The sequence below is a fragment of the Dreissena polymorpha genome, chromosome 1 (genome assembly GCF_020536995.1).
Source record: "Dreissena polymorpha isolate Duluth1 chromosome 1, UMN_Dpol_1.0, whole genome shotgun sequence".
Taxonomy (NCBI): domain Eukaryota; kingdom Metazoa; phylum Mollusca; class Bivalvia; order Myida; family Dreissenidae; genus Dreissena; species Dreissena polymorpha.
The window spans coordinates 170,481,647-170,553,735 of NC_068355.1; the positions used below are offsets into that span (position 1 = coordinate 170,481,647).

The window sequence follows — 72,089 nt, forward strand, 5'->3', positions numbered from 1 at the left end:
GCGGTTGGGGTGGGGCCGCGTCAGAAATTATCACTCATTTTTTTAGGTTATTTTACATTTACTTCTTTATTTCTACACCGATTTACTTCAAATTGATACTGGACCTCTCTTATGACAATACGGTCAATCTCAACCATGCATGGCCCCATTTCCAACCCTGGGGCGCCCCGCCCACATAGGCCACACCCACCAAAAATTTCCATTTACTATAATTTTTTCATTTCTACACGGATTCACTTCAAATTGATACTGAACTTTTGTTATGACATTAGGGTCAATCTCAACTATGCATGGCCCCAATCCCAACCCTGGGGCGCCCGCCCACATAGGCCACACCCACCAAAAAATTCCATTTACTATAAAAAAAATTTAGGTTATTTTACATTAACTTCTTCATTTCTACACTGATTCACTTCAAATTGATACTGAACCTCTCTTATGACAAAACGGTCAAACTCAACTATGCATGGCCCCGTTGCCAACCCTGGGGCGCCACGCCCACATAGACCACACCCGCCCAAAATTGCCTTTTACTATAATTTCTTCATTAATACACTGATTCACTTCAAATTGATACTGAACCTCTCTTATGACAATACGGGCAATCTCAACTATGCATGGCCCCATTACCAACCCTGGGGCACCCCGCCCAAATAGGCCACACCCTCCCAAAATTGCCTTTTACTATAACTTCTTTATTTTTACACCCATTCACTTCTAATTGATACTGAACTTCTCTTATGACAATACAGTCAATCTCAACTATGCATGGCCCCATGATCAACCCTGGGGCGCCCTTGGGTCAAACATGCGGCGTGGGGATACGCGTCGGCCTCTGCCGCGCCATTTCTAGTTTGACAAATACATTCGTAAAAAATATTGGTGAGAGGAGCTTGGGTGGGGGGGGGAGGGTATGGCAACACCCTCCTTGCAAGGACCTGGGCCTCGTAAGGAAAGGCTCTCACATTGTATATTGTTAGTGTCAATGCATGAAAATAAATAAAAATCAAATGAACAAACATTAAATGAAGCACTGAATTTGAGGCGAAAAATACTTTATTTAAATGCGGTTTGATTGATTATTAAATAAGATTCTTGTGGATACTAATACATTTATGATAATAATTATATTCTTCATTCTTTCTTTGTTTGTTACACACACAAATAGACGTCTACACTCATATTTCCAGAAAATTATCAGAGTTATGTGGGTTATCATCTTAACGCTGTAATTTGGCTTCTGCTTTTTTTTCTTAACACTAACCTAGTACATGTTTTACAAAGTGAGCTTTAGTGGATGGTGAGATTATAATGATCTGAGATTCTTAGGTCGGAAAGCATACAAGTTGAAAATTTTGAATATTTGTCACACAGGTTTAAAATTATATCCCTGTTAAGTCAAATGCCTGTTAAGTCTATGCTGTACTGATTATAGTCAGGTCTTGAAAACATAATTGCATAGGAATAAGAAGAGTTTACGTTTTTAGACATGTTCCTTAGATGTGCCATATAGAGCTGTGATGGCTCTCTTGTTTTTGTTAGATATGTTGTTAAAACAAACCTGGCTCATCAAAGTGCAAAACAAATTTTCAAAGGGTCTGTTACACGAATTAACTTAGAAAACAGCTTTCTAAGTAATTGTTTTTAATACTGATATTGATATTTGGGTGTTTCTTTACTAGCAGATGATGATGGGGTTGGTTCTAGAAATGAGCCAATCATTATTTCCTGAAAACAATTCTTCAAGCTCTCCTGGTTCCAAAATGAGCCCAAAGGCCAAAGCTTCAGTGGTCTGTCTGAATATTATATTAAAAGAGGTCATAGATCATGAAATTTTGCCCGATGAGCTGGCTTTGCAGACCTTTAAGACATTTCTGGTCTTTCTTCCATGTATTTCATTCATATATTTTTTATTTCCTTTACAATAGACTATGGATACCTCTGTCTGTATGTATTCAGTTGAGTCCATAGCATTCTACTGTGTGTGTGTGTGCCTGGTACCTCACAGTGTATTAGCATGTCAAGATGTCAATCCTTATCAACTTAAAGTTTTACAATTTTTGTGAATTTGGTGGGTTTAAACCCTTATTAGGCGGTAAAACCAGTCGGTGTCCTCTGAGAAGGTGGTTACTTCAGTTATGCCTTATGAATAATCCTTTTGTGAACTTCTTGATTTAAAAAAACGGTTTGCAGGAGCAGAACTCAATTAATAAACGATACAATTCAGTAACATGGCAGATAAAGAATTGAGTGATTCTAGAAATGACCCATCCAAATTGATCCAATATGCTGAAAAGAACTCTTCATTCAAACTCTCCTGGTTCCAAAAGAGCACCAGAGGTCAAAGTCTTAGAGGGGCGTCTGATTATTGACGATGCTGGAACAGCAGCGTCCAAGGTTTGATAACCAGTAAAAAAAATCTTCACAATGGCGACCTATGTAAAAGACCGAGCCAGTCCGATTGAGATAATTCGATTTTTCAGTTACTTCCCTTGGCATTCGCCACTGCGTAGGAGATTGCTCGTTGATTTTCATTGATAACATTTTCCTAGCAGAGTTGTCGTTCGTGTTGATAAAGGTAAATATCAATAGAACAGCATATCCTGGGGAAACAGATTCAATAAGTGTATCAGAACATTAATTTCAAATTAGTATTTTTACATCCATTTTATTTTTATGGACCAATGAAACAACTATATATTTTTCTCTATTTTGTTTGATATTTGTTCTCGATTTAGTAAATAAATTGCGAATAAAAACATGTAAAATTAACTTTTTACGTCATCACACAACTCAAGAATGCGAACGATTTCAAACCTGCAAATTGTAAACGCTGCACTGCTATGATATATATAGATAAAACAAATTTTTTTTTGCGTAATTTTCCGTCCCGCTAACGCAGTGGTAAGGACGTTCGCTTTTTCACCTTTACGACACCGGTTCGATTCCCGCTGCCGGCGCAATGTTATATTTTGTATGTTTTGTGGTCACCATTCCTGACAGTTGTTTTTTTTACAGAAAATCTCACCCCCCCCCCTCGCAGCTTTTGACCATATAAAAAATTAAAAAGTATTTCAGTACAAAACAAATAGCTGGAAATTGCAGCTATCATTCAAAATTCGTCACAACTGTCGTCAATCTAATCTTATTAGGTAAGAGTGCTGGACACACTCCGGGTCCCAACATTATGCAGCCTCAGCGCGGAGGTAACTCATTACCTTGGAAAAACACAAATACACACACTGGGTGCAGCCTAGGCGCGTATAGACTCAAACAAGGCAACAAACTCAAGTGCGGGCACAATCATTTAAAATTTACATATTGAATACGATATTCTAACAGAAATTACACAACCACCTAAGTGTACATACCATGTTTGATATTTCGTTTGATTGTTAGATTTCAGCATATACATGTATAAGGTCATTTCGCTATTTGTTAACTTATCAATATGTTCGTGGGCGAACTCGGATAGTCAAGTGCTCATACGATTGAGCTCACATGGTCCGGCTATGTGCTCATACCTACTTTCGAGAATCATCATGAATGTATTGCCATACTTAATGAACAAGAATGTGACCCGCCTCCCAGTTTCGCTCAATGGGTCAAGTTACCCACGAGTACTACTTCCCCGTACCCCTAAACTTTTTTCGTACCAAAAATGTTTCGTACGCAAAAATTTTTCGTACCAAATTTTTTTTCGTACCCAAAATTTTAGTACCCAAATTTTTTATCGTACCCAAATGTTCGTATCAACATACACAATTGTGGTGATATAGATAAACTTAAATTGATGTTTTATATCCATCCTCTTCAAAAGCATCGTCACACCAGTACTGCCAGTACTTTGATTATAATAAGTGAGATCAACGACCATGATAATTTGGCCTGATGAGCTGGCTTTGCTGACCTTTAAGACATTTCTGGTCATTATTTGCTCCATGTCTTTTACTGATATTCTTGTTACCTTTACGGTAGACTATGGATACCTTTGTCTGTATGTAATCAGTTGAGTACATAGCATTACTCTGCATGTGTGTTTGCCTTGTACCTCACAGCGTATTAACATTTCCAGATGTCAATCCTTAAAAATTGCATACATATTCCAGTAGTGTGTTTGTTAGTTTAAACCTATTTAATTTAGCTTGATGGCATAGAAAGGCACAGGCTTATTGAAACGCTCTTGAGTCCGTTTCCTGGGCCTAGAACCAGTACTTGGTGTCTTTGGGGAAAATCTAAAGAACACTCCCATTGTTTGGATCGAACTTGTGACCTCCCTGTTGATAGGCAGACACCATATCCATTACACCATGGTGACCTAGTATGTATTTCTTTTGACCTTGCAGTCAAGGATATCCCATGAAAGTGCAACCACTTATTTCTAATGGGGTCCTTTGGTTTTTGCTGAAGAGACAGCAAGCAGAAGAGACAGTATTGGGATACAAGGGATCCGGTTGCGATACCATAGCTCTTTGCGAATAGATCCCTTGGTTCTTTTACGTGCTCAGTGTATAGCACCAACAGGGGACAAAAATTCCACTCGTCCGCTCGTATTGACGAGTGAAATCTTGAAAGGACGAGTGAATTTCCCTAAAGCTCTCGTCCTACAGGACGAGTGAAAAAAAACTGATGTTAAAATATGTATTTTCTGACCAGTAAGACTCTTTTTCATTAAATAAAATCATTTCTTAAAGCATATCTATTCCGAAAGTAGAACGCGAATGAACCGGAAATCGTAATTGTAAATTTCATACAGCAGGTGCGCGTTGTTATGCGAGACTGTGTCCCGAGTAAATATTGGCTTTTTGGTGTAAACTTTGCGCGTCCATGTTGACAGGGAACCATCTGACTTCATTCACTGTAAGTATTGATTTTTTTAAAGAATTATTTTACTGCGAAGTACGGTTTTAAACCAGTCTGAATTTCATCTGAAAAATGTCTGACATACGAGCGTTCTTTAAAGGGGGCAGGAGCGATGTTTAACCATCCAAAATGGAAAGCACGCAAGCATTAGAAAAAGGAAAAAACAAATTTGTCTTCATTTATTTATTTTGTGTTCCTCATAAATAAAGTAAGTTAACATTTCTTCTGTGATCAGCTGGCATGAATAACTAAGTAAGCAGCATTTTAGCAGTGATTTAGGAAACATTGTTACTTAGTCATATCAGTCCTTTGCAATCTTTCTTTCACACATATTTGAAGGACAAGTGCATGTGTTTGCAGGACGAGTGAAAATTTTAATGCACTTGTCCTGCAGGACGAGTGCCATTTATAAATATTTTTGTCCCCTGACCAATACACGTGAGAATTACCTGGGTTTCATACCAGTACATCTCTAGTTGGGTGGGAAACACTTGAAGCATTTCTGAAATTTCCAGTGCCCCGGCCGGGAATTGAACTGGGGACCTCTGGAATGGTAGACCAGAGTGTTACCACTCGACCACCGCACCACCTTAGTGTGTTTGTTAATCAGGGTCTCTGCTGTGGGTTTGAGTCCCACTGACAACAGAAAATCATGTAAAAACGTTCTTTGCTTACTTAAGATGGTAGTGATATAGCACAACTGGTGAAAGACGTCGGACCGCGGACAATACGACAATAGGTATATGTAAAATAATACAGACTGTTTTCCGTTTATTTTACTTTGATAGTTTTTTTAACTTTTAAATAAAATGGATTTAAACGGCTATTTTTGCTGGTAATGTAACAAACTCCAAGCGCGAATCTTAAAATCACTGCTTCCGCATAGAAGAAAGTTGGAAGTGAGTTAAGTTGAGGTATAACACAAACATTAATAGGAAATAAGCGCTAATCACTTTCTTTCTGATATGGCTGGAAATTGAACAGAATTTACAAATTTAACAAAAGTAACAAACAGGCATACAACAGCGAAAAATACCTGTTTCCGTACGGACATCACCATCTTGATTGTCACTATAAAGGAGGAACTAGTGTTGAATATTGCTGTATAAAATTACTTGTAATGTGTAAACAAAATCTAAACCAGGTTTTTTTTAAGAATGTGCGTATACATATTTCAAATATGTACAGATTCTTTCGTGTCTAGCCAGTTGACTTTTATTTGATCATTTACATTGTATTTCGATTCAACACTCTGTCATTGATTTGCGTGTGATGCAGCTAAGAACTGCACAGAAAAAGGCATTCATTATTTTTTATCTAATTGATACAGCTTTTGATCTTTCATCAACACCAACCACAATCTTTTTAGCTCGACTATTATGTATGAAATATATATAGTGGAACTATCCTACTCACCCCGGCGTCGGCGTCACGTTAGCGTGAGTGTGCAAATGTTAAAGTTTACGTACCACCCCAAATATTTTCTGTGTCCCTTGTTATATTGCTTTAATAATTTGCATACTTCTTTACCAACATGACAACACCCTATTAATAAGAGCAGACATCTGTATCAAGCATTTTGTAAGAATAATGGCCCTTTTTTCACCTAGAATATGCAAATATTGATATATCTATGTTAAAGTTTGCGTACCACCTCAAATATTTTCAATGTCCCTTGACATATTGCTTTCATATTTTGCAAACTTCTTTATCAATATGAACCCAATCGTTTAGGTTTCGAAAAATGCTCATAACATATATGTCGCTTCAGATAGCAACTTGATATTTGGCATGCATGTGTTTCTTATGGAGCTGCACATTTTAAGTGATGAAAGGTCAAGGTCATCCTTCAAGGTCAAAGCTCAAATATATGCCTTCAAAGCGGCGCAGAAGGGGGCATTGTGTTTCTGGCCAACACATCTCTTGTTGATTCATATACTTGTTACCTTTACAATAGACTATGGATACCTCTGTCTGTATGTGATCAGTTGAGTCCATAGAATTATACTGTGTGTGTGTGTGTGTTTCTAGTACCTCACAGCGTTTCAAAATGTCCAGATATCAATCCTTTCAGTTAAAGATTTCAATACCTCTATCTGTATGTAATGTGCTTCTAGTGTGTGTTTGTGTGCCTTGTACCTCACAATTTCTTAACAGTAAATGTGTCTGGTACCTCACAGCGTTTTAATATTTCTGAATATCATTCCACATACATCGCATATACATGTACATTACAGCAGTGTGTTTGTTAACAAGGGGTTCTTTCTGCTTTGGGTTTGAGTCCCACTGAATACAGAAAATCATGTAAATGTAGGGTATATGCTTACTTAAGATGGTAGTGATAAAGCACTACCAGTATTCCCAGAAACAGAGGTAATGTAAATGGTGTGTATGTATATCTGTGAAATGAAGTGCAAGAGCTAAAGCACATTAAAAGCCAAATACAAATAATTTGTCACAGTTGACAGAGAGTGCTTTATTTCATACAGATAATGATGATGATGATGATGATGATGATGAGTTCGAAGAAGCTGGCTTTGAACCTTCCAGTTCTAAAAATGCCGAAAAGGACTCATCTACAGGCACATCTTGTTTCAAGAACAGACTAGAAAGTGCAAGTTTAAGGGATACGGCTGGTTTTATAATAAATGATCAGCTCTTTTGCGGGTTTTGTGGAGATTTGTTTGTCATTCCTTATCAGCTTACTTAAAAAATTACATTTTGGTGAATACCTCTATCTGTATTTAGTGTGTTTCTAGTGTGTGTGTGCCTCGTACCTCACAATGTGTGAACAGTTAATGTTATATTACACCTTTGGATTGCATTACTGAACTTTTTGATTACAATGATTAAATGCTGTGCGTTTTTATCCTTATTATGTCGTACAACCGGTTGGTGGTCTCTGAAAAGGTAGTTACTTCAGTTATGACTTATGAACAATAATTTTGTGAACTGCTTAAAAAAACATGTTTATCTGTTTGGAGGTGCAAAATCCAATTGATTCAATATACAATACATTGACATGAGATGTTTCTTTTCTGGAAGATGTTGACGGGCATTATTCTAGAAAAGAGCCATCATTCCAGTATGCTGAAAACATCCCCTCAAGCTCTCCTGGTCCTAAAAATGAGCACCAAAGGCCAAAGTGTCAGAGGTGGGTCTGATTATAATATTAAATAAGGTCAAAGATCACGACAATTTGGCCTGATGAGCTGGCTTTGCAAACATTCAAGACTTTTCTGGTCATTATTTGCTCCATGTTTGTAAGTCATATATTTGTTTCCTTTACGATAGACTATGGATACCTCTGTATGTATGTGTTCAGTTGAGTACATAGCACTCTACTGTGTGTGTGTGTGTGTGTGTTTCTAGTACCTCACAGCGTTTCAAAATTTCCAGATATCAATCCTTTCAGTTAAAGATTTCAATACCTCTATCCGTATGTAATGTGCTTCTAGTGTGTGTTTGTGTGCCTTGTACCTCACAATGTCTTAACAGTAAATGTTATATTACAACTTTGAATTGCATTACTGCTTTTTTGGACCACAATAAGTAAATGCGGTGGGTATGAACCCAACTTAAGCCTTAAAACCAGTCTTGGCCTCTGACGTTGTTAATTCAGTTATTACTTATTTATGATAATTTTTATTAACTGCATGCTTTAAAAAAAACGTTTGCAGGAGCAAAACCCAATTAATTACAGAAAAAATACATTAACAAGGGATGTTTCTTTTTTTGCAGATAATGATTGAACTGATTCTAAAAATGAGCCATCCAGTATTGGTGAAATCGTCTCCTTCAAGCATTCCTGGTTTCAAAATCAGCATCAAGGCCAAAGAGTCAGAGGTGAGTCTGATTATTATAATAAATGAGATCAAAGATCACGATAATTTGGCCTGATGAGCTGGCTTTTCAGACCTTTAAGACATTTCGGGTCATTATTTCCTCCATGTCTTTGATTTATATTTGTGTTTTTTTTTACAATAGACTATGGATACCTCTGTCTGTATGTGTTCAGTTGAGTACATAGCATTCTACTGCGTGTGTGTGTGTGTGTGCCTGGTACCTCACAGCGTTTCAAAATTTCCATATGTCAATTCTTATGCATTGCATATACATTACAGCAGTGTGTTTGTTAACCAGGGTCTCTGGCTGCTGTGGGTTTGAGTCCCACTGAATACAGAAAATAATGTAAAAATCTAGGGGTGTCTGCTTACTTGAGATGGTAGTGATAATCACTACCGGTATTCCCAGAAACAGAGGTTTTGTAAATACATGTAAGATGTTTTGTTTATCAGTGAAATGCAGTGCAAGAGGTAAAAACTTAATGATAGGCAAATACAAATACTTTGTCACAGTTGACAATGAGTGCTTTATTTCATACAGATAATGATGATGATGATGATGACGAAGAAGCTGGCTTTGAACCATCGAGTTCTGACGGTGCGGAAATGGACTTGGCTACAGGCACATCTTGTTTCAAGAACAGACAAGAAAGGGCAAGCTTAAAGGGTAAGGCTGGTATTATAATAAATGACCAGCTCTCTTTTGGTTGTTGTGCAGATTTGTTTGTGATCCCTTACCAACTTACTTAAAGAATTACATTTGTTTAATACCTCTATCTGTATGTACTATGTTTCTAGTGTTTATGTGACTCGAACCTCACAATGTCTGTACCGTAAATGTTATATTAAACCTTGGATTGTATTAATGCACTTTTTTACCACAATAACTAAATCCTGTGGGTTTCAACCCTTATTAGGCTGTACAACCAGTTGGTGGCCTCTGAAAAGGTTGGTTAGTTCAGTTATGACTTATGAATGATATTTTTATGAATTGCTTGTTTAAAAAAAATGTAAAAAACAGTTTGGAGGTGCAAAATCCAATTGATTCAAGATAAAATTCATTTACATGGGATGTTTCTTTTCTGGCAGATGACGATGGGAGTGTTTCTAGAAATGAGCCATCCAGTTGTGCTGAAAACAACTCCTCTTCAAGCTCTCCTGGTTCCAAAATGAGCACCAATAGCCAAAGTACAGAGGTGGGTCTGAATATAATATTTAATGAGGTCAAAGATCACGATAATTTGTCCTGATGAGCTGGCTTTGCAGACCTTCAAGACATTTCTGCTCATTATTTCCTCCATGTCTTTGATTCATATTTGTGTTACCTTTACAATAGACTATGGATACCTCTGTCTGTATGCATTCAGTTGAGTAAATAGCATTCTACTGCGTGTGTGTGTTGCTGGTACCTCACAGCGTTTCAAAATTTCCAGATATCAATCCTTTCAGTTAAAGATTTCAGTGAATACCTCTATCCGTATGTAATGTGCTTCTAATGTGTGTTTGTGTGCCTTGTACCTCACAATGTCTTTACAGTAAATGTTATATTACACCTTTTGATTGCATTACTGCATTTTTGGACCACAATAAGTGAATGCGGTGGGTATGAACCCAACTTAAGCCTTAAAACCAGTATTGGCCTCTGAGGAGGTTGTTAATTCAGTTATTACTTATTTATGATAATTTTTATTAACTGCATGCTTTAAAAAAAACTGTTTTCAGGAGCAAAACCTAATTTATGTCAGAAAAAATACATTAACAAGGGAAGTTTCTTTTTTTGCAGATAAAGAATGAACTGATTCTAAAAATGAGCCATCCAGTATTGGTGAAAACGTCTCCTTCAAGCATTCCTGGTTCCAAAATCAGCATCAAAGGCCAAAGCGTCAGAGGTGAGTCTGATTATTATAATAAATGAGATCATAGGCCATGATAATTTGGCCTGCTGAGCTGGCTTTTCAGACCTTTAAGACATTTCTGGTCATTACTTCCTCCATGTCATTAATTCATATTTGTTTGTTTTTTACAATAGACTATGGATACCTCTGTCTGTATGCGTTCAGTTGAGTACATAGCATTCTACTGTTTGTGTGTATGCCTGGTACCTCACAGCCTTTCAAAATTTCCACATGTCAATTCTTATACATTGCATATACATTACAGCAGTGTGTTTGTTAACCAGGGTCTCTTGCTGCTGTAGGTTTGAGTCCCACTGAATACAGAAAATTATGTAAAAATCTAGGGGTGTCTGCTTACTTAAGATGGTAGTAATATAGCACTACATGTATTCCCAGAAACAGAGGTAACGTAAATAGAGTGTTGGTTAATCAATGAAATGCAGTGCAAGAGGTAAAAAAAATGAAAGGAAACTACAAATACTTTGTCACTGTTGACAGTGAGTGCTTTATTTCATACAGATAATGATGATGATGACGAAGAAGCTGGCATTGAACCTTCCAGTTCTAACTGCAGAAATGGACTCAGCTACAAGCACATCTTGTTTCAAAAACAGACAAGAAAGGGCAAGCTTAAGGATAAGGCTGGTATGATAATAAATGACCAGCTCTCTTTTGGTTGTTGTGGATATTTATTTGTGATCCCTTAACAATGTACTTAAATAATTACATTTTGGTGATTACCTTTTTCTGTCTGTACTATGTTTCTAGTGTGTGTGTGTCTCGTACCTCACAATGTCTTTACAGTTAATGCTACATTGAACCTTTGGAATGCATCAATGTACTTTTTTACCACAACTAAATGCTGTGGGTTTGAACCCTTTTGAGTGTGTTCAAGCAGCTGTTGGCCTCTGAAGAGACTGTAAGTAAGGATATGACCTATGAATTATCATTTTGTGAATTGCTTGATAAAAAAAAAGAAAACTGTTTCGATGAGTAAAACCCAATTAATGAAAGATAAAATATTTTATTCATAACAACCACCAAAAGCAAAAGCGTCAAAGGTGGGTCTTGTTATTATAATACATGTGCTCATAGACCTTGATAATATGGCCTTATGAGCTGACTTGGCAGACCATCAAGACATTTTTGGTCATTAATAACCTGTCATTGTTTCATTTTTATGCCCCCCTACGAAGAAGAGGGGGTATATTGCTTTGCACATGTCGGTCGGCCTGTCGATCGGTCCGTCCACCAGGTGGTTTCCGGATGATAACTCAAAATTGCTTGGGGCTAGGATCATGAAACTTCATAGGTACATTGATCATGACTTGCAGATGACCCCTATTGATTTTAAGGTCACTAGGTCAAAGGTCAAGGTCACGGTGACCCGAAATAGTAAAATGGTTTCCGGATGATAAGTCAAGAACGCATACGCCTAGGATCATGAAACTTCATGGGTAGATTGATCATGACTCGCAGATGACCCCTATTGATTTTGAGGTCACTAGGTCAAAGGTCAAGGTCACGGTAACCCGAAATAGTAAAATGGTTTCCGGATGATAACTCAAGAACGCATACGCCTAGGATCATGAAACTTATTTGGTAGATTGATCATGACTTGCAGATGACCCCTATTGATTTTGAGGTCACTAGGTCAAAGGTCAAGGTCACGGTGACCCGAAATAGTAAAATGGTTTTTGGATGATAACTCAAGAACGCATATGCCTAGGATCATGACACTTCATAGGTACATTGATCGTGACTCGCAGATGACCACTATTGATTTTCAGGTCACTAGGTCAAAGGTCAAGGTCACAGTGACAAAAATCGTATTCACACAATGGCTGCCACTACAACGGACAGCCCGTATAGGGGGCATGCATGTTTTACAAACAGCCCTTGTTTTCCTTTACAATAGACTATTGATACCTCTGTTTGTATGTGTTCAGTGGAGTAAATAGCATTTTACTGTGTGTGTGTACCTTGTACCTCACAGTGTTTTAACATTTCCAATTATCAATCCTTATACCTTGCATATACCTGAGAGCATTACGTTTCTTAACCAGGGTGTCTGGCTGCTGTGGGTTCAATTCCCACTGAATACAAGAAATCATGTAAAAATTTAGGGTATATGCTTACTGAGATGGTAGTGATACAGCACTTCTGGTATGCCCAGAAACAGCGGTAATGTCAATAGCTTGTCTGTATATCAGTGGAATGCAATGCAAGAGGTAAAGACAAGATAAAGTGCCAAAATTGAATGCTTGTCAAAAGTGACGGGAGAATGCTTTATTTAATACAGGTAATGAAGGTTATGGTGACGAAGAAGCTTGCTCTGAACCTTTAAGTTCTAACGCACTGTTAGAAAAAAGGACACATCTTCACGCACATCTGGTTACAAGTACAGAGAAGAAAGGGCATGTAAGGGGTAAGGCTTTTATTGTATTAAATGATCAGCTCTCATTGGATTGTTGTGGAGATTTGTTTGTCACCACTACCAACTTACATAAAGTGTACATTTTGGTTAATACCTCTTTATGTATGTTCTGTGTTTCTAGTGCATGTGTGTGTGTGCCTTGTACCTCACAATGTCTGTTCAGTAAATTGTATATTACATCTTTGAACTGCACTTTGACAGCAATAACGAAATGCTGTGGGTTTGAACCCTTCTGAGTGTGTTTAACCAGTTGTTGGCCTCTGAAGAGATGGTTAGTTAGGATATATATTATGAATGATAATTTTGTGAACTGCTTGATTAAAAAAATGAAAACTGTTTTGATGTGCAAAACCCAATTAATGAAAGATAAAATGCATTATTCATAACAACCACCAAAGGCGTGTCGGAGATGGGTCTGATTATTATTATACGTGTGCTCATAAACCTTGATAATTTGGCCTTATGAGCTGACTTGGTCTTCAAGACATTTTTAGCTCTGCTGTTTTTGAAGAAAACCCGAGGTATTGTCATAGCCAGCTCGTCCGCATCGAGTTAAAACCTTAACATTTGCTCTAAAATCAAAGTGCTCAACCTTCAACTTTGAAATTTCATATGTAACTCCACATGAATGAGTTCTACACGCCACACCCATTTTGGGTCACTAGATCAAAGGTCAAGGTCACTGTGACGTCAAAACAAAAATTAAAACCGAGCCGAGCATTGGCACCCGCTATGTGATGCTCTTGTTGGTCATAATAACCACCATGTTGTTGTTTCATATTTTTATTTCCTTTACAAAGGACTATGGATACCTATGTCTGTATGTGTTCAGTTGAGTAAATAGCATTATACTGTGTGTGTGTGCCTTGTACCTCACAGCGTTTTAACATTTTCAGATATCAATCCTTATTCCTAGCATATACCTTAGAGCATTGTGGTCGTTAATCAAGGTGTCTGACTGCTGTGGGTTTGATTCCCACTGAATACAGTAAATCATGTAAAAATGTAGAACATATGTTTACTTAAGATGGTAGTGATATAGCACTTCTGGTATTCCCAGAAACAGCGGTAATTCAATAGCGTGTCTGTATATCAGTGGAATGCAATGCATGAGGTAAAGACAACATAAAATGTCAAAATTAAATGCTTGTTACAAGTGACGGGAGAATGCTTTATTTAATACAGGTAATGAAGGTGGTGGTGACGAAGAAGCTTGCTCTGAACCTGTAAGTTCCAACGCACTGTTAGAAAAGGACACATCTTCACGCACATCTGGTGTCAAGTACAGAGAAGAAAGGGCGAGCGTAAGGGGTAAGGCTGGTTTTGTATTAAATGATCAGCTCTCATTGAATTGTTGTGGAGATTTGTTTGTCACCACTACCAACTTACTTAAAGTTGACATTTTGGTGGATAACTATATGTATGTACTGGGTTTCTAGTGTGTTTGTTTGTTTATGCCTTGTACCTCACAATGTATGTTCAGTAAATTGTATATTACACCTTTCGACTGCACGTTTTGACAACAATAACTAAATGCTGTGGGTTTGAACCCTTCTGAGTGTGTTCAACCAGTTGTTGGCTTCTGAAGAGATGGTACATGTAACTTCGGGAGTGACCTATGAATGATAATTTTGTGAACTCCTTGATTAAAAAAAAAGAAAACTGTTTCGATGAGCAAAACCCAATAAATGAAAGATAATATACATTATTCATAACAACCACCAAAGGCTAAAGCGTCTGAGGTGGGTCTGATTATTATAATACGTGTGCTCATGGACCTTGATAATTTGGCCTTAACGCTGGGTTTTGCAGACCTTCAAGACATTTTTGGTCATTAGTTCCTCCATATCGTTGATTCATATTTTTTTATCTTTACAATAGACTATGGATACCTCTGTATGTGTTCAGTTGAGTAAATAGCATTCTACTGTGTGTGTGTGTGCCTTGTACCTCACAGCGTTTTAACATTTCCAGATATCAATCCTTATACCTTGCATATACCTTAAAGCATTGTGCTTGTTAACCAAGGTGTCTGGCTGCTGTGGGTTCGATTCCCACTGAAAAGAGTAAATCATGTAAAAATGTAGGGTATATGCTTACTGAGATGGTAGTGATACAGCACTTCTGATATTCCCAGAAACAGTGGTTATGTCAAGAGCTTGTCTGTATATCAATGAAATGTAATGCAAGAGCTAAAAACAACATAAAATACCAAAATTAAATGGGTGTCACAAGTGACGGGAGAATGCTTTATTTAATACAGGTAATGAAGGTGGTGGTGACGAAGAAGCTTGCTCTGAACCTTTAAGTTCCAATGCACTGTTAGAAAAGGACACATCTTCACGCACATCTGGTTACAAGTACAGAGAAGAAAGGGCGAGCGTAAGGGGTAAGGCTGGTATTGTATTAAATGATAAGCTCTCATTGGATTGTTGTGGAGATTTGTTTGTCACCACTACCAACTTACTTTAAGTGTACATTTTGGTGGATACCTCTATATGTGTGTACTGGGTTTCTAGTGTGTTTTTTTGTTTATGCCTTGTACCTCACAATGTCTGTTCAGTAAATTCTATATTACACCTTTCGATAGCACGTTTTGACAACAATAACTAAATGCTGTGGGTTTGAACCCTTCTGAGTGTGTTCAACCAGTTGTTGGCTTCTGAAGAGATGGTACATGTAAGTTAGGGAGTGACCTATGAATGACAATGTTGTGAACTGCTTGATTAAAAAAAAAGAAAACTGTTTCGATGAGCAAAACGCAATAAATGAAAGATAATATACATTATTCATAACAACCACCAAAGGCTAAAGCGTCTGAGGTGGGTCTGATTATTATAATACGTGTGCTCATGGACCTTGATAATTTGGCCTTAAGCGCTAGGTTTGCAGAACTTCAAGACATTTTTGGTCATTAGTACCTCCATATCGTTGATTCATATTTTTTTATCTTTACAATAGGCTATGGATACCTCTGTCTGTATGTGTTCAGTTGAGTAAATAGCATTCTACTGTGTTTGTGTGTGCCTTGTACCTCACAACGTTTTAACATTTCCAGATATCAATCCTTATACCTTGCATATACCTTAAAGCATTGTGTTTGTTAACCAAGGTGTCTGGCTGCTGTGGGTTCGATTCCCACTGAAAAGAGTAAATCATGTAAAAATGTAGGGTATATGCTTACTGAGATGGTAGTGATACAGCACTTCTGATATTTCCAGAAACAGTGGTTATGTCAATAGCTTGTCTTTATATCAATGTATTGCAATGCAAGAGGTAAAGACAACATAAAATGCCAAAATTAAATGGGTGTCACAAGTGACGGGAGAATGCTTTATTTAATACAGGTAATGAAGGTGGTGGTGACGAAGAAGCTTGCTCTGAACCTTTAAGTTCCAATGCACTGTTAGAAAAGGACAAATCTTCACGCACATCTGGTTACAAGTACAGAGAAGAAAGGGCGAGCGTAAGGGGTAAGGCTGGTATTGTATTAAATGATCAGCTCTCATTGGATTGTTGTGGAGATTTGTCACCACTACCAACTTACATAAAGAGTGCATTTGGGTGGATACCTCTTTATTAATGTACTGTGTTTCTAGTGCGTGTGTGTGTGCCTCGTACCTCACAATGTCTGTTCAGTAAATTGTATATTACACTTTTCGACTGCACGTTTTGACAACAATAACTAAAAAAGAGGCCCATGAGGGCCTGAATCGCTCTACTGCTTTAAACACTGTCACTGTGACCTTGACCTTTGACCTAGCAACCTGAAAATCAATAGGGGTCATCAGCAAGTCATAATCAATGTACCTATGAAGTTTCATGATCCTAGGCCTAAGCATTCTTGAGTTAACATCTGGAAACCATTTTACTATTTCGAGTCACTGTGACCTTGACCTTTGACCCAGTGACCTGAAAATCAATAGGGTTCGAGTCCTCATTAATATAAAGACACTGAGCAAGTTTGAAAAGAATGGGATGAAAACTGTGGACGTTATCGGATAAACAAAATTTTACTATTTCAAGTCACTGTGACCTTGACCTTTGACCCAGTGACTTGAAAATCAATAGGGTTTGAGTCCTCATTAACATAAAGACACTGAGCAAGTTTAAAAAGAATCGGATGAAAACTGTGGACTTTATCGGATGAACAAGTTTTTACTGTTTCGAGTCACTGTTACCTTGACCTTTGACCCAGTGACCTGAAAATCAATAGGGTTCGAGTCCTTATTAATATAAAGACACTGAGTAAGTTTCAAAAGAATCCGATAAAAACTGTGGACCTTTTTGGATAAACAAGTTTTTACTATTTCGAGTCACTGTGACCTTGACCTTTTACCCAGTGACCTGAAAATCAATAAGGTTTGAGTCCTCATTAATATAAAGACACTGAGTAAGTTTGAAAATAATCGCATGAAAACTGGACTTTATCGGATAAACAAGACAACGTCTAACACACACAGACACCATGCCATCCCATAAGCTCTTCTGCCTTTGGCAGTAGAGCTAAAAAATCAAAATGCTTCTACCTACAACTTTGAAACTTCATATGTAGCTGCACATTGATGAGTTCCACACTCCACGCCCATTTTTTGGTCACTAGATCAAATGTCAAGGTCACTGTGACCTCAATTTTTTTTTTAACTGCACCCGCAGCCGAGCATTGGCGTCCGGTATGCGGTGCTCTTGTCTCAGGACCTTTAGTTAGACCCAAAGGTGAAGGTAAGGGTTGGCGATCTTAATTTCCTATGATATAACTTGGTCATTGTTTCAACATAATGGCCAATTTGGGAAGCATCCATTAGCACTACTGATATCCTTGTTGTCCCCTACAAGTGAAACCGGAGGGGACTTATGGTTTACGCTCCGTGTGTCAGTCTGTCTGTCCGTCACACTTTACTGGATCCTGCGATAACTTTAAAAGTTCTTCATATTTTTTCATGAAACTTGAAACATGGATAGAATGCAATATGGAGAGTATGCACGTCATTTCATTTGGTTCCTAGGTCAAGAATTCTGGTTGCTATGGCAACAAATTTATAAAAAAAAATCACTGACAATGGTGGAGTTTCACCGGTAGGGGACAATATTGCTTGGCAATCTCTTGTTATAAGATAGTGTAGGAAGATTATTTTTTAAATGAACCTCTTTCAGACCCTGAATCTTCTGACACAGACCATGATGTGCCAGTAAGACAACCACATACAAAACCTGGGCCGTCCACAACTGTAACCATGTCGGGTCATCCCAGTAAGTAGGCTTTGTTTCAACAACAAAACGGTATTCCTGAAAGTCACAGTATAATGTTTTTGTTTAAAAATTCGTAATGAATGTACAATTAACACAGTAATTGAAATAAGCTCACTCTACTTTGACACAATTTAACTTTGCCAAGAAGCTTCATAGGTGTTCCTAGCTTATCTTTAAATCGTTACTTCAATCTTGCTCATAACTCAAAATCTGTAAGACATATCAAAATGAAACTTAATAAATGGATACATCTTAATGTGTGGACATTTATTACTAAGTAACTATTACTCAAAGTATCCGGTTATATTAAGCATAATTATTTTTTAGATGTCTTCAAGAGAATTGAGAAAATGTTCAAGTGATATCACTTCAGATCTTTTGTTTCAATAGAAAGTCACATTCTGAATAGTATATTGTGCAACTTTTCATTTGATTAATTACAAGCAGCATTTCAAATAAAAAGATCACCTTTAAATCATGGTTCATCTTCTGGAACAGTTTTGAGATGAACTTTTTTATAACTTATTATATTTCTGAGATGCTTGTTGGTGGTCATCATGGAACAGAAGAGGCAATTGAATATGATTTTATTACTTTTTCAGAGAGGCTTCAGAAACTCGGTGAAGACCAGAGTCATCTTTTGAAGACGCTGTTCAAAACGAATATTGTGTTGAGGAAGGAGCTTAAGCGTGAAGACTGTGAAAGAGTAATGCAAAAATATGAAATTCTACACGGATTGTCATGGAAAAAAATTAAAAAACACGATTCATAACTGGATTACTGCTGAAAAGTGAAAACAAAAATGATTTTATAGCTTTTTAGCCCACCTGCGCACAATGTTCTCATGGTGAGCTTTTGTGATCGCTTTTTGCCCGTTGTCCATCTTGCGGCATCAACATTTGCCTTGTTAATATTCTAGAGGTCACATTAATTGTCCGATCTTCATGAAATTTTATTTGACGATTTGTCCCAATGATATCTTGGAAAAGATTACAAATGGTTTCGGTTGGTTAAAAAACAATAATTTACACGCCATATACTCCATACTTAAATCAATATTGTTATATGCAAAGCAGCAATGCTTAAAAGAAATAATACAAAATTGGGAGGGGGCATTACTCGTATGAAAACAAGATGGTGGTATTTGTTATAAACACGTGTAAAACAGTTGGATTTTTCTGGCCAAAGACAACTATTCATACGACCAACTTCTTAATTTTTGCATAGCTCGTCATATTGATTTCCATTCAGATTTACTTCAGAAAAAATCTATTTCATATCTCTGATGCCAGAGCTATACATATGTTTATAAGAAGAGTAAATCTTAGATCCGTTTTCATTTATGATATTTGAAATGGCATGTTTAGACGAAGATTCTCTACAATTTTCTACATAAATATATATATATATTTTTTGTAAAAATGGTTTCGGTTGGTTGAAAAACAGTAATTTACACGCCATATACTCCATACTTAAATCAATATTGTTATATGCAAAGCAGCAATGCTTAAAACAAATAATACAAAATTGGGAGGGGGCATTACTCGTATGAAAACAAGATGGTGGTATTTGTTATAAACACGTGTAAAACAGTTGGATTTTTTCTGGCTGAAGATAACTATTCATACGACCAAATTCTTAATTTTTGCAAAGCTCGTCAAATTGATTTCCATTGTAGAATTTACTTTAGTTCGGAGTTGCTAACCGAATTGACCATGTTTTTGTTAGCAAGTAACACTGTACAACAAGGTCTATTTTTTCTCCACTCTCAATAAACATGTTTTACTTACTCTGCAATAGTTTATGAGTTACTAAATTCCTTTGAAACATTGGACCATTTTCTTTATTAACAGATCATACTTGCACAATTGTTGTTATGTTTTCTTTATGGTTGAGGCATTGTGACATGTATATTAATTTGATTTTTATGCCCCCCGATAGAGGGCATTTAGTGATCGGACCGTCCGTCTGTCTGTCTGTCTTTCCGTCACACTTTGCGTTTAGGTTTCGCATTCAGGTTTAAAAAAATGCTCATAACTTCTATGTCCCTTCAGATAGCAACTTGATATTTGGCATGCATGTGTATCTCGTGGAGCTGCACATTTTGAGTGGTAAAAGGTCAAGGTCATCCTTCAATGTCAATGGTCAAATATATCACTTCAAAGCGGCGCAGAAGGGGCATTGTGTTTACGACAAACACATCTCTTGTTTTCAGATGATATTGTCTGAACTTGACATAAGTTCTATGTGTGATGATTAAAGCATTGTGTCATGTATGAAGATATTTTGCTTAAATGTTTTCATGTTGTGGTATTCACTCTTCTATATACTTTGTGTCAGAAGAAATTAAGTCTTTGATTTTTATAATATACAATTGTAATTAGATTTTTTCCTGATGATATTCTGAACTTGACATTTGTTCTAGGTGGGAGGGTTAAGGCATTGTTTCATGTATGTATATATTTTGCTTAAACGTTTTCATGTTGTGGTATTGACTCTTCTATATAATTTGTGTCTGAAGAAAGTAAGTGCTTGATTTTCATAATATACATCTATAATTTGATTTTTTATACGCCCGTTTTTCAAAACGGGACGTATTATAGTTTCACCCTTGGCGGGCGGGTGGACGCCGCCGGTGGGTGGACGGGCGGTTTCCAAAGCAGTTTCTGCTCTCTATTTCAAATAGTTTTCATCTGATCTTCACCAAACTTGGTCAGAAGTTGTATCTAGACAATATCTAGGTTAAGTTTGAATATGGGTCATGTCGAGTCAAAAACTAGGTCGCGGGGTCACTTAGTGCATTTCAGGATTAAGTATGGTTTCCGCTCTCTAACTGAAGAAGTTTTCATCCGATCTTCACCAAATTTGGTCAGAAAGTGTATCTAGACAATATTTAGGTCAAGTTCGAATATGGTTTATGCTGGGTCAAATACTAGGTCACGGGATAACCAAGTGCATTTCAAGGATTTAGCATGGTGTCCGCTCTCTTAATTGAAGTAGTTTTTTTTGTGTACATGATATTTAGGTAAAGTTCAAATATGGGTCATGACGGGTCAAAAACTAGGTCATGAAGTCACTTAGTGCATTTCAAGCATTTAGCATGGTGTCTGCTCTCTAATTGAAGTAGTTTTGATCCGATCTTCACCAAATTTGGTCAGAAGTTGTGTCTAGATGATGTCCAAAACCTTCAAAAGGGCCTATCCTATGACAGTTTGGCACTCTTGTTTCCAGATGATATTGTCTGAACTTGACATTGTTCGAAGTGTAAATACATTTTGAAACTACTTTTTGTCATAAAAATGTTTGGGAGTATTTTTTGGAGGAATAAACTGTTTTAAATCGACGTTTCTTGTGGATTATATTTATAGATATTAATATCTTTAAACTAATATTCATGAGTTAGTCCGTACACACATTAGAATACGCATTAAAAAGCACAAAATACTGTCGAATGAAATTGAAAAAGGCCTAAATAAACAAAAAGATGGTTTAGCGTAACGCAACTGACCCACGAAAAATTGCTGCGAACCAATTTTCGGGGGCCTTCCTGGATTAAATTTTGAGGCTATACACTTAAAGGCAAAATAACAAAAAAAATTGGACCGATCGACACACCTCCAAAAGTCTTCTTTGTGATACACCAAATTTGTTAATTGAATTAGGCATAATTTGATTAAGGTATACATCTGTGTGATGAAGAATACGTAATAAAAACATTGTTTGATGGTACCTCTAAATGATAACCTGATACATGTGTGCTCTGTGTGGGACATCCCGAGGTATTCACCTCACAATGTATGTAGAATACTCGTATCTTAAAATGCAAAATATTGAAAAATACAATTGATGCATGGGTTTAAGTTACCAAAACTGTTGCCTGTCTATATTTATCATTCAAATATTTCATCAAATAGGGGTAGACCTCGGTGTGTTGGTACGGAACAAAGGACCTCTCCATGTGATATAAACCGGTATGTGTGTGTGTGTGTGTGTGTGTGTGTGTGTGTGTGTGTGTGTGTGTGTGTGTGTGTGTGTGTGTGTGTGTGTGTGTGTGTGTGTGTGTGTGTGTGTGTGTGTGTGTGTGTGTGTGTGTGTGTGTGTGTGTGTGTGTGTGTGTGTGTGTGTGTGTGTGTGTGTGTGTGTGTGTGTGCGTGCGTGCGTGCGTGCGTGCGTGCGTGCGTGCGTGCGTGCGTGCGTGCGTGTGTGTGTGAATTGCGTATTCGATCTTCCATTACAATTATGAGTTCTTAAAGCATACCATTACATGTACAGTACCGTTTATAAATTACGTTAATCTATCTAGTTTCTTTGTCATTTTATATAACACTGATCCGACAAAGGTATGTGTTAACAATGCGCTGAATATTGACTTCAAATGTTTACCTCAGTATTGAATTGATAATATGACCTAAAGCGGTTATTTATAGAAATCGAAACTAATGATTTTAATCACATGATTTTTGCATTTGTAAAACTCAACCATTCTGATTTCTCTGTCGATCAACGAATTCTGTGGTATGTACTTTGTATTTTGTTTTAGCAATTATTTGCTTATGATGTAATCTCCGACCGTTAAACACCGTTCGCTATTTATGTATACGATTTCTACATTACCTATTAACAAAAAGATAATTAACTTCGTTCTAAATCGGAAATTCCAAAATCGTTCTCATCAGGCTGTTATGTTAATTTAAGTGTATTTTTCAGTACAATAGGATGTCTTTGCCATGTCATAAGTGCAAACAGTTGGAGGTACGTAACACTTAAAAATTGTGTGTATTTCCATTAATTTTCAAAATTTGATGTTTTCCATTTGATAGTAATATAATGGTGACAATTAAACATGTATGCGAAATTTATGAATCCACTGTATCTTCCAACTTATTATTATTGTACACGTCCATTACACACATTTTAGTACTGGAATAGACTGTTTTCAAGCCGTAAATAAAATAAATAATAAAATCGCAATGGGGGTATATTTCACATAACGGCATAATGCAATTGTTTGTCTTAAACTTAACATACCCAGCCTTCAAATGTTTCAGAAACAAATACGAGATAATAATTTGGTTGTAAATCAAGTATTGGATGATAAAGACCAAACTATTGAAGAAAGAAAAAAAGTCTTAAATGAACAAGGACGAAGGTAATTTTATTATATGTAAATTAATATAACAACATAAAAGCAAACTCGACTCATTTTAATTAGACATCGTATACCAAAGAGCATTGTTTTTCTTCCAATAGTATGGGTCCCTCCACAAATAAATTACTCGTTATCTTGGATATTGTGCTTAGTTTAATTTACATTTTTACAAAAAACAAGATAATAAATTATGTTATGTTGTATCGCTTTATTTATATGAGCTGAACGTATCGACTATATGTTTTGCTCAGATTTAGCCTTTGATGGCAAAGTGTCTCATTTCGTTTTACATTTAGTGGCATGATTTCGCTAAAGCAAATTCTAAGACAATACCGGTTGTATAGGGTGAAATCGCAAATTCACGTTAATATTTGTAAAAATGCAGAAATTGTATAATTATTAAATGAATTGTGTTTTATACATAGATTAGACAGTTTGATGTCTGAGATTATGAACAAAAGTGGAAGTTCGGAAAACACAAATGATGAGTTTTCAAACACCAAACTTGCTCAAAGGTTTGACTCAAGAGTGAAAGAGCTTTGGATTGATGTTTGCGAGGACCTAGAGACAGAATATACGGAAATTAAGCGTTTAAGACTTATGTCAAAACTATGCAAGGTAAGAACTAATGAAATGTGTTTGACATATCGACCTTATGGACTTTGGAGTTCTTGTGCGTCTGACATTAAGAATATAATATCTGGCAAATATTTGATTTTTAAACATGATCTTAGCCACATCCAAATACTTATAGACTTTACCTTTGATAATGCAATGGAAAGGTTAATGCGTCTGAGTAGTTTATGGGAGTTTAAGAGCGTAAACAATTATTACAATTTAAACATGACTGACCGTTTTTTATTTGTAAAAGTGTTGCACTTAAACAAATTGATTAAACTAGATGCACAATATTCTTTAAAGGTGCAGGTTCGTGGTGAAGTTTTATGTTAAATTTTGTGTAACTTTTAATTAACAGAAGGTGTTTACTGCATTTCAAAGTGAAATCAAACAGGCGAATGACAAACTTCTCGAAAGCATATTCAGTGATGAAAACACTGTTCCAGAAATGGTATGAATACAATCAATTTTTATGAAACTTGTTTAGTTGTTGTTAAAACAAACATAGATATAGCCTGACATATCAATTGTTCGAAGTCTTATTTTAAATGCACTATGTGTTTCATTTAAGATCTTCAAGGAGGTTCGATTTGCAAGAGCGTTAAATGGAGCAAAAACGGCTAAACGGAAGAGACAAGTACAGGTCTGTATATATGTGTGTATACCCACATAATATCGTTAAATGCCACCTGTAAACTGTACTGAATATACACACGCATGTAACATGTATATACACAATTGGATTTTATATTTCAGAAAATATTAGAATCCATCAATTGGTCAGAAGACATCAAAACACTATTATGTGATACAAAATGGAACCGTCTGCAAACGTTTCTGACAGAGTTTGCTGAGGTTTGCTGGTTGATGGTCACATCCAATCCACCATTGATTCTGAACTTTGACGTCAAGGGGAAACAATATACCACTGACATCAGGGATAAATTCGTAGTTTTTGGAATATCAGAAGCTATTTCTGATATCAGAATCGAACCTGGACATGTATTGTTGGTTGCTTGGCCGTCTGTTGAGTTGGAAGATAACAAAGGTTATCTTACGAAGGGCGAAGTTGTTGTCATGCCAAATAAAACAAATAATTAAATGGAATAGAAAATTGGTGGTCTTTATAAATACCATGTCAGCTTATAACACATGTATTGTTTAATATGATTTCAAAACAACAATGATACACAATGATTATTTGCAAGTAGTACTGGATGGGACATTATTAAATGAAATAAGGTCCTGTGCATCTCTGATTATGTTATTGGGAATAAACGTGTACACTATTAAAATACATATTCTTGTAGAAGTAGTATTGGGTTTGTCGGTTTCTTAATATTAAACGACTGAGCATATAACCAACGTGTCACAGGCTTATTTGGCAGATTTTTGTGCGTGCAAAATTGCTTACAAAACGGAATCCACTACTGGGTGGGTGTTAACCTTTATCAATTTTGTTTTTACATTTGAAGTTCATCATTAGGGTCTGATACATTAAGTTTATTAATTTGACGTCATATCGCTATGTATCTGTATCCGAAGTTTAAAGTACTTTTTGACAAATTGCATGACTTTGTGGTATTGTGTTTTAGCAACAGCCACATGAAATTTGATCTCTAAAGAAATTAAGAGTTAAATAATGTATCCTGAGTTTCATGATCATTTTATATTTACGATTCAAAATATTTACCGACGGATGGTTTGAACAGAGATTTAAATAAACAAAGGCAATAACAGAAGAATCAAAGGCTCCCATATAAACAAATGTGATATCCACTGTTCATGCTTATTTGGTAAGGAAGATGTTTGGTTATTACATGCCTACGTATTTTAGTAGTAAATGACCTGAAATGTGACCTTAGTTAGTAGAGGAGTGACGGACAGACAGTCATGACGTGGGAGGGTATACGTACCGACTCTCAAACTGATAAGAGATTAATGAGATTTCTGCTGCGCCTGCAGGAAGAAAACCTTAACATAGGACTAGGCCATTTATAAATGGGAAGCTACCAATTGCCCGACAGGCTGTCACAGCAAAACAACACCAGAAACTTTACTTCAGTCGCTAGAAACATATGCGTGTCATAAAACTAACGATGACGATTTGTTGTACTATTGTGACACTCCAAGGCTAATTGTGAAATAGCAAATGTTAAACGTTGTGTAATATGCTAAGCGGTATATAAAATGGTTATGACAATGTATTCTTCTAATGGCTCATCTAAAAGAGGTGGTAACAAAATGGGACCCTTTCGCTTACTGAAACATGGATACACATGTATGGTGTAGAGAATTATTGTTAAATAATAAGAGCTTAATCACCTAGATCTGCTTTATGGAAATCTATAAGTGGAGTTGGAATGCTCCTTTACGTATTGAAACAGTTCGAAACAAAGGAATACGTGTGGAACAACGCAGTTGTCCTGTTTGTAATAGAGACTTATTGTTAAAGATGAGATTTATGTTTTATTTGATTCCCCTTTGTATAAAACCTTACAAAACGCCCTCTCGGAAATAAGCTGTGCTTACTTATCCGAACTACTCTAATTTACCTTGAAATTATTAGTATAAATACTTTTTTTTCAAAAAACAAATAATCATTGTTAAAAATCGTGTTTATTTAATAGAAAATATACTTTTTCATTGGAATAGCGTCGTTTAATATTTTCTTTTAAAACAATATAATAAAACTGCTAGAAGAATTAATTACTATCTATCTATCTATCTATCTATCTATCTATCTATCTATCTATCTATCTATCTATCTATCTATCTATCTATCTATCTATCTATCTATCTATCTATCTATCTATCTATCTATCTATCTATCTATCTATCTATCTATCTATCTATCTATCTATCTATCTATCTATCTATCTATCTATCTATCTATCTATCTATCTATCTATCTATCTATCTATCTATCTATCTATTATCTATCTGTCTGTCTGTCTATCTTTCTATCTATCTATCTATCTATCTATCTATCTATCTATCTATCTATCTATCTATCTATCTATCTATCTATCTATCTATCTATCTATCTATCTATCTATCTATCTATCTATCTATCTATCTATCTATCTATCTATCTATCTATCTATCTATCTATCTATCTATCTATCTATCTATCTATCTATCTATCTATCTATCTATCTATCTATCTATCTATCTATCTATCTATCTATCTATCTATCTATCTATCTATCTATCTATCTATCTATCTATCTATCTATCTATCTATCTATCTATTATCTATCTGTCTATCTATTTATCTATCTATCTATCTATCTATCTATCTATCTATCTATCTATCTATCTATCTATCTATCTATCTATCTATCTATCTATCTATCTATCTATCTATCTATCTATCTATCTATCTATCTATCTATCTATCTATCTATATATCTATCTATCTATCTATCTATCTATTTATCTATCTATCTATCTATCTATCTATCTATTTATATTTATATATATAGCTTGAAGTATTATCATTCATGAGTCATTATACACCGTGTATATTAGGATAACAATGATAATTCTCCCTAAGTGATTTATGTTTTATCTCGTGTAACTCATCCTTAGTACTATCTCGTATTACTCAACCTTAGTAGTTATGTGCATATTAACAGTACCATACATTTTTGTATCTTATAATCATCATTATCTTTTTTTAATATAAACTTCCTTTCGAAACAATATAATAAAACTGCTAGTAGAATTAATAACTCTCTCTCTCTCTCTCTCTCTCTCTCTCTCTCTCTCTCTCTCTCTCTCTCTCTCTCTCTCTCCTCTCTCTCTCTCTCTCTCTCTCTCTCTCTCTCTCTCTCTCTCTCTCACTCTCTCTCTCTCTCTATATATATATACCTTAAAGTATTATCATTCATGAGTCATTATACACCGCGTACATTAGGATATCAATGATAATTCTCCCTAAGTGATTTATGTTTTATCTCGTATAACTCATCCTTAGTAATATCTCGTATAACTCATCCTTAGTAGTCATGTGCATATTTACAGTATCATTCATTTACAGAAACGTAGAGCTGATATCGACTCGGGTTCTGTAGTAAACTATCTAAACCATATAAACACATATTTAAGAAATTCGTTAAAACTAGTTCTGTATGGCGATACACTATTTGAAAGGACTTACCGCCGCGCTTTGTCTCGCTTCAATTATTTCATTATATTGTATTATGACAGGTTTAAGTATATAAAGGGGTCGATACGATTTCGATAGACTTGCGAGAAAGGAGAGGATATGCTTACTCTGCAACATACACGATATTTGGAATGAATTTCAGTTGTCCAATAATTCTCATTATGGACTTTATTTAAACCAGTAATATAACAACATAACACACTTAACGGTGGTTAATCGTAAGCGTCTATTTCCACATGTATATGTTAACAATAATTTCTGCCATTGAATGTCACATATATTGTGAAATAATATTTATTGTTTGCTGAAGTGTTTCGATGTTTGTGTCGGTTTTTAGGACTGTGTCATTACAATTGTAACAATACTACATTTTACATCAATTTTGTTTCAGTAATTCTTTTAATATACATATTAAACCCACATCGATAATATTAAGAATAATCTCTGTAAGTTAATTACATTTTGTCAATCACACTGCCTCGGAATGCTTTCGAAATATGAATAAAAGATATATGTATGTATTTTCTCCAATATATTATAAAGAAGTGAAACTCCAGCTCTTGTAGCAGTATTGAATTCTTATTATATACAATAAGTTGGTCCTTTATTTAAGGCAAGTGACCGATTGCCTAAACAGTACAAAACAGCACAAAACAGCACAATACAAGACAACATAAACACATATAAGAATAAAGCTGGGGACCGCCTTGGAACGGTCAATGCAAAGCATTGGGGGTTTAAATCGGTTTTAGAGCACTCAACCTCACACTTGGCCCAGCAATATTCATGATACATTTAAGTGTAAATATAATTTAACCTCATAGCATTGTAACTCAAATTAAACAATAATAGAAGGGAATTAAAACGTATTCAATTTAATTACCATATAATTACTCAATCGTAGGAAAGGACTCTAGAATATATGCACTCTTAAATCCGTGTTTGTTGGTTTTCGCTATTATAAAGTATGTAAATCGTCTAACAATGCGTCATTTTATTGATTCTTTCAAGTGTGGTTATACATTTTTACACACAAACTATACCCCTTTATTGAAACTGAGGCTGAACGTTTTCTAATATATAACAAGCTTAACTATCAAAAATGTAGTCTTATTCGTGACTACACAATACATGTAAACACCATAGGCGATAACCAAGAATCAGGATTGTGAACAGCATACCTTTTGAAATTGTATTACTCCAAACAAAGTTTGTTATCTAGTGTGCCCGTTCCCACTAATCATACATGATTACAGATACAATGACATGTGTGACTAGGGACTTGTCTTAACGTAGACGGATAGGCTCCCTTGTCAATATTGTACACACGGATTTTAATTCGAAACCGAAAGTACTATTTTAAAAGTACTTGACGGTAAATTATAATAACAAATATGGTTTCGTGTGTCACAGGTATGTTATTAAATAATATATATTTGAAATGTGATGCCAGGTATATTGTATTCACACAGTCTTTAATCGTTGAGCAAATAATGAGAAAAAATTAATCGTATAGCTATGCACTTTTTAACTCGTTTTACGATCACAGTTTTTATATCATCTATCAATATATATTCTAAAAGAATCAGTTACTGTTAACAATTTTATTTTCGATCCCACTTTTATATTTAAGTGTATAAGTTTCTAAATCGTTTTACATGTGTTCAGTGAGGTATTTGTCTATGAATCATAAATAATTATAAATGTTTACAGACTTGATCCAGTCTTGCCTCCGATATTTCGAAAAACGGTAAGAATTTAGCAAGTGTACGCAATTTATTTCCTACATTGGCAAACACATATCATTTAACGAAATATTCCAGGACTTGAATTGTGGTCTGTTAAACTAAAAGCAAAACATTTAGTGTTCTAGATTAAATATCACCAAAGGGACAGAACTGCATCCGTACGTGTTTAACATATTAATAGCCTTGCAATATAAATGTAAACCAACAACATTAACATGATCACTATACATGAATTAAAAACAATACTTTAACAAGATCTTTGCCACAGACAAAACAGCGGGCCCCTACCGGATTTATATTGAAGGAGTGTGTAACACGATACTTTAAATCGGATGTGCATGAACTCGTCAATACAAATACGCACTTGATTTGCGCTCTATATTCATCATAATTGTTCGTTATCATATTGATGCATTAAGTTCAGTATAATTATGATCAAAGTTAAAAGTTGTTATCTGATATTAAACTGGATACAGTTGTATTAATTAATTAAATTTTAATTAAAGTTATTTTCCTGTTCAGGTACTAGCATTGCACGTTCTATTGCAACCATGGTTTCAATCACGATAATATAATCTTGGATCTTTGTGTGGCGATGTTCGTGTTTCCTTATGATGAAACATATGTTTTATCTTTTCAGCGAACGTTTTTCACTATGTAGCAATGGGTCTGACGATAGCTTAATTTACCCGAAGCATAACCCAATAAGGGTACAACCCACAGGCCGATTACATCAGGTAAGAATATTATAATTTTACACGACTGACTTTATTAAGTTGTAAGTTGGTTCCAGCTGGTTTATTGTACATACCTCCTCGATACGATAAGATCCTCATCCTGCCTTGGAAATCGAACTATTGTACTTTAATTGTAATTAAATTGTTACAATACTCCCTTTATGTTTACATTTATGTCCATATACATGTATTGTGATTATATCGTCCGTTTGGCAAACTGTCGCATGGGAACTAGCACATTGGCCTGTTGTCGGACAGGCGGGCGGTTGTAATTGACAGATATTGTCCAAAGCATTTCATTCTTAGCAAAATACTCATGTCCAACATATGGGCTTGCAGAATTTATAAGAATCATTTTAAAAAACGGGATATCGCGCTGAATAAGCAGACTTTAAGTTACATTCAAATGTCACAAATCGTGATCAAATGTAATATATAAGCAATTCATTTAAGCACGCACGTAACTTAAGTTTGTCTTGTCCATAATGGATGAATTTTTAATAACCGGACAGAAATGACAATCATGATAAGACAGACGATGGCAAAATAAAACGTCTTATTCCATGGTTGAGGTCATGATTTTAGATCGAACAAATAAAATAATAAGAAGAAATTAAAATAAGAAATAAACCTTCAACGCTTCCACCGAGTCATTTCCTCAGCATTGATACAATTTTAAACACATTAACGAATGGAGCCCAGCTATGAAATTGCAGATGCTATATCAGAGGGTGTAATAACTTGATAGTCAAGATTGCGACGTATTTTTCGCCGCTTTATACCCTTTGTTACTTGTATTTATCGTTTAAGTGTCGCACACGTTCCAGCCATATCAGCAAGAAAGTTACTAGCGTTTATGTCGTTTTGATATTCGCTCTTTAACTCGACTTTACTAGTTGCGAAATTTCTTAGCGGGATGACCTAATTCAAGCTACACTAAGACATTTTGCGTGGAGTAAAGTAGAGATATAAAGCGAATTTTAATACGAAATAAATGCTCATCACATGTTACTGATTTGGCTGGAAAGTGGGTCATTTAAAAATGAATCAAAAGTAATAAAGGGTATAAACCGGCGAAAAACAAATGTCTCAGCATGGACGTCGCCATCTTGACTATCACGTGATTACCCCATCTGTATATGTTGAAAAATAATCCTCAGTAACGAATCCAATCAAACCATCATGGTTAAAATCACTTAAAGAATCTCTTGAACCATTTGGTTGTTATCATGTTTGGTTTAATCAGGAAGTCGAAAACGAAGTTGCTTTTGTCATTGCTTAAAAATAAGCGAAAGTCATATTCCTTCAAAGTGTGAACACATAACTCAACGTGACCCAATGAGCACCTTCATGTATATTATTTATATAAGGTGTGTTACTTCTTTATCAATTGCTTAAATGTTAACAATGATACAGACATACATACACACGTGTTTGAACTTCTTCACAGACTGGCTGTAGAAACAGGGTTGTTCGTATTTTCTTTTTTAACGTAACCATGTTTAATAAATATTCCTTTGAAGTATTGATTTGAAACATAATGACGCGCGTAAAATATTTTGAGTTATCCACATACTAAGTTGTTTCTTCTCGTGTTGCGATCTACTTGTATGGTTTCAAATTAGCTTAACTACCCATATGTGAGTATAAGCATAGCATTATGTTGGTTTTCATCAACCTTGCGACTTGTTTTCGTGTTATGTTATCTCGCAAATAAGAAGACTTCGCGTGTACTTGACCATGATATAATCAAATGCAGCTCAATACCCATGTATATTAATATTTATTTACATTTTAAAAATACTTGCTTGAACAATCGATTCCTTAAAGGAAACAGGACATACAAATGTATTGACATCACAATTACTCACGTCGTCATAGAATTTAGGCCAAACACTAATAACCTTCAACTTGTACACTTTGTACTGTTTAACAAAAATTGATTTTTTTTGTAAAAAATAACCAAGAATATCTAAAACAGGCATTATACGTTATTACCAAATTTGTATTCACTTTACCAGACTAGTTTTTTCTTAATGGTGTACCTATACGATTTATACTATAAGTATATGTATTTGAATATTTATATATATATATTCTGATGTATAACATGCCTCGAACACATTTCAGAAGGAGAGGTCCAATCGAGAGAAGAGTGAAAGGTAAATTATTTCTACGAATGACAATATTTATGCTGAAACAAATTATAACATATGTTGTCTTCATTTCATTTCAAGTCGAATCTATTCTAAAAACCAAAATGACTAAATAGGTTGTTTTAAATTTGAAATTGGGAAACTAGTTATATTTGAAGGTTTACGGGATAGTTTGGTATAGGAACGATGATGATTTCACTTGCTGCTGTATTTTTTTAAAAGTAGTGTTCACTTACTATACTACTCATGTTATATTACAGATGTAAATATCATGAAGAACACATTAGCCAACTGAGGAGTGCTGCAAGTAACCATGAGGTGTAGTCATAGTATATAGGAATCACATTTATGCACATTTCAACCGTTTAGATTAAGCGAGACGTTATTGATAACTATTAACCAATGTTAATACTTAACAATTTAAAATGATGTACACTTGTTCCGGTGAAAATTATATTCTTCACTCGATCTGTAATATGAAGTCAAAATATATAACTTTGGAAAGAATTTAGAAGCTACTCAAATCGCTAATCGAGTGCTCCTGTCATTCTTCTCATAAAATGTGTTCATCAACTATCGTTTGCTATGGTTCTAATGTCATCATTATTAAAATGTTATAGGTCGAGATAAAACAACTTGAAGAAGACAACAAGCTGTTACAGGAAAGGTAAGGGAATTTATTTTGTGTTATAACCTCATAACAGAACAAAGCTTATATTTCCCGTTTGGCTACAAAATGGCCGTTATTTTCTGTCAAGTAAATGTCATATTTTAAGGTCGAGTGTTTAACAAATAGCTTTAAGGATTGCCCGAGCTACAAGTAACTTATAAATTCATCAACTGATTTTAAAAGTACAATAATTTGGACCTTTATCGGGGAATGTGTCACACAAGAAAATCAAAGATATTTCTTTAATCAAATAAAACTTCAATGTAGTAGATAAAAAAGCCTTGGCATGCCAACACAAGGTTTCTTCGAGCTAAATGTCACCCTGTAAAAGACGATGTGTTCCACACACAAATCAGATAGCTTTCTTTAAGATCAATGTCATCATTCAAGGTTACAAATCAAATTCGTTCATGCTTATATAGATATTTTTCTAGATAAATGTTTCTCATTTATAAAAGGATTGAAATAAACTGTGCACGAATCTTACCCTATGAAAAACGGTTTAACATACAAAAATGAGCATTTAATGTCAATCATCATGGTCAAATGTATTATCATGATAAATTAAATTATTCTAAATTTTATTTACACACACATTTAAGTCTCTATTGAGCGACTTGTTGTACCAAATAAACCGGGTAGCTCTTTTCAGTGCGATTGCCTTACTTAAAGAAAGGTAAGGTCATTCTTTGACCTTAAAGATCGAATCCATTCAGCGGGAACGAACTAGTGTTGTAGAGAAACGGCGTTGCTTTCACTTACAACATTGCTCGTATTATATTACAGATGTTCCTCTCTTGAAGAGAACATCCGCAAACTGTGCAGTGACGCAAGTAACTATAAGGTAGGTTCATAGTACATCGAAAATTAGATTCATACATATTTATAAACATTCTATTTTTACGACGTAAATTCAGTTAAGGCAACAAGTTGTTGATATCTATCAACAAATGTTAATAATTATTAATTAAAAATAAGGTTGACTTGTTCCAATATTCATCACGTTTTGATCTCGATCTAAAATCTGTATGCATAATATATAGCTTAATAACTGCTTTAACAATAATCCTTTTTAGGTCAGGATAAAACAATGTGAAGAAGACAAGAAGTTGTTACAGGACAAGTTAGTTATTATATATAAATTAATATTGTAAAAGGTTTTTTGTTGTACTTAAACTGGAAAAGACCCTGCAACTCCAACCCATAAGTTTAAATTTCGGGGCTGATTTTTATGAAAGCCAAAACCTGAGCTTTCATTTAACGATTGGCACACCTGCAGATGGTTATACTAATTTAAATGTCATTTTTTAAGTAAAGTGTTTAACACACGGCTTTGGAGCTGGCACAATCAACAAAGTCTTTATTCTTTGAGGTTTTTGAAATTAATTCAAATGTTAACATTACGTTCACGGTTGTATTTCAAGGTAATATGTCAAACAATATCATTTAAATGGTGCAATAAAGCTCGTTCAAGCTATAGTTTCCTCATTTATTGGGACTCCAAAATATCTTGGTAAACAATCTTAACCTCTATTAGACGGCGTTTGTTACACACAAAAACAAGAAGCTAGGTAAAGGTCTTTAAATTTTTAAAGGTATCCCTTTTAAAACAATGCCATACCTTTCTGGACGTGCTATTATTGTAAAAACAGACGTTGCTTACACTGACACAAGTACTACTCTTATTATATTACAGATGTTACTCTCATGAAGAACACATCAGCAAACTGTACAGTGACGCGAACAACTATAAAGTAGGGTCATAGTATATTAAAAGTCAAATTCATGTTTATTTCTTAAGATGCAGTTTCAACGATGAAATTTAGTCAGCTAAGACGGGTTTGATATCTATCTACGAATATTATCTATTTAACACTTTAAATGATGTTCACGTATTTCAATAATTTTAACTTTCTCATCTTGATCTGCATTATGATGTATATAGCTCACCACAACATAATGCAGATGCACCAATCGCTTTCCGAATACTTCGGTCGTATTTCTCTTCAGTTGTGCAACTCGCTTTATTATTGCTTGCTATTGTTTGAACTGCCCTATTATTGAATCTTTTTAGGTCAAAAATATACAACTTGAAGAACACAAGAAACTGCTACAGGACAAGTTAGTGAATATTTATTTCTTGTCGTGCAATTATTATGTGAACATAGACCTTAAGCTGACAATATACGATGACCCTACTCCTCTAACGGGACAATTTTTAAGTGACAGACAAACGCTTTCATTCGCCGATTGAATTCACAATGGCGATTGGTTAGTTTAAGGTCGTTGTAATATGTAAAGGTCAAGGTTTGACATATAGCATTTAAAGCGTGTCTGACCTATAAACTTTACAAGCCTAAAAGGTTTGCGAACAAAAAAAATCACTCGTGTTTTAAATACTGTAATATTTCTTGGAATAAAATTTTAAACTTTGTACGAAAACAAAAACAGATGGATGTCATCATGGTCAATGACAGACGTACATGTTAAGAAGGCTTCCTTTTTAGACTCGGTCATTCTTTGACATTAGAGGTAAAACTAAAGTAATTATATCTAACATACTGTTATTGTTCCCCAACGATGTTATCACGCTTTGTAATAATGTATTTCAATCGGTTAAACAAATCCGAGTACTTGTTCGATTCGAACTTAAATTCGTGGAACTGTTTTCCTTGGAAATCTACAAAATGTATTGTATCGCAATTAATAATAGCACGGCAGTATTCGATTATATGGCTAGCCATAATAATAATAAGATTGATTAAGGTTCGATATCAAATAAAGTTTATATCACACCGCACACGTAATTGTTGAAGTGTTACATAAATGGTTACTTGTGTAGGGACCCATTTTAAATAGGGCATTAATTACAAAAATTATCAACACATATTGTGCTGTAAACCGGATAGTAATCGGTAAAATGGGGGCTTTCAGTAAAATAAATTGCTCCATACATTCTTTCTGGACGCGTTTGGAGAGCTAGTGTCCTAATCGCCAGCGGTCTCTTTAGTGTGTATTTTGAAACGTTTCGTCTTTTTACAACTTTATTTAATCAGAAACGTGTGTGATCGGTTTTTTTCAATTCGCAGAACGCGAATCGTTAATTATGAATTGGAACTTATCCGTATCGATGCTTATTTATAAAATCGCATTTTTATTTAATAGGGTCGACGTATTGTATCTAAATGCTTCAAAATCAATAGCCAAAAGTGGACACTTAGAAAATACCAACGATAAGTATTCAAACACACGACTGGCGGAACGATTTGATGGGAAGGTCAAGGATTCATGGTTGGATATATGTGACCTTCTGAACGACGTTTTAACGGAATGGGAACGTGTACAAGCATTGTCTAGAATTATTAAGGTAAGACAATATATTAAAAATGTGTAAGAAAAACAGGAGATGACCTGATGATAATATGATATGATTCTCATCCGAAATGCGTGGGGATATGGAAATGTAAGTCGTTTTTATTTTGTGTGTCCGTTCGTGCGTGTGTCCGACTGTCACAATCTGGCTCCTTAGATAACTCGCTCAATTTTAATAAATGATAATTATTTGGATACACTGTCTTCGACTGCTTCTTGTTGATATTGTTAGTCATGTATTGAAAAATTTTTCCAAACTGCGTTTTCTAGTCTCATGTAATTAAAAAGTTTAACGATTTTTTCGCGTCACAATTTAAGCATGAGTTTGTATTAGATGGCGAAATGAACCTGGTAAAATAAGGAATTATCGTACCAATTGTTTTTTTTACAATTGATTTAAACCCAATCAGAATAACGCCTTTAAATACCGAATTATTTAGTATATGCTCTACAACTATTAAAGAAATGATGCTGTTAATCACGAAAATATCTTAGAAATATTGGTACGGATGAAAATATTGTTGTCAGTATACAATCTTTAAACAAACCCCTCACCTCTCGCGAAACAAATATTTTAAATTGGGATATATTGGTGTTTTTCCGGGGATGATTGTTGTGTCCACTTCGTTTGTCCCTTAATCCGTTCGTTTATTGTTTCAATTAGGTGTAAGGTAAGACCGCTGTTACTAAAATTCTGTATACATTAAATGATTCATATAAATCATCAAATATGTGGTCTGTCCGTCCGTCAGCACAAACTGAAATAATTTGGAACGCACGCAAGACACTACCTATTTATATGCACATTTATAATTATAACACGGTTATACAGGACCATTTATCTGTCAAGAGTCGGGCGACAATGTGACCGTTAATTAACAAATGCATTAGAGAATGGCACTAAGTACTGCAATAAGCAAAGTATTATCATAAAACTTGCGGTGACCGTTCAGATCGTTTGGAATTTCTACGAAGACTTTCTTATCCAGATGTCGAACCATAAATTTGTTACGACTGATGTAACACAAGGAAATTGGGTTTGATAACGAAACGTTTTACGGGCAAAAAAAAAAGAACATAAGAGTGAAACCCAAATTTCATTGACACATATTTCAACAGAAGGGACTCATGTGTTGTTTTTAATACTGCCAATGCGTTGATTGTCATCGGTAGAGTGGTAAATAACAATCCAAAACGTCTAGTTGAAAATAAATCAGCCAGTTTTGCGAAAACACGAAATAAATACAGAAGGCAGCAAAGAACGGGCACAACCTTTGTTCAACATAATGAGTATTGCGAAATTGTGTGTGTTTTTACGATTGATAATCGCGATAGTTAATACATATAACTAATATGCGAAAATCAAATAAACGCAAAAGGTCACCGGCTTTATTTTTAATTAACTTTCAGATACCCAGTATAACAAGGCATTACTGCTGCTAAATATATACTTGTGTCAAACTGATGTATTAGCCATGATTAAAGCTTAAACTGACACAATTCCTGTAATGTGTGATCCCGTGGACAGGAATTTATATTGACTAAAAACTTACATCATTTAAATGGATATAAGTGTACAAATGTTAAATACAAATGTTTTTTAAAAATTTAATTATTATAATTCATTTCATTTTCAAGTGAACGCTGAATTTAATTAGAAGAGTACTAACCAAGAAGGTATATTAAAACTTAATCAATAAAACTGTTTTTTTATAAACACAGGGCAACATCATGTCATTGTTTCGATCGAAAATGTTCAAAAACGCTTTTGATTGTATTAGAAATTTTAAGATTTAAGTAGTGTGTTTCTGCATTTTATAGATACATACACTGCCTGGCAAATTAAGCCGAATCGATGCATAAACGCCGTCGGCGTTTAACGAAGTAATACTTCATTTTCCTGACAGTTTATACACCAATGCAGTGCAGAAATAGTATATGCACTCTTAAATGAAATGAAAATATACTTCCAAGCTTACTTTATATTCAGTGTTCGATTATTAATTGTGTGAAACGGAATTCAGCTTGGTATCCGGAATGTTTCAGAACATATCGACCAAATGCACCGAAAAGGCTGATACAGATATTCAGGGCATCACCTGCAGCTCTGAAGTGGATGAGATGGTAATCAACGCATTCATTACAAGACTGTATTTCATTTCGTTTGTGGGTATGCTTTGTAAAACATATATACCCCGACAAAATTGTAAGTTAATCCAGCTTAATAACTTGAATCCTACACACCTTATTCGTATTCAGGAAATGAACACCTTAATGGACATCCGCAGAAGATGTGGTCAAACAGAAAGTAAAATGGAGGCCGTCGTCAAGGTGCAATCATAATCGTTCTCAAATCCAAGAGTGTAATTCTTGTTGAAATCTGAGTTAATGGGTTGGCACGATTTGCTTGAAAAATCTATGTCGATAAGGTGCTGAATAAAATAAATGATTAAAAACATAAAACAATAGCAACAACCCATAAACATACATCATTTATTCAATCATCAGGCATGCATTGTCGACATAAACAGCCGATTAGTCAACAGTTAATCAGTTATTTCGGCATCGCCAAGAAACCCTGCGTAGAACAATGACGTAGTTTTCTTTGTCATAATGACGTCATCGTATGTGTATCGGCCTTTTTTTAACCAGGTTTTCCGAAGGAAAAAACTGGTTTTTAGATTGCCGAATGTCGGCGGGCGGGCGGGCGGACGGGCGGGCGCAACAAGCTTGTCCGGGCCATAACTTTGTCATTCATGGTGAGATATAAAAATCATTTGGCACATTTGTTCACCATCATTAGACGATGTGTCGCGCCAAAGAATTACGTCAATATCTTAATGGTCAAGGTCACACTTTGAGTTCAAAGGTCAAAAATGGCCATAAATGAGCTTGTCCGGGCCATAACTATGTAATTCTTTGTGAGATTATAAAATCATTTAGCACATTTGTTTACCATCATTGGAAGGTCTGTCGCGAAAACGAATAACGCAAATATCTCCAAGGTCAAGGTCGCCACGACTACAAATATATTGATTTTCAAACAAGGGGGGGGGGGTGTAACTTTGAACAATCAGTAACAATGCACATTTTGAGTTGGTCTCCCTTTATCAGACTTTTTTTTCAAATTGAAATCAAGAACGCCATGAGTAAAAATAGATTGAATCTTACACAAGGGGGTAACAATGCACATTTTGAATTGTCTCCCTTTATCAGACTTTTTTTCAAATTAAAAACCTGGTTTTGTGACAATGTTGCCCCTTGTCTTGCTATATCCTTTGTTTTTTACAAAATAAAACGTTTTGTTTGAGAAAATGATGGAGTAAATGTCGAGTTAAGATAAGTTAATTTCCATTCCACAAAAAGAGGAAACACTTGACAAGACTTATGTTTAAGATTTGCTCGCTTATATTATATGTATACAACACTAACCCAGTATAGTGTATTTAACAACAAGGGCATATTTACGGTGTTGTATTTGACATGGTTGATATTGTGTGTATCGAAAGAAGTTGTTCCTTACGTTTCATATATTAGAATTAAATGTTTGCAGGAAATGGCTGATAGTGTATGGAGTACTGAAGATGTTCTGATAATAACTGAAGCAAATCCTACTGAAGAAACCATACAAAGCCTCCGTAATTTTATACACGATGTAATAAAGATTTGCTGGTTAATGGCCATATCACAGCCTCCCCTGATGCTCAATTTTGAAGTTGAAGGCACCATGTATACACCCCATGTCAAGGAAAGGTTTACGGAATATTCGACCGAGGATGCTGTGGAATCGAACTACAAGCCGGGTACCATTTTGCTAGTTGTGTGGCCATCAGTAGAAAAAAGGAACCAAAGTGGATTTTTGAAGAAAGGAGAAGTTATCGTTAAACCTTAATCTGTTGTGATCGTTTAATATTTTAAAACGCGTTTGATGTTTCTACATCAATATGGCAATAATGTAAAGTTTGTTTGTTGCTTAAGGGCATAATATTTATCGGGTTGTGTTTCTTCTAAGCATATATTGTTTGCAATTAGGTAGTAGCAAGTGGTCTTATGTATTTAGTGTTTTGAAGAAATGAAACTTACGTGATTTGAATACGTAGTCATATTTACCCAACGTCTGTTGTTCATTGTATGTGGAATTTTAGTATACAGCGTGATGCACACGCTCCTTATCATATACAGGATGTGAATTTGCTTGGTTGTATCAATTATAATCTATTTATGTTTGTTTTATTTCCTTTTTAAATCTAACTTGCAATATATATTAACGATGGAGCGCTTTTATATTTAGATGCAGTTGTTACTTTTTAGAATATGCAAAAGCAGAAACGTCGTAACGGTTTATTAGGAAATACAAATCAAAAATCGCTGAAAGAAAAACAATGTAATAAACGCACTTACAATTAAGCATAGGGTTATGTTAATGGTCATACGTTCAACGCGCAAATAACTGCGTTCACTAATCCACTGAAACTATTGAAAACATCTACGTTCATAAGTATGGAACTCGAAATTTCACAGAAATCAATATTGAACACACTACGCTGTGTATGACAATAAATATTGAAACTTATTCCCATCATCAGATTCTTTTAGTGTGTGTGTATGTTGTCTTAGTTCAGTCTTCAGATGCTGTTATTATTAGAACTATTTTTCGTGCGTGGATGAAACATATTTGCAATCTTTCTTATTTTAAGATTTGTTAAAAACACATGTCTGTCACAAACTTGTTAGCATTTTGGCTTTTATAGATGGACAGTATTTTATGTAAATTAAAATGAAATTGAAGCATATCCTCAACTTTTCTTAATAGATTTTCATCCCATACGACATATTCGATTAGAGCCTCGCGTTTTAGCTTTCAAGTCTTCTTTCTGTCTGCATATGATGACGTGTTAACATTCGTTTAAGACGCGTGGTAGTTTTTTTATTAATTCTGAAATATGTGTGAGGTGTTGCTAGCATCAGAAAATGATCGCTGCATCGTAAAGATGGAGTTTATAAAAATCAATGAATGTGTGTAATCAAACAAAAACTGATAACACACCTGGTAATACATAATGTTTTATCAATAACTAAAAAATTTCATGTTGTCAGCTTTTGTTTCCTCATTTATGTTTAACCGACTTTGTTGACAAACAAAAACTCTGCACTAAGTGTTTTACTCTCTTTTTTGCGATTTTGAGTCGTTCATTTACATATTTATTCTAAGGAAGTATAAAGTGAGAAACCATTATGAATACAGAGATTTCCAATTATACTATTTAGTACGAATAAATACAAAAGTATTTTGTTTAAAAAATTAGCAAAGAATGCTATTTATTTGATTCATTTCATGTACATTAACGAATATAACAAAACAGGCAAAATGTAATTAAAAAATGTATATAGATGGGCTATCAAAAGTAAATAAGTCGGTACAGCATGTATTGCACGGTTAAACTATGTTTTTCCTGGGAATGATGTGTTCATTCACGGATGAAGACGAACGTGTTGAACAGAGCAGTGTGAGAGAAGGCTAAACGTGAATAGCATAGATCTACTTCGATAGAAAGTATGGTTTTACATGTTATGGTTCCACAAAAGTAACGATGCAAGTTCATGTTGGTGCATTTAAACAACACATTTATAGTAGTGTGACTGCAAACATAAGAGCTTTCAACCATAGATGCACATTTATATTTCAATGTTGATATTTGCAACAACCTCAAGTAAATTCCCAGTATTTTCCCCAAATTGTCAGAAAATTACAACACAAGTCCTTGCGTTTTAAAGCCCAAATACTATCTTATAATGACCGATATTTAAAAATTTAAAATTTTCAACAAATGTTTAAATTTTTGTTAATAATTACAAGTGCTGAAAATGTCGACCGCCGTCTTTTGTAGTTTGTTTATTCTGCAACACGTTGGTTTATCGACGTACATAAGGCGTATTTGCGTGCATTCAGATAGAATATATATCGTCAAAATGACGTTAAGTGTACTTTTTCGAAAAAACATGGTGCTTTAATCATTAACGGGGATTGTGATTTGTCACGATTCAAGTATTATTAAAGCAAAAAACGATTTCAAACTTATATAACGAACTATACCTGCAGCAGTTGCGACAGTTGTTCCCCTTTATCTGTGATTGACATGAGTTTAATCCAAAACGAAAGTAAACTATATACAAATCGAAAGTAAACTGTACTTTTAAAAATGGGTGAGGGATTTAGCACGTGTAGTTACAAAATAGGTTAGCTATTTTATTGATTAGAAGTGTGTCTGCAATGAATAAATAATGTCCTTCTTCTGATCATTCAGTAAATGTAGGAAAATAAACTAGTTTTGTATTTGATTTTCCGTTTGTTTGGTTTTTTACTTTTTTTGGCTAAGGCTTAGGCGATCACAGTTGTTCCCTTGAAACTTTTAAGGAATATGCAATATAATGCAATATAATGTGTCATACATAAATTTGAAATCTTTGGAAAACACTGCAAATGATGACATGAACATTGACGACCGGTTATTGTACTAAGTCAGAACGTATTAATTCTTACCGAGCTTAGTCTTTATTTATGCATTTATTAGCGTGGTTACACAATTGAACGTCGTGTTATTTTATTGCGAATCCTTCGTGTTTAGAATAAACTTAATCATAAAATTGGGCATTACTCGTTGTCAATTTATGAAGATTTTGGAGTTAAGATGATTAATAGTAAAACGCATATGTATTATTGTTTAATGGCCAGGTATAACAATGATCTTGACTTGATTAGAAATCTACACATGATCTGATAATTGGGGACAGCATATCAATTTCAAGTATTCAATTCGCATGAACTACTAAGATAAATAGGAAAGTTAGTTGAACATTAGAGAGCTGTGGTTTAAACGAGTTTTGAACCTTACGATATGTAAACACTTGTACAAATAAATAAAACGTCGCGTTATGGATATGGTGTCCGCCTAGCGACAGGGTAGTCACGGGTTCAACCCTCACTACGGGAGCCTTCTTTAGATCTTCCTCAAAAACACCAATTACTGGTTCTAGTGCCAGGAAACGGACACGATAGCATTTCAAATTAGCGTATGGCTGTCCATACAATCGAGCTAATATATGTATAGGTTTGCAACTGAAAATAAATAAGATCAAAGTATCAAATACAATGTTTGTATTATTTAAAAAAAGTAAATACTGACAATTTTAAGGTTTCGGTTGTTGTTTGATACACTGTGTAACACGGGTATAATTTTCAAATGATTGATAAATCTTTTTAAAATATAACTTACAAAACATTTAACAAATCGACAGAACTATATGCATTTAAAATTCCATGTTCAATAAGCAAATTTAACGAGCAATACTCCGAAATGAAAATGGTATTCCATTTTGTATTATGTTTTATAATATAATGAATGAATGCGATGCTTTTTATTTTTAAGACCATGGGTATTCCACAGGCAGCAGGAGGTAAGCATTGTTCATTATCATTTAATTTGTCAATTATATAATCTTAGTATTATTGTTTTTGTGTGTCTATGTTATATTCAGCTTGCATCGGCGTTTAAACAAACCTGTATGAATATTAATATATATTGTCTCTTTCCTTAACCTTCTCTTTAAAACATGCCTCTTGAGACTACAATATAAATGAAAAACTATTTACATTCAGATTACAATATAACCTTTAAAAGTTTAATGTGTAGTAACACTTTATCATAAACTGTGCATTTAATTGTAAAAGACTGTGTTTTATTATGTTGACCCTGTAAAAATACTAACACTTTCCTACAAGTCAAACTGTATGCTAAGACTAGCTTAATGTATAGCGAGTTGGTTATTACAGTTTCGATGCTTTTAGTGAGAAATTGTACTTTAAACCATAATGAGCTTCACAAATAACTTTGAACGCTCGCTATTAGGTATGATGTACATTAAGCGAATTCTTAGAATTATAAATCATTTATTAAACAGTAAACCAATACCATGATCATGATACGTACGTAACCACTGGTAACTACTTTTTGTATTAAAACCTTTTAATTTCTATACAATTACATTTGCTTTCTCAATTATTTGTACAGTGGTTCGTATATTTTTATGAAATGATTGCAAGACCCTCGGACTATTCACCACCATAATGAAATGTGTCTGTACAAACATCATGCTTTAAATTATTATTTGTTTCGCTAATCTAGGCCATAAAATTAAGACTATTTACTGAAAATCAAGTAGTTAAAAATCATGTATTGAACAGAATATGTCATAGATACAGTATTTGATGTTCAATCAACCAATTTGAAACAAACATCTTGTCTTTGCAGAATCGAACACGCAGAAAACATAGAATTGCAACGTGTTTCGCGTCATCACAAATCTAGGGCTGTCGAGGTACAATAATTAAATCGACAATGTTAATAATATGCAAATAATAAATTTCCATGTACATTTTACAATTAATTAGCACTGATCAGTCATATTAATCTCATTATATGTGTATAATTTATACATTTTAAGACCAACATGTATAATTACTTATGAATATATATTATGCAGCAAAATTTTTGAAATCTATAACAACATAAACGTGTCAACGTAACTACGCGGTTTCACATAATCACTCCATAGGATGGACTCATTAGACAGACAATTTTAAATTGACGTAAACTTGGTTATAAGGATACCTTCCCAGATACACGCCCATACTGCTGCTAGATGACATATCTGTTTCAAAATGCTAAGTAAATAATTTCAAAAAATGTCATACCAATACATTGGTGATCATTAAAAAGGTCACAGCAACTAATTTCTTATCCGTTATTGAAGGTCGCTCCCACTAAGTTTTGCACACACAATTGCGCTTTATACAAATATTGTGGTGATAATTACGTAAAGCAATAGGCTCCAAGTCATTAACAGCCGGCAGCCGGCTAAATTGACCGTTTCGAACACAAAATGGGTACCTTAAGTACCTACTCTATACCGTATTTATGTATACACCATTTCACCTTATAAGCTCACGCCGACTTAATTAGTATTGGTAACAATGGTTTATTAATCAGAATATACCATCAAAATCAATATCCGATAACTTGTTTTGAAAATGATGCTTACTGTATAAACATAAAATTGTATTATTGGAATTGTATTTTACTTCATGATTGTTCATGTAATGTTATGAGTGGTTGTTTAACGAATTACAGTGCATTATGTGTTTGTGAGTTTTGAGCAAAAATAGGTTATAAAGACAGTTCAGATCACTTTGAAATGGTATTGGAATAGATGCAATTTTTGTGCCTAATTACAATTACTTTAAATTGTGTTACATGGTGTCCTGATAACAGTTTGTGTTTCTTTAAGTTTGCAAATTAAATTCCTTCTTCGCATATCGATGATTCTTAATGGTATACTCCATATGAAAGAAACGAGTGAGAAGTCGTAAATTTGATGCATCAAAAATTGTGAATTGTGTATCCAAATTAGCTCAAATTAAAAAACAAAAATAAATTGGTGAGAGGCATAACCTTCATAATTAACGCGCGATTTTACAATTACAGTACTAAATTTACAACACTAATTCATGAAATACGTGTAATTGATAGAGAATATATGGATATTTTTTTAATTTTACATTTAATTCCAAAGATTATATTTTGCATAATCATTGTATAATCTTCTCGAACCCTCCTAGAAAATTAAAAAATCCAAACGGCTGACCGCCTAAAATCTCACATTAAACTTCCAGACAGGATCTTAATGACATCCCTGTTATCAGAATATTGAGGCCGTTTTAGGAATTGAGTCTGCATTGACAAAAATAACGAGCCTGTGTATTGAAAAAAAGTATTAAAATACGAGATAGTTGAATTTCTTAACGATATCCAACTGATTTTACTATTCACTTAAAAGATTTCCCGATATACAATTCATTTATCTTCGTTTCGCTACTATTAACTGTAACCAAAAGATAGCCTTATCTCCTTAGCTGGTTGAACTTTTTTAAAACTTAACACTTTCAAAACTACAGCATTTCATCAGAAAAAAATATTTATCATAAAAATCAAAGCAATTTGTACCAGGCACGAATTTTATTATAAGAAACTGTACTCTTAATAAAATCTTGACCAAACTATACAGACTGTGTTTTTCTATAATTCTATTAAATATTTCGATAACGAGCAAGATCGGAAAAAGAACACATGAGTTATTGCTTTTTCTAATGAAACATACTGCAGCCAAAATTAATGTATTGTGTGCAACGAACACTCATTCGTAAGAACTTTACCAGAGTTCCAATGATCTAAATGAAAATAAAAAGCGCATTAACTTTTGTTTGCGAAAAATTGCAACTTCATCGTTACACTTGTCGTTTGCAAGAACCAAAGTTAAACATTAAATGTTCAATCGAATGTGGGCATTCTTTCGTAGGCCATGTTATGTAGCTAGCATAGCTTCTCTATTGCATTGGTTCTCGCATGCTTCGTTTGTAATTTCTTGTTTAGTTGTCAGTTGTCAATATACGGCTTTGTTTAACGTATTATTAAGATTGCCGCGCAAAAGTAATACGTTGCAACGTCAGTTAATCTCTCATATGAATGCATTATCGCTTTTAAAGTATAATATTGACTTAATATTATGATATTAACTTCATAGTTTATATTGTTATTGCTTTATTTCAGGATTTGCAAGTGCGGCTTTTTGAGTATGAAAAGGAAACATCGACGTTGAAAGAAATTGTAAATTCAAAACATTTAATCGTGTACATGTATATGTTAAAGTATGACACATGCTTGTTTTCAAAAGACAAAGTTTTCATTACAACAAGAGTGTAACAAATGTAAATACGTTAACAATCATGACATTTGCTATATAGTTCCTTAGAAAGAGTAAGAAGCTTTTGTTATTGTAAAAATCACACGGTTTGAATAATACACTAAATAGTGTGTGGTGATGTTTGCATTTCGATTGTTGGAAACACATAACATATAAATAAGAGATGCATATGATAATATATTTAAACTTGTTATTCACAAATACATAGAATATAATAATCAAACGTTCATGAAACATATACATGTGTGACTATACACGCGTTTTCGTATAGAGTTTATCATATTTACTATGTTTTCCAGACGTTGCAACGGGAGCGATTTGAAAACGAAATATAGAGGCTGAAACGAAAGTACGTAAGTAAAGCGGAATGTCTGTCCTCGTTCGAAACAAAATTTATTGTTGCACATTTTACTTAAATATTAAAGTGACTTATATATACAGTCCATTTATATAATTGGATATATCTGTACTACATTATATTTATACTCAATTTAAATATTTACTAACCACAAATGTCTTTTTTACCGAACTGTGACGTGCTATTTTACACCCATTAACAAAGCTTTTTCTGTGTTTTGTTAATTGATTGTAACATTATTGTGGTTCCATCTGATTTAACAACTGCAAGCGTATTTCTCATGTTGAAACAAACAACATTTCTTTCTTAGGTTATTTTTGAGGACTAATGTGTGTACTTGTTTATTGTTAAAACTTGAAATGTGAATGTATGGTTGTTTGGATATAACATATGTATCAGTAATATGAGTACGTATTAACACAGATTTACAATTATTTGCTGATTATCTTAGACATTTTCTTCAGGCTTTCTGTTGTATTATTCTAAACCAAACCTAACAAAAGAAAATCTAAGGTCAACTCTACTTGGCTACTTAAGTTGGACAATAATGACCGAACTGAACTTTCAAAAAGGATCTTGATCTGTAGAAAAGTTCTAAGAGGAAAGTGACAACAACATGAGAATAAAGATTGAATCATACATTTAAAAGCAACCATTTTCCGTAGAAAAAGGGTCATGACAATAACAAGATATATGCCTTATTAAGCATGGTGTATTTAGTAACCCGGTTATTTACCCTGTATTAGTTGTTCAGCCTGTATAATTATTCGGTTTATGTATGATGTATATGTTAATATTATACACACTTTGTTAATGGTTTTAATGTAGAATATAGTTATTTTCACAATATTAACCTAAACTCTTATGTCGAAACTCAGATATGCCATGTGTTACAATTAAGTAAGCTGTTTCATTTGGGATGATCTCAATAATGATAACAACATTATGAAAAACATGTTTTTATTGTGGTCATCATATAGTACAATACAACAGTTTATGCTCTGAGCATCGCAGGACTAAACTTTTCAACTACAGAAGCTTGGCTTATCAACTTAGATACATACAACGCTGTGTCTTACCCATGATTGTGTTACGGCAAATAGGCATATATCCATAGATGGCATTTGGTTGCATTGTTTTTCAAATTATATTTGTCATATAATGTACTTTCTACACTACTCCAGGGCTTAAAAAAGCACACACCGCCAATAATTTGGATTTTAAGTCCAGGGGTTAACCTGAATTGAAATTTTAGGAATCGTTTCGTCTTATTATATTTTTCATTGAGAATGTTTCTGCGTTTCCTACTTTTCCTCAAGCAACCTCTCGTTTGTCTTAGTGTATAATGGAAACTTGTTGAAGGCTTGTGTGCATTGTTTACTTAGTATCAACATTTTAAACATAGTGTCCATCTGTGCAGATTAGACACTTTGTACGCTGCTTGTGCTGAGGAAATGGAGAGAAGCGGATGTATGGAGAACACCAACGATGTGCACAATAACAATAACCTAGCCGACCGGTTCGACGGCAAGGTCAAGGACTTGTGGCTGGACCTGTGTGACCTTATATCCCATTACTTTCCAAATTTTTCAGAGCAAGATCGGTTGAAAATATTGTCCTATATTACTCAGGTTAGCGCCTCGCCATTGTTCGGTATTTGCATATGCAAAAAAACATGTGATGAACTGTTTATAGCAGCTATAATCATTGTGGCACTTGCGACATAATCATGGTTGTCTAATTGGATATGATTTCTTTTTCTTTAGGATTTCTTCTTGTCCTTTTAAAATCAGTTTTTTTAGTTTAATTTCGCTCCACTGTCAACCTCCAGATCCGCTAGCGCTAGGAATGGTTTTTGCACGGTAATTTAAAGTGTTCGCATGTCCCTTAACTATCGCCAAGGCTTTTGGACTTGTCGCCTACTAACATAATGAGTCCAGAACCGATATGGTTGAGTAAAACAATTGGAGTCCAGTAAATATATAAATATACATTGAAATGATTTAAACAGCTCATTGTTACATTTATTAACTTCCAATTTTTAAAACATATGTTATTATAATTTCTTATAAATTTTGATGGAGCCGGCCTGGCATGTTTCAATTTTTGCTTGACCATGATTAAGATGTTTTCATTGCTTTTATGTTACTGTTTTACAACTATTTTGCCTTTATTAATTTAAGCTTAGTACGGAACATAAGAATGTATACCCAATAGTGTTTTGGAAAACCAACTACTAGTGTATACATATACAATGATACAAATTGTGATCACCGCCTTGAATCGGTCAATACAAAGCATTGGGGCTTGAAACACACACAAACTACGCGTCTAAATTAATCTCAACAAAATGTAACTTACATTGTTTTAGTTACTTTTACGCAACACTGATATGTTAACTGCGCCCAGACATAACATAACAGCCGTGAAATTGTGCGTCCCTAGACATTTTTTGTGTAATAATTTTGTGTACGATCAGTGGTCTGTTAAATGAAGCCCATTCCCCATCGATCTTCTAGTTACTCCCACTCGAAAATATCATTGCAGTATGTTATCATACTCTTAATAAACAATATAACATTCAAATTATTGAAGTTTTGTTACACAAAATAGTAAATATAGTAAATACTACTTTGGTTTTCTTTCTGAAATACAAACATATGTTTGCATGCACATGCAACACAAATTGTAAAATTCCTGTCCGTATTCAAGCACTGTACCAAGACTGTTGATAAAACGTACCCACTTCTTTCAAGTGTTGTCAATATTTACCGTTAAAAACAAGAACAAAAGATTCAACGGGCTTTGTATGTGCTTTTTTATCTCCTTTTTCTGTGGTTCGTCTTGCGTCGTCTAGATTGTTTCTGAACACTCTTATGGCACATTAATTGTCCAAGCAATATTCAAATTACATATCGGCCGAGCTCGAACCTGGTTAACGCAAGGTCAACAACTTGGTAAACAGGTTAAATTAAAAACAAATATTATGAGTTCACTTCTATTCACCCCTTTTTGACCGATCAAGCTAAATCGTGCTGGGAACATTATTTTTAGTAATATCGAAAGTTTAAAAATGGTACAAGTCTATTGAAAAACATGGTCGACATGGGGCCTGTTGTTTATAAGTAAACTGAAACCTTTTAGAAATTCACAACTTTTGTTCTTTATGAAACACGAGAAACAATGCCGTCAGGGGTTAAACTGAAAATAAAGATAGCTGTTTTCTAATCTAGATTTAATGGTCTTTCTGTAGACATACTTTTAGCAAGGTGTGCCACTTTCATTTTGGAACAATGGCTGTCTTATTGTAACATTATAATCAGCTGTTCAACCATTATTATACAGTAAAGCAATAACAATTAAAGGTTGTGCATACATTTAATATTTCAGCTCCATCAACTTTTGAAATAGAAAGAACACGTGTAATACAACACGTCATTTGAATATTAACTTAAAAATCACATATAAATTTTAAGAAAAAAGTCAGCATTATTGAATTCATGGACATATTTCATTATGGTATTGCTATAAAACAGTGGCAGCCAAACGGGTATTTTTTTCAGAAACAAAATGTGTTATTAAGTCCAAAATATTGCAACATTTTAAAACTATTTAACAGCCAGTTAACGTTTAACACTTGGTTGAAAACACCTTCCCCTGGACTCTTGGGCATTTTCTATGGATTGACCCTATATCCAAAATGTTTCGTTTTTGTAAATGGGATATACATATATCTTGACAATTTACTTAATAAACATACTAAATTGGATTGTGCTGGTAGACACAGCAGGAAAAAATGTCCACAGAAAGTGAATTGCGCCTTTGATCTCCAATAATATGTACACTCATCTGGATAAAATGGCAACAAATCATTCAGTGACAAGGACCTTTAATTACGTTTTATGTATCTGCTAGTGGGATGAAATGCATATAGTGTACATATTTATTTAACACAATATATTTTCTACATACTAAATGAATTTCCGGAAGTCTACCATTTGTATATTAAAAAAATTACACTTTGAGTATGCCTACCCCCCCCCCCTTCATAATCAGGCTATGAATTTCAGTATAAATTTGTATATCACATCGTTATTTTTCTAGTTGCTAATGAAAGTTGTACAGTCTGATATATGCTGAAAATGTGCTAAATTGTGCTAAATATCGATATAATAATACAATCTTAAGGTCACCCAAAGTCCAAAGGCAACCAAAGCATACAGCCGCATTCACCTGTCAAGGTATTTCCAATCTTACATATCGAACAAATATATATGTTGTAATGGAGACACTATCAACATTTCCACCATTTACAGACAAATTACCATTAGCATCAACCGAGATGCCAGCTACTCTCTAGGCTTCAGCAGAATTCGGCTTTGAAAGCTTTACAATGTCTGGAACTTGAACCCGTTTTCACATAAAATCTGAGTTATATATGGAATCAATGTACCTTTTACTGTAAACAAATAACACACTTCTTTTTTATGAGTGTGTTTGTTATTAGTGTGGGTTCGTGAAAATTCATCATATAAACAATTTTCCAGATAATAATACTGCTCTGTATGTGTTCATTTACATAATTTAAACGTATCTGGTTTTAATTATTTGCCCCCTTTCGTGTATAAATTGCATAAGTTAGGTCCAATGTAAAATTAATGTCATTTGTGTGTTTCTCAATCTGTTTTATTAGGTACTGTTGTTAAGTATACATCCAATGGATTACCGTCTGGAAAACTAAACATGACTTGACGTATTTAAGGTGGCAATGGTTAGCCCTGGCAGCCTTCCAGCACTTTGTTAGAAGCCAAATATTGTTGAGAATCAGGTGGTAGCTGCTGTGCAAAGATTTGTTATAGAGGTGAAAAGCTGCCAACAAGTTTGTCTTTGAGAAGTATGTCATACCATTCCCACAAAGTACATTTTATTAGAAAATGAATAAATAATTGCTATTCAACATGTGTTACAGTGAGACCAATTTTCATTCGAGCTTTTCGTAATGTTTTTCTATTTGAAAAACGTGAAGTTTGGCCTCATGTTTTCTATTTTCCTCTATTTGGAACATGTGTTTGTACCAAAAACATGTTTTTATGCCACCCGGTAGGGTGGCATATAGCAGTTGAACTGTCCGTCTGTCCGTCAGTTCGTCCGAAAACTTAAACATTGTCCATAGCTTTTGCAATATTGAAGATAGCAACTTTATATTTGGCATGCAAATATATTGCACATTTTGAGTTGTGAAAGGTCAAGGTCATCCTTCAAGGTCAAAGGTCAAATATTTGACTTCAAAGCGGCGCAGTAGGGGGCAATGTGTTTCTGACAAACACATCTCTTGTTAAATGTGTTTTTTTCTGATTGGAGACACTGTATAAGCATTATTTGTTTTGATATTAACATTTTCAATATTTTAGAAAACAACTTACAGAATAATGAGTAAATGCAAATTATACTTCACATTCCTTATATTATCAAAACAAAATTTTGTCCGAAACACTGCAATTTTGAGTGTAAACCTATGTATTGACATTAAGTGGTGGTCAGACAGTAGTTGTTAACTGTTTGAGATTTGTTGTTGTACATGTATTGATACAAACCTGTTATGCCCCCGGTTGAACTGTCCGTCAGTGCGTCTGTCTGTCTGTCTCTGTGTCAGTCTGTGCGTCCGTCCGAAAACTTTAGCATTGGCCATAACTTTTGCAATCTTGAAGATAGCAACTTGATATTTGGCATGCATGTGTATCTCTTAGAGCTGCACATTTTGAGTGGTGAAAGGTCAAGGTCATCCCTCAAGGTCAAAGGTCAAATATATGGATTCAAAGCGGCGCAATTGGGAGCATTGTGTTTCTGACAAACACATCTCTTGTTTGGTTTGGTTTCGAAAGGTATAAAGTGTTAAGATGATTATTTCAATGTTTTACTCCCTATGACTTAATAATTGGCAATTTATTTTTAATAAATAATGTATGTTTGATTTTGGCTTTAAGGCGCAGAAGACATTTAAATACAGATGATTCCTGTAGTCCAGAGTGTTAAATTGAAAAGGAAAAAAACAACATGACATGACTTAATTAATTTTCCATTTACAAAGGTATGGTTGAACAACTATGTCAGGATTGTATAGCTTATAAGTAACCATGAACACATAATACCTATTCAAACTGTTTTTGATTGCATATATTATTGTGGCGTTACTACCTCTATTCAGTTGTTATTGAGGCGTTAATATTCACGTGTCATAAACCATCATCTTCAACAATTACAGATGTCCAATATCTCTACACCATGGTCCAGCCACCTGGCCTGACAGTAATAGGTATCCGGAGGTCCTGCTGGATGAATTTTGTTCCCAAGGCACGGTGGCGGACAGTACTTGCAAAGTACAACTACCTACAGGAGATGCCAGTCAACAGTCAGTGTGTGATGCAAGACACACGTATTCAGCTCGGCTATCTGATATAAACCTGCTTGGTAGGTATGTATTGACGAGTACATGGGTATGTTAATATTGTCGTCATATTGAAATATTATTTTAACATTAATTCAGGAAAGCAACAACTTTGATGATTATTATTGTGTTATTACCAATACGACAAGCGCACATTGTTATCGACAGCAATACGTGAAGTTGTTGAAACTTCTGATTTGTTTTATGTTGAGTCATCAGTAACAATATTTATCCTACACAAAATATGTGGATTTTTTAATTAAGTTTTCATGGAACCTTCGAAAAGAACAATGTAAATGTGTATATCTGTAACATTATTGTTTTTTTTTAGAATGGTGAACTTGTCTGTACATTATACTTTCTTGCAGAAATTTTGGTGAAATAATTCCAGAACTTTCCAAGCACATGATCTGTGCACATCTTTTTAATTTATTTGTTTCGTTTACATTGTAATTCTGGTTGGAAATTGTGTAGAGCTATGAATGTGCAATTTTTTAGATCATCTGGTCAAAAATGACTACCCAGTATTCCACAACACTATTTACTGTATGTTTATGTAAATATAGTCAATTATATTTATGTGTTTTTTTCAAAACATAAATTGATTTAACTATTCGGGATTGTTTGGATGCATCTTACATCAATTAAAAAGTGTTATTTCTTATGGTACAAGTTATCAAACTATAATCTTGTAAAATGTTGCAACCCAGCTCTGCTTGAACATTGAAACATCATATAGATCTTGATATTGTGTACTGCTCAAACTTGGTGTCATGTTTAGTTATTCTCATTACTTTGCTAGTGTAAGAAACATACAATAGTAAATCTTGAGCATTGGCGGTTATTTTAATATTTGTTTAGTTTTATTTGTTGCAGTTTTTTGCCACCTCACATGTACCAATACATGTAAATAAACATACATATTTCTAACACGTTGTTGGGTTATTTGTCAAGATTGTCGATGTGGAGCAATAATCAATAAAACTAAAATAGGCATTTCATTTCATTGTTTAAAGCAAAAATGTGGTTTTAAAGTATCTTTGTCTCAGTTCAGGTTCAGTGCTGATGGAAAGAACATGGAGAGGATCCTGCTTTAACCGTGACCCGTCCTTCAGTTGACTCGATAGGTAGTGCCAGAGTAACTACCATTGCCCATGAAATGGCCAGACGCCCTGAAGATAGGAACCTCTGACCCATACGAGTTCCTGATCCAGAGCAGCTTCATAGGCGAGCCCTTATGGTACATGTCATAAGTAAAGTGATATCTGCCTTAAAAAGCAGATGCTAAATGCATTGCATTTAAAAAGCTTCAAAACTTACATTTACACATTTGTGTGCAAAGCCTTCTTGAAATAGTTAAAATAGTTGACAGAAATAATTGAAACCAATATAATTGCAGTTAATGGGAACATCTTCATAGTGTTAGCAAACACACCTGTCCATATGGAGAGGAATACCAGGTTCAAATCCTGGTGGGGATCCCATATAAGCAGCAACTTACATAGTGTATATATAGATTATACAAATAATCTTATTTGTTGTGATAGTGTATGATATGTTATTTGCATATTAACATTTATACTATTTATTTATAATTATCTCTATCAAGCATACATAGGCAGAAATTATATTTTGGTTTAATTCATGCTATGTATTATAAGTATTAGGGCACCATCATTAGCCTCACTCTATATCAGATGCCAAAACCAAAGGCCCATAATTCTGTCATAGAAATTTATCATAATTATAAAACTGTTTATCCCCTTATGAAACATTGTGTGTTTCATTGAAATGATGAGGTATACAATAATATGATATAAGCTAATCGTTGTGTTCTGAGTGGTTTTCATAGTAAGAAGTGAGCTTTTAAAAGTGTAATTGTATGTTGAATGCTTTATCTTAAAATGCTATGATTATTATGACATGCTATGTGGTTATGTTGGTATGATGGGTTTGTGGTGATATGTAGTTTGTTTAATACTGTTTATGATAGAATAATAAATGTTTTTGTTGATTTGCTGTGTGCTTATGGTGTTATGCTTGGGGTTGTTATGGTATGAACAACAAGATGATATTCCACCTGATTGTAATGGTATGCTGTGTGTGTGTGATGATATGCTGGGAAGTTAAAATATTGTTTGTGCTAATTATGGTATATTGTTCGCGGAATATGTTATGTTGGTGTTTAACATGGTGTCTCTGTGCTTAATGTGGTATTGTATGTGTTAAATATCGAACACTCTGTAATTGATATGGTATTATGTGTGTTTAAAGTGGTATGCTGCGTCTTAAATATGGTTTGTTGATTGAAAATATATCAGTGTGGTGTGACCTTTTTGACTGCTGTGTTATAATGGTGACAGTGTGCCACTTTGCTGTGGTTTCACCCACAATCCTGTTGCTTCGATCGAAAGCTGTCATTTCGCCAAGACATGCTTATCGCTTCACTCGATATCCTTTGAGTATTGTTTTTCATTCGGAACCTTAGGCATTGCTCCAAAAGTGTACTCTGCTCTATATTTCAGGCGTAAAACTACGTTTTGACATGCACATTATGCAGTAAAAAGTTATTGCTTACAATATATCAACGGAATCTGGTACGTTTAACATGGAATGTCATCTTTCGCTATTTCGTGGCTTCATGCGGCAATCCACGCTTCACATGACACGGCGTACACAACTGTCACGAAACACACATACGGCACACACTTTGTTATATTGTCTAAATGTAGCGCGACATACAGCACTAACCAGTAACTTAAGACCGTCTTATGAGTAAATGTCGTGAAATCGTCATGTCCTACCGGTGTGTTACATATGTGGTCATCGTGAACAAAGACTGATAAAAACACGTAAGATCTCTGAAACAGATTTGTTCAAAACTGCGTTTTTATATACACATTTCCGTTATACAGTTAAACGACACCTCCGCCACGCCCATATAATAGAATGACATTCGTGAATATCAAGTATGACGCCTTTTTTCGTGTCGTTTATTTACTTTCATTATTTTATAAGTTATACGTTCCGTGTCTATGCGACATTCATCATCGGTTGGTCGGAAGGGTTTTCCCATGGTAATGAGTAAATTTTAAGGTTTCATTTCTCTCGTAATTATACTGATTTTCTGAAATAAGACACAATGATCTGACGGATGAGCTTAACGGACATAGAGAATACTAGGTTAGCGTTGAATACAGAGAAGTTTATGTTGCGAGGCTTAGAACGCCGGAAGCGCGAGCCTTTACTGATTAATGTTATAAAATTACATCGTGTTTTATATATCTTATATAAACTTGGAACGATTGCATTATTTGATTGGCCGCTTCATATTGTTCCGCAAAAATTGTAGGTTAAAAGAGCGCTTAAAACGTCACGCCGAGACATGATAGCAGTAGTAAGCCTCTTAAACTAGATATTTTTAAACGATTGTTGTTGAAACTTTAAGCATGCGTAACTGTTTGAGACACTGATATTTTGTTATAAACATTTACTACTTATTGAGCCAATATAGTAAGACTTTGTTTTAATTAGATCGACCGCTTTGTGCAAAAAATAGTGCAAATAATGTGCGAGGCTAGGTTCTCTATTTGCCGCTTTGAAGTAAACTTCTGGCAGATGCATGAACCTTTTGATTGAGTAAACATGAAAACAGGTGGCAACTATAAAGGTACCAAAACGGATATGTCTTTCAGAAATTAAATATGCATGCAAATAAACATGGGTATTCAAAATAGCAAAATCCTTTGCTAGCGCATATTGCATTGTCATGTATAAAACTGCGACAAGATCACAACAGACATAACGGGTATAATATAATCAATACATGGTGGTTATATGGTAGAATAGAGTAATTTTAATTGCGTATTATTCGTTGTCAATTTTAAATACGCGAATAACACAAATAAGATGGGCCTTCTTGATGGTAAATCAGTTGTATATAACATATGAAAACAATTGCAAACAATTCAAAATTAAAACTTATTTTGTGCAAAAATATTTGCATATGCAGTAACTTAAATGAATATAGTATTACAAACACTACGTCTGCGACCTGCTTGCAACACCTTGTGCACATTACATGCAGAAATCGAAACGTATATATGTGAACATATGATTTTATAATTTTTACTAACAAACATTGTGAATAATTTGTCAATGAAGCTTTGGTAATGTAAATTCATTTATGTACAAGCGACTTATTACTAAGTACCTTAAAATATTGATGTACATAAAACACAAAATTTAAGTTTTCAGTAAACAAATAAATAAACGAGAACAATAGGTGAAATTTTCAAACTATTTAATACATAGCATATGCTATATAATGGGTGTACATGTGATAATCAAATATATCGACAATTTCTCTTTTAGAACCATGAATTGTCTTGGACCATGTAAACAATACAAATATTTGGAGATGCTAAGGTTGAAAACCGTTTTAATTGTTTGTGCAGTGTACGTAGTATGTCGTGTTTAAAGCATGTTTATATTTGTTGATTTAATAATAAAATAAGAATAGCAATTTGCAACGTATATGCAGTTTATGCCGAAAATGTCCTTTACCCAACTAAACATACTATCGAAAAGCGTTTGCTGTTGAATACATATGCAATCTGATATTAATCCATAAAATATTCTAAAGTGGCTTTTAAAACTGTGGGACACCATTTGCTTCCATTATGGTTTAAACCATACAGAATCGACTGCAGAAAAATGTCACAAACACTCTATTGTAAACAGAAGCTTTGTTACAGACAACACAGCAATATCCCAGTACCTATTTGTCGGAATATAACCAATATCTATATCAGGTGTATGCACCAAATTTAAGTTCTTATGGCAGGACTACGTTTTTAAATATGTATGAAACAAAAGTGGGATGATTGTGCATATAATCACGCATTTTCAATCAGAACAGACTCTTCTGCCCCCGATATCGTCGAGGTAACATCTTAACAAATATCATATGGTAACAAACATTAGATTATATACAAAGCATTAGGTACTTTGAAACCATAGAGACTGACAATATTCTTCAAGAGTCGAATAGCTAATAGCTAATAATATATTAGCCAAATTCATTCGTAAAAACACTATAAGACACTGTTGAAGTTCCAAACCTAGGATACGAAGTCATACAGACCCGCAGTCATATCTATGCTACCCTTGGTTTTGTCTCGAGGCTTTGTTTAACTGACTCGGAATCATGGACTTTAATATTGTAGCTTGAGGTCCATAAGCAAATATTAGCAGAAAGAAATGCAAAATAACAAAAGTCCAGGATCTGATGGCATCACAATCGAGTTTTATAAAATATTCTGGAATGATATAAAAACGCATTCAATTAATTCACTAAACTATTCATTTAACAACGAAAACTTAACTACGATTCAAAAACAAGGTATAATATCACTCATTCCAAAACCTGAAAAACACTTAGAATCTTTATCAAATTGGCGCCCGATTAGTTTACTGAACAATGATTATAAAATTGCAATTAAAAGTATATCAAACATTATTAAAAAAATATTACCATAAATCATTTCAAGATCTCAATCTGGTTTCATTAAAGGACGTTACATTGGTGAAAACTCACGTCTGATACAAGAATGCATACATTATTTCAACCAACCAAACAATTCTGGCCTCATTTTCTTTGCAGACTTCGAAAAGGCTTTCGATATCACAAGGCCATTCGTTCATGTTCTCTTGCTTAGAAAATATAAATTTCGGTGAAAGTCTAATTAAATGGGTTAAGCTATTCTATACCGATATTAACAGCAGAATCATTAACAATGGCTTTTTCTCAAACATTGTTTACATCATACGAGGGTAAGACAAGGATGTCCACTTTCATCATCGCTATTTATTATATGCATCGAGTATCTATCACACTATATCCAATCAATAACCATATAAAAGGAATATCGCTAGAACCTGACGAAGAAATTAAACAGTCTCTATTTGCTGACGATGCCATATATATTTTAAATAACAGTAGTGCCTCATTCAATAATCTTATAGAATCGCTAACCCTCTTCGGAATAGCATCGGCTCTTTAACTAAACAAAAGTAAATGCACTGTGCTACGAGTAGGTAAATTTAAACAAAGTAATATTCATCTTAAAAAATGATATTCAACTCGACATCAAATGAAGCAACATTGTTAGGAATAACCTTTACAAAAAATGAAAATGAACAATTCTAAAAAACATATTGTCAAAATTACAAGCATTTTAAAATTGTTTAAAATCATGGTAGCATCGTAAACTTACACTTATCGGAAAAACAACACCGTGTTGAAAACGTTTGCACTCCCTAAATTAATACACTAACAGTTCTTCCAAACCCACCAAATGATATTATAGACGATATAAAATCAGAAATATTTAATTTCATATGGGAAGGAAAACCTGATAAAATTAAGCGAACTCAATACAATCAGTAGAATATTGGGGTGTCATACTAACTGACATAGATTCATTCCTGAATGCAATCAAGTGCAGTTGGGTTAAATATATTTAGATCATACAAATACGAGTAAATGGAAATTATTCTACCAGAAAAATCTAAAAACATATGGTGACTCCTTACTTTTTGAATGTAATATCAACAATAATATATTATTATGAATTTTGAACTAAAAACATATTTCTATCGAATGTTCTATCGGCATGGTGTAAAGTTACTCAACATTTAGAAACCAAAATAAAGGTGGGGGAGCGCGAACGCTCTTTTTCGACTCGTCCGACGGTCTCGCTGATCGAAGTGGTGTCCTTTTGGACTTGGCCCGTCCCGTTAGGGTTATCGTTAGGGTTAGTAACCCTAATTAGGGTTATTAACCCTAATTAGGTCACTAATTAGGGTTATTAACCCTAATTAGGTCACCGTAGACCCCCGGGCCCCGGAGCGCGAACAGTAAAATCATGTTATGGAATTCTAAAGACAAAACAATAAAACATGTTGCTATAAACATTGATTTGAACGAAATATAAAATATGTAGATCAATTGTACGACTTCAGAATAAACGACTTCTATTATTTTGGTAACATATGCTACATATTCGGAATACCTTCAAGTAATTTCCTGATGTACTACACATTGATCAAAAGTATACCCATACATATTAAAGCTGTTACCAATACAAATTAACACACCATGTACTCAAAAAACTTTCGTTGAAGACAATATTGCAAAACAACACAAAACGAACACAATTTTTTACAGACTTCAAATTAAAAACCCTACCGAAATCTCTAAAACTCAAACAAAATGGCAAAACCTTCTTGGAGACATAGAATGTAATTGGAAACAAATATTTGTCATATAAATCAATTACTGATAGCACACTGAGAAATTTTCAATATAAATACATCCAAAGAATTATAGCTACAAATAAATATCTTTTTAAGTGCAACCTATGCAATACAAATCTATGTGAAATGTGTAGTGAACATATTGAAACAATAGAACACCTTTTTGGGAGTGTAAACATATTCAATCCCTATGGAATCAATTGACAACCTTTCTAGAGAAACAACTATTAAATGCTAAACTATCTCTCTTAGACATCAGTTTAGGGGTAAATACCTTCAAAATACATAAGGTTAATAATGCGCTGTGAATTACATAATTATATTAATGAAATATTTGTTTATTCAGTATAAAATACAGAAAAATAACACCCACAATGAACTGTTTTATCAATTATTTAAAACTGAAGATTCAAATTGAAAAAGAAATAGCCCTAAACAATGATACACTTCACATATTTGAATAAAATGGAAACACATTTAACTTTCATAAGTCCAGTTTGCTTACTTGCAACTCATCCTATTCATAATTTTAAATATTTTTTAAACACCTATCACAAACAACCAAATAAATAAATATTAACTTTTTTGTTTAATCAAAAGGAGACCACAGGGTCAAAAAAGTATATATATAAGCATATATTGTATAATATGTTTTTTAACATTATTACTGCTACATGGTATCACTTTGTTTTTATGATCATATACATGTATACATTATATGTCTTGTATTGAATAAAATAATATATATCAGCAGACCGTAAGTAATAGCTGATGCACGTTGCACCTTTTGTTGAATAAAATGCTGGAAGTCACAGTTTAATAGCATGTTATTATAAGTATCATTAATTTACCTTTCAACACCAATCTGTATGGCAAGCGAAATGCACATTAATTCCTTAAACCACGGTTTAACAGTTAACTATATAGTTAAGAGACCTTGAACCCGGGTTCAAAGTGCCGTTTGCACATTCAATCCTTAAACCCGAGCTCAAGAGTTTGAACCGCAGTTCAAAGTATGTCTAAGAATATATACAAATCTGTTATCTGAGACGACCAATTAGCGGAGCTTAAACCACAATTAGCTATATATAGAAGGTAAATGCCGCGATTTCATTGGTCCTCTCTTAGCTATAGTGTTAAGAGACTTTAAACTGCGGTTCAAAGTCTTAAACTGCGGTTAAGAGGCGCGGAATGCACATTAATTATTTAACAGTTAATTATATAGTTAAGAAATTTTAAACCCGAGTTCAAAGTGCCGTTTGCACATTAATTCCTTAAACCTGAGTTCAAGAGTGAAAACTGCGGTTCAAAGTCTTAAACTGAGGTTAACAAGCGAGGAATGTACATTTATTATCTAACTGTTAAATATATACAGTACAAATACTAAAATTAAAATTTTGACACACCATGCGAATGTCCTATCAAGTAAAGGTTACGATTAACCAAAATGAAGTGTAATATAACTTATTTCAATGGGTTTTATGCGGTGCGAGTGTTCACAAAACACCGGTTGACCTTGAAAATGACATGGGAAGATGATGGGTAAAAACAATCTCGTCGAATAACATTTCTCAATTATCAACGAGTTTAAGCTGTTGACACTGCATTGCATGAGAAGAAAAGGTGATATTAGGTATGTTGTTAATCCATGTTGTCGTTTTATTACCAAATTTATGGATGTAATCGCTAAATTATCTCAATTTCTTAACCCGGAAGTGGATAGTTCCGATTTACTTACGGAACCACATACATTGATAAATATGCACAGTAGCAAATCTTCATATAATCAATCTTTGTACAGAGAATAAGAAAAACACACTAGTTTAATAATATAAATCCTTTATTAATCAAAAACATTTGGTAAAAAACAATATTAATGCATTGTATTCGATACAAAAGCATTTGTTCGTTAACAGAAAATACTATAATTGTAACATAAGTATACTATGTACAATAACCTCAAGGTTGACATAAGTGTAATACAAATTTGTAGTCAATTAAATTAACAAACTATAAAATGAATCATTAACATAATTGTATCGCGTTCTGAGAAAACTGGTCATAATGTTTGTGCGTAAATTGGTATCCCAGATTAGCCTGTGCAATCCGCACAGGCTAATCAGGGACGACAATTTCCGCTTTTGTGGAATGTTTCGTTCAAATGATGTCTCTTCTTAGCGAAAATCCAGTCAATGCACCATTTTCGATCTTAATTTTCAAAATTTTCAAAATGGAACCACCGAGAGGTTTGGGTCTTGTCACTGCACTTCCTCTCAATGAGTTCTTTAACTGTGTGAAGTTTGAAGTTGATATCATCAATAGTTTTAGAGATATGCTCATGACAAAATCTGTAGCGGACGGACAGACAGACGACAGAAAAGGGATCCCTATATGTCGCAGATACTTTGTAGCAGGCGAAACAAAAATGATAGTTCAATAGATAAGAAGACCTGAACAGTGAGAAAATATCAAAATATATGACATACATGATTCCTTCTGTCCAAAATCTTGACTGTCGCAGTGTTTATACTGATTACAAACAACTATCACGTTGTATAGGCTGCTCATTCTCAATTTAGCATTTGGGCAAATGTCTTAAATAACAATATATATATATTGGGGCTTTTTTTTTGGGGGGGGGGGGGTCGCTGGTAAGTATTGGGTAACCGGATCTGTTCTTAGTGCCAAACATATTTATATAACTTTGATATTTAAAAAAAATGCCTTGTCAAGTTTGTCTTCGAAAACGTACTTACTCACACTGAACTTAGTCGCGACCCATGGCTTATTCTCAGACAAAACAAAGAAAAATTGACATTAAATAAACAATACACCTACTTAACCCAGAAAGGGAATGGTGACAGGGACACAAAAAAAAACATTTAATATTTTGTGTTATGATGGTCTATTTATATTATTTAGAGGAACATGGTATTACATGTACCAATCCTTTTTTTACAAAAAGCTTTTATCATCACTTGTATCCTCCACCTCAGGAACCGGGTGTGCACCAGGGTGTTGATGTAGGATTGACAAAATGGAATCTAAAGTATCCAACAAGGATCCACTTTCATTTTGAGGAAGAACATTACTCAATCGGTTCATGTTCAGTCTGAAAAATATATGGACAAAAGTTAAATTTATGATTGATATATATCATGATCTGTAAGACAGTTAACATTCAGAAAGTTAACTGGTTGGCTAGTGGACTTCGAAAAAAAATCATGGTTTTTAATATTTTTCAAAAATAGTCAAACGGAGCTTTTTTTTACACACAACAAAGTTCAGCTTGTCCTTAACCGCGAAATGCTTTTTCCGGGTTTCTATAGCACAATGCTTTAATGAGGCCTCCGAAGGGGTAATGAAAACTGCCTTTAAAACTTTATGAAGTAGGGTCCTGGTCAGTATACTTCGTACATTTTGAATACATTGTCTTATTCAGGCAAATGAAGCAAATGCATAACAAAAATGATTATACATATTAACCCATTAATGTCTAGCGTCCCATATTTGGGACACCTAGATATCTGGTCAGTGTTAATTATTTCAGTAATAAATATACAGTTGTCTCTGTTGTGTGGCTGTGCAATCAGTCCTTTGTATCAGGTAACACCAATTAGAGATGAAACATAAAGATATTTCATGCATTCATAAGGCTGCATTTAACGACAAGGGGCAAATTTTTCTTGGACTGACAATTTCTAAAAAAAGGTATGTATTTATTTATGCTAAATTATACAATTTTTGTAATAAAGTCAAAATTAGAGATTTGTAATATTGAAATATGTGTTTTTATAATATACACTCATGGAAAAATAAGTATTTACTTATTTTCCCTTGACTTTTTACTAATCAATATGATGTCCATAATATGGGACGCTAGGCACATATGTGTAAAAATTTAGATTTAGTATAGTCTGTAAAAATAACAAATAATACTATTTTCCAACTACATTTATATAAATTTATGTTAACAGGATCACTCTAAATGATGAGTTGCATCTTCTTCAAGATGATACAGAATTTCAAGAAGCTGATGTGTTCATGACTGGACCAGAAGATGCTACAAAAAGTGATGAGGATAGCGTAGATGAAGACCTCGGGGCAATATATACAAGTTGACAGGGAACCAACTTCTTGCTGATGGTCAGGCCCTGATTGTGGAATGGAATGACAACAACCTTGTATACATGGGCACGAACTGCCACAAAATCACTCAAGTAAACAGGGTCCAGCGTTGGTCAAAACGTGAAATAAGGATTATAGAAGTGCGACAGTCAAACGTTATTGCGTAATACAACAGATGCATAGGAGGTGTTGATCGTATAGATCAAAATATCAACACCTACAGAATTGGTATTCGGATAAACAAATGGTGGTGGGCACTGTTTGCGTTAAACCCGGACATGGTTGTTCAAAATACATGGGTCCTGTACAGGTTATCCGCTAAATATCAGAACCAACCCATGGATCTTCTAGATTTCAGGCAGGAAATATGCGCAGCGTACCGGCAGGCAAGACAGGCGCGACCACTACATAGCGCCAAATAACACACAGAGAAAGTGTGCCTTTTGTGGCGGAAAGTCAACCCTGATCTGCATGTTGGACTCCATGACAGATGTTTCATAGCATTTCATCGCCAGTGATAAGTGGAGATATATATTTCACAATTCATAGACAGGTGATTGGATTGTAATAAACATGCAGACAAACATATATTCATGCATATTTGGAAGTAAATGTGTCATTACTAAAAGATGGAATATATATGAATATTGATATCTTATGTGTCTAGCGTCCCAAATTGTGGACATGACTAAAATTGCATAAAGCAATAATATTCCAATAGTAAATATCATTATAAAGTTGTTTAATAGCATAATTATATAGTTCCTTACAGTTTTTAATAAAATTGCAACAAAAAAATAATGTGGTCATTAATGGGTTAAGGATAGGCTTCTGCAACAACATGCATATCGATAATATTGATCAACTTTACAAAAATACCTAGATAAGGAGCGATTGTTTAATAGTAGGTAAACCACATTTGTAAACTAGAAAAAATCGGCCTTTTTTGTGGAGATAAATAACGAAATACACTTTTGTACAAAGTCTACATCTTTACGTGTCTTTTTCGATCGTAATCACCTACCATTTACTGACCTTTTTGCCATTCAATAAAACATACACTTAAATAAGAGTACGCTTTATGGAATGGCAAAAAGGTCAATAAATAATAAGTTCGGTTTCACGGTCCTGAACAAGGGGTTTCCGCGCGTATATATGAAAAAACAGCATATTTTACAAATTGAACTGTCTTTGCATGTACTTGTATATTAAAATCTGTTTACTAGTGATAATGAGTGACAACAATCTAGCATTTAATGATACCATAAATCTATACTTTTAATTTATTTTACGCAAGTATTTTATATCCCTATTGTTATCAAACGTGATTGCTTGTTTTCATGATATTTCAACACTGCAGTAACGTATGATCTTTAAACGTAATAGCAGAGGTTACATGTGCCGGTACCCGTTAAATACGTTTTAATTATGTTAAAACTGGCTAGTATATATACTATAATACTATGTAGTTCATGTTCATCCATTTCGGACAAATGTCTTTTTGTATGCCCCCGAAAGTGGGCATAAAGTGATTGCACTGTCCGTCTGTCTTTCCCTTACACTTTGCGTTTAGGTTTCGAAAAATGTGAAATACGGGGCATATGCCATCCTATGGTGGCAAGCATTGTTTAAACATGATAAAATATTTTATTAAAGCAACTGTTTAGTATTTGGCTTTAAACTTTGGCTTAAATGTCTGCTCAATATGCCAAGAGATGACATGAAGGCATCATAAATTGTGTTTAATGACCTGCCACATGTGGTTTAACTTTATTCAGGGACCTTCACTAGTATAGGTCCCTGGAAAGGCCTGGATTTATGACACCCTGTTTTAGTCTGGACAGTATCCGAACATATCGAGATAATCGGTTTGTGATGAACAAAGGGGCAATTAAACACTGGGCTAAAAAGGCTTAAACAAAGAGTGTCAAAATTCGTGTGAACAATTACATAAAAACAATTACATTTATCCAGAGGATTTATTTAATCTGTCACAAGGTAAGTTTTTACAGACATATAAAGTTTCAAATCAGTTAATACTATATGTTGATTACATAAAATCAATCTTTTTGTTGCTTGTTTTCGTCCATATTTGTGTTCGTTCATTGAATTCAATTTATTCTGAAAGAATTTCCATTTCTGAATATTTTTTTGTTCTTAAAAATGGTCGCGAAGATGTGCCAAATAGAGATTGTTATGGTAACCGTATCACGATGCGGTTCATCAAATGCAAACAATAGCGAAATGGCCGCTGTCTTGACGGCCAAAACTTGCGCATGTGAAAACCTGACGTCATTATCGGAATCCCCAAAACCTCATATGATATTAAAAAGTAAAAACATCGTTTTGAATGAAAAAAAAATCAAATTATAACGAAAAATCAATTTCTCTGAAAACACTATTTTCACTATCAAATTAAACAAGGCATTCAACTCAATATGACCCGAATATAGGGTGCATCGCTTTAAACAGCTATTACTTTATCAAGTGTGCAGCGATTTCCATGAACTCGGTCTTATTAAACGCAGAAATAAGCGATCCTGTAATGGCTGAATCAGTGTACCATGACATTCGCGCTGTAAACAAATAATATTTTTTGGAAATTTAAAACCGCTGGCATGTTTCAATAAGAAAGACATTTGTCTTTCGAGGTTTAATGATTTAATTACTGAATGCATTATGCGCACGTTGCAATAAGTTTTTGCTGCATTTATCCCCCCTGTAAGCATAATACAAAAGCTTTCTTACTAAAACTTTGTTACTTTATTCTATTACCTAATGTATACCTTAGACACGTATCATTTTGTTTTTATTGGGGCATTATAGAAAATTAAATACAAATTAATCGGAACTGCTGATTTTCCAGAGCTGATTGACAAACTGTACACCAATCAGAATCGACTGTATTTCGGTTAACTTAAAGGTGTTTTTATCAGATTTATACCATAAAAAGAACAAAGAAAATATATAAATATAACCTTATTTGCTGCAATAACCTCACACTTTTGACGAAGTCTGCGTTGTCTGCAAAACCACTTTGAAGTTTTCTTTCTATATCTTGGAATGCTGTTTCAAACGTACGTAATAATTCACTAACTTCATCCGCCGTCATTTTAATAGAAATGCGCAAGGAACAAAACAATATCACATGACGAAACGACGGGCGTTAATTGGTTAATAATTAATGTGCAGAGACAACCAAACACCTAAAAGTCTTAACCTATTTTTCAAAGTCTTAAACTGCGGTTCAAAGTCTTACACTGGGGTTAAGACGCGCGGAATGCACATTAATTATTTAACAGTTAACTATAGAGTTAAGAGATACGTTTGCACATTAAATCCTTAAACCCGAGTTCAAGAGTTTGAACCGCAGTTCAAAGTGTGTCTACAAAAAGATACAAATCTCTTATCTACATAATTCAGAGATAACCAATCAACAAAAAGCGGAGCTTAAACCACAATTAGATATATATAGAAAGTAAATGCCGCGATTTCATTGGTCATCTCTTAACTATAGAGTTAAGAGACTTTGAACTGCAGTTCAAACTCTTGAACTCGGGTTTAAGGATTTAATGTGCAAACGGCACTTTGAACCCGGGTTCAAAGTCTCTTCAATATATAGTTAATTGTTAAACCGTGGTTTAGGGAATTATTGTGCATTTCCCTTGCCATAAATCTGTGTATTAATATTAATTCATAAAGCTCTGCAGCTTGAGAAAAATTGTGTTATATTTTATGTTGTTTTCCTGTTAATGTTTATGGCCTGGAGACAAAGTGGTCGGCCGACACGTTACATTTGAAACAATAATTGTATTTGAAAACCCTGAAAAAATGCATATTCTGCATAACCCATGATCAATATATTTTTGGACTGACATGAAGGACAAACGGATGTATCGGAGCAAACCTACTTAGTTTCCAATGGAAACCTGTCGGAGACTGTCCGAGCCGCTTTTGTATTGTTCGCAAGTGGTCATAGTTAACATTGTATAATACGGATTCGAACGTTATGTTAGTTTTTTTGTCTTTTAATATATGTTGTGGAGTACCTGTTCATACAGGTAACAATTGAAAATTCGCTGGTTACTTCACTATTTTAATTTAATAAATTTATTAAATTTATTATCTGGTTATACCTACATGTAATGTATTGATAAGGCTATATTTCAATTTAAAATGCGCGTGGTTATCATATTTAAGAAACGAATAGGCGATACTCAAGCTCTTCTTAATGACGTGATGGATGCAAAAGATGTATGATTGGAACTTGTGAAGACACATGATTAAAAGTGTATGTCTTCTATGAAAAACAAATAAAGTAATAAAAAGCAAACTCGTTTTATGTCATAAGTACATATTATTAGCAGTATTTTTTGCGATTTTACTTTATTGCTTGTTGTAATATTTGGTATGGAAATCAAAAAACGGAATGCAAGAAAGACATAACTTGTTTTATTTATTTTTGTATTCAAGTAATTTAAGATAACTTTAAATGTTTTAGTTATTATATGTATTATTTATTTTACGTAAAGTTTGACTCTGATGCTTATGCGTGTACAATTTCGTTTGACTTAGATTGGCATGTAGTTGTTTGATATTTAAATTTGGACTTAAAAGATCATTTTTAGTGAAATCATACATGTACATGAACATCCTTTTTCATGCAATGTATACGATAACAAATATTGGTTAAATCAGATTAAATCAGTTGATGTCCGAGATTATGAATAAAAGCGGAAGTTTAGAAAACTCACACGACGAGATAACAAACACCAAACTAGGTTTGACTCAAAGTGAAACAAATATGGCTTAATGTTTGGGAGGAACTTGATGGATAATTTTCTGAAGTTTAGAGCGTAAAAATTATTTCAATAATTTGCAAAATATGAACATAACAAACGTTTTTGGTCGTTCCGTGCAGTTATGGTCTGTCGGGTGACAAACATTTGTTATCCGTCCGGTCTACAAACATATTGTAAAAGTTAATCGATATCCAAAACATAACCTCGCAAAAAGTTTAACAATCGAGACGAACACTTATAGCTGATGTATTCTCATACTGCGATGCTTTTATGTTAAGTGTAAGTAAAGAAACGCAATCAAACTGCATTTACAAGCCGAGAGAATATATTAATACTTTGTAATATACAATTAACACATATTTCGGATTAGTATATCAGTACGATTTATCTAAAATATATAATACAAATAAAAATTAGTACCCTAATACCGATGAAGCTGAAGTTTTAGATCTACACCTAACTATGAAGAGCATGTCAACGTGCAAACTAGTCGTTTCGATAAAATGATTTTGATATTGTGAATTTTCGCTCTTTAAAGGATATTATTTATAAACGACCTTCATATGGCATATATAGTTCCAAATGCGTTCGATATGGGAGTGCCTGTTTCATGAATTAACAACTTTAACACTGGTTATCAGTTTCTTAGTAATAAATCAATAATACCTATTTCATGAACTACGCAAACGACCTCAAACGTTCTGCACATGAAACAATTGTATGGTTTCAAAATATAAGGTTTACTTTATATCGTTTTTGGTGAACGGAATATCTCATCTATCATTGTATGTTGACGTTTTAAATCTATATCGTAAATGTATGTCACTTTGGATGATGTTGTAAATAAACTGATTACTTCTGATCTCTCAAAACGATATAACTGGGCTGTCCTTAGTAATAATTGTCCATCATTTTTTTGTTGTTCAGTTAATGATATTAGTCAATAAAAAATCTTCTTTATCTAGCTGTGTTACTATACAATTATTGGTATTATTTTACCGTTATTCTTGCTCCTTCTTAGTACAGAAAAATTAATAACACTCGTATTAATTTAGGTTAATAAACACATCAGTAACATATATGTTATAGTCCGCTAGCATGTATTGGCGGATCTGTGCAATAGCTGCACCCTATGTAGAACAATACAAGTGTACTTAAACACGTGGTGGCTTACTGAGCAAAAATTGATAACAAATGTTTTTAAAATAATACTTATGATGAATGAAAAACAACAAGCAGTATTGGCATGTACATTCTAACTATGGGATCGGGCTTTTAAAACACTGCATTAAGGTGTGTTCCTT

At 34.1% G+C, this 72,089-nt stretch overlaps 3 protein-coding genes across 9 annotated transcripts; all 3 read left to right on the forward strand.

The window, feature by feature from the left end:
- The first annotated feature begins 8,628 nt into the window (after nt 1-8,628).
- On the forward strand, nt 8,629-19,611 carry LOC127860713 (uncharacterized). The gene is made up of 11 exons (XM_052398980.1): nt 8,629-8,709; nt 9,250-9,375; nt 9,798-9,904; nt 10,492-10,597; nt 11,123-11,248; nt 12,906-13,031; nt 14,226-14,351; nt 15,304-15,429; nt 16,388-16,513; nt 18,195-18,290; nt 18,893-19,611. The coding sequence occupies exons 2-11, from the start codon at nt 9,315-9,317 to the stop codon at nt 19,060-19,062; spliced, it is 1,170 nt and encodes a 389-aa protein (XP_052254940.1). The 5' UTR covers nt 8,629-8,709; nt 9,250-9,314; the 3' UTR covers nt 19,063-19,611.
- A 3,103-nt stretch (nt 19,612-22,714) lies between these two features.
- On the forward strand, nt 22,715-26,525 carry LOC127860698 (uncharacterized). Of its 2 annotated transcripts, XM_052398943.1 has the most exons (7): nt 22,715-22,805; nt 22,998-23,042; nt 23,339-23,439; nt 23,865-24,057; nt 24,416-24,508; nt 24,629-24,700; nt 24,814-26,524. In XM_052398943.1, the coding sequence occupies exons 2-7, from the start codon at nt 23,007-23,009 to the stop codon at nt 25,156-25,158; spliced, it is 840 nt and encodes a 279-aa protein (XP_052254903.1). In that variant the 5' UTR covers nt 22,715-22,805; nt 22,998-23,006; the 3' UTR covers nt 25,159-26,524. The 2 variants fall into 2 exon arrangements, with proteins under 2 accessions (XP_052254903.1, XP_052254913.1); XM_052398953.1 differs by lacking the exon at nt 22,998-23,042 and having other exon boundaries at nt 22,751-22,805; nt 24,814-26,525.
- Nucleotides 26,526-29,471: 2,946 nt separating this feature from the next.
- Nucleotides 29,472-56,867, forward strand: LOC127860603 (uncharacterized). 6 transcript variants are annotated; one of them, XM_052398797.1, is made up of 23 exons: nt 29,473-29,644; nt 29,945-29,981; nt 30,620-30,716; nt 32,847-32,878; nt 33,133-33,190; nt 33,493-33,539; nt 34,329-34,386; nt 34,619-34,665; nt 35,239-35,296; nt 35,617-35,663; nt 36,708-36,909; nt 38,961-39,038; nt 39,174-39,245; nt 40,468-43,151; nt 44,342-44,369; nt 45,224-45,290; nt 47,579-47,635; nt 48,032-48,081; nt 49,511-49,721; nt 52,853-52,984; nt 54,075-54,178; nt 54,353-54,562; nt 55,585-56,867. In XM_052398797.1, exons 1-14 carry the CDS (start codon nt 29,626-29,628, stop codon nt 40,804-40,806), a joined length of 1,191 nt encoding a protein of 396 aa, XP_052254757.1. In that variant the 5' UTR covers nt 29,473-29,625; the 3' UTR covers nt 40,807-43,151; nt 44,342-44,369; nt 45,224-45,290; nt 47,579-47,635; nt 48,032-48,081; nt 49,511-49,721; nt 52,853-52,984; nt 54,075-54,178; nt 54,353-54,562; nt 55,585-56,867. The 6 variants fall into 6 exon arrangements, with proteins under 6 accessions (XP_052254777.1, XP_052254757.1, XP_052254725.1 ...); XM_052398765.1 differs by lacking the exon at nt 54,075-54,178; XM_052398787.1 differs by lacking the exon at nt 54,075-54,178 and having other exon boundaries at nt 55,590-56,867.
- The last annotated feature ends 15,222 nt before the right edge of the window (nt 56,868-72,089 follow it).

Excerpts from the sequence above, each read along its gene's own strand:
- LOC127860713 (XM_052398980.1), top strand. The coding sequence starts at position 9,315 with ATGGACTTGGCTACAGGCACATCTTGTTTCAAGAACAGACAAGAAAGG. Across the intron at positions 13,032-14,225 it reads GAAGAAAGGGCATGTAAGGG|GTAATGAAGGTGGTGGTGAC; the intron begins GTAAGGCTTTTA and ends TATTTAATACAG. Across the intron at positions 15,430-16,387 it reads AGAAAGGGCGAGCGTAAGGG|GTAATGAAGGTGGTGGTGAC; the intron begins GTAAGGCTGGTA and ends TATTTAATACAG.
- LOC127860698 (XM_052398943.1), top strand. The coding sequence starts at position 23,007 with ATGTCTTTGCCATGTCATAAGTGCAAACAGTTGGAG. Across the intron at positions 23,440-23,864 it reads TTAAATGAACAAGGACGAAG|ATTAGACAGTTTGATGTCTG; the intron begins GTAATTTTATTA and ends TTTTATACATAG. Across the intron at positions 24,058-24,415 it reads TTATGTCAAAACTATGCAAG|AAGGTGTTTACTGCATTTCA; the intron begins GTAAGAACTAAT and ends TTTAATTAACAG.
- LOC127860603 (XM_052398797.1), top strand. Across the intron at positions 34,666-35,238 it reads AAGAAGTTGTTACAGGACAA|ATGTTACTCTCATGAAGAAC; the intron begins GTTAGTTATTAT and ends ATTATATTACAG. Across the intron at positions 36,910-38,960 it reads CATTGTCTAGAATTATTAAG|AACATATCGACCAAATGCAC; the intron begins GTAAGACAATAT and ends GGAATGTTTCAG.